This window comes from Manihot esculenta, chromosome 6 (assembly GCF_001659605.2).
Source record: "Manihot esculenta cultivar AM560-2 chromosome 6, M.esculenta_v8, whole genome shotgun sequence".
NCBI lineage: Eukaryota > Viridiplantae > Streptophyta > Magnoliopsida > Malpighiales > Euphorbiaceae > Manihot > Manihot esculenta.
In genome coordinates this window covers 20,506,546-20,567,493 of record NC_035166.2, presented here as the reverse complement: position 1 = coordinate 20,567,493, position 60,948 = coordinate 20,506,546, and the positions used below count along the sequence as shown (strand labels likewise).

At 29.5% G+C, this 60,948-nt stretch overlaps 4 protein-coding genes across 5 annotated transcripts; 3 read left to right on the top strand and 1 right to left on the bottom strand.

Moving 5' to 3' along the window:
* Positions 1-527: 527 nt before the first annotated feature.
* LOC110616630 lies at positions 528-1,323 on the bottom strand. The gene has a single exon (XM_021759060.2). The coding sequence runs from the start codon at positions 1,217-1,219 to the stop codon at positions 686-688; it is 534 nt and encodes a 177-aa protein (XP_021614752.1). The 5' UTR covers positions 1,220-1,323; the 3' UTR covers positions 528-685.
* Positions 1,324-24,465: 23,142 nt separating this feature from the next.
* On the top strand, positions 24,466-29,595 carry LOC110617225 (alpha-xylosidase 1). The gene is made up of 3 exons (XM_021759882.2): positions 24,466-24,744; positions 24,837-25,519; positions 27,469-29,595. The coding sequence occupies exons 1-3, from the start codon at positions 24,530-24,532 to the stop codon at positions 29,343-29,345; spliced, it is 2,775 nt and encodes a 924-aa protein (XP_021615574.1). The 5' UTR covers positions 24,466-24,529; the 3' UTR covers positions 29,346-29,595.
* Positions 29,596-29,780: 185 nt separating this feature from the next.
* On the top strand, positions 29,781-34,484 carry LOC110617224 (alpha-xylosidase 1). Its single transcript, XM_021759881.2, has 3 exons — positions 29,781-30,440; positions 30,528-31,213; positions 32,370-34,484. Exons 1-3 carry the CDS (start codon positions 30,226-30,228, stop codon positions 34,259-34,261), a joined length of 2,793 nt encoding a protein of 930 aa, XP_021615573.1. The 5' UTR covers positions 29,781-30,225; the 3' UTR covers positions 34,262-34,484.
* A 15,913-nt stretch (positions 34,485-50,397) lies between these two features.
* On the top strand, positions 50,398-52,850 carry LOC110617668 (ethylene-responsive transcription factor ERF119). 2 transcript variants are annotated; one of them, XM_021760619.2, is made up of 3 exons: positions 50,398-50,547; positions 50,943-51,168; positions 51,260-52,850. In XM_021760619.2, exon 3 carries the CDS (start codon positions 51,460-51,462, stop codon positions 52,510-52,512), a length of 1,053 nt encoding a protein of 350 aa, XP_021616311.1. In that variant the 5' UTR covers positions 50,398-50,547; positions 50,943-51,168; positions 51,260-51,459; the 3' UTR covers positions 52,513-52,850. The 2 variants fall into 2 exon arrangements, with proteins under 2 accessions (XP_021616311.1, XP_021616310.1); XM_021760618.2 differs by lacking the exon at positions 50,398-50,547 and having other exon boundaries at positions 50,652-51,168.
* The last annotated feature ends 8,098 nt before the right edge of the window (positions 52,851-60,948 follow it).

Genomic DNA, 60,948 nt, shown 5'->3' with positions numbered 1-60,948 from the left:
TTTAAATTTAAATATAATTATAAAAAAATTATAATTTTAAATAATTTTGCTAATTTTTCAAAATTTTACATTAAATTAAAATTTTAAATTAAATTACCGCAGAGCGAATATATAAATAGCCCCTTTAGGAATAGTAAGAAATGAGCCTAACTTTAGGCTTAGTATTGTTTTATTGTTTACAACTAAGTTTAAATGTTCTAAGAGTTGTCGTCCTTCATTTTTGTTTCTGGATTTCTCACGGACCCTTAATCCCTTATATTACATTAGACCCAACCCCTTTCCTTACAAATCTCACATTACCTTTAACCCAAAAAAAAAAAAAAAATAAAACAACTAGAAATATATTCATTAAGTAATTTTAAACTGAAATAATTAAAAAAAATGAATTAAATTTAACAAATTACATTCACCAGTACTTCACTCTTCTACCTTTATACATGTCAATAAAAATTAAGTATATAATTCGGATTTATCCTTTTGACACGGTGCAAGAACATATTCGTAAAAAAAATGCAAGCATCAAAAAATGAATGAATTGACGGCATCTTTCATTTCAATCCTACCCTACATATACATCTTTTTAGCTCCCATTTTCAAAAAATAAAATAAAAAAAATTTACAATAAGCGGGATGGACGGTAACTGTATCGTCTCATATTGTTGTGAACAGAAATCCTTTTCTTCCTTTACTCGGCCGGCATGGTTCCTAGCCGCCAAGAATAATCGGACGAATCGAAACACACGTTGGAATGGTCAAACAACCCGTCATCAAACGCCGCGTATTCGGTGTTATATTCAACGATTCCCAACTCGAACGAGTCATAACTCGGGATCTGATCCTCAAATCCCCAGAATCCATCATTTCCAGCTGAGTCAACTCGCGCCAACTCCGTTACTCCATTTCTATCCTCCTCCAAAGAAGAAGTTACAGAAGGAGGTAATCCAAGCTCATCATCAGAAGCTTCTAAAAGGTATCCAAGATCCGGCTGGGACGACTCGCAGGAATCCGACGTGAGATCGACAACGACTGGCGAAGAAGAGGAGGAGGCAGATAACTCCTCTTCAAAACTCTTCATAACAGAGTCTAGATCTTGAGCCGTCGCCTCAGGATCCGACTCATCAAGAATATCCAACAAATCGTCTCTTATTTTCTTCACTTCAGGCAAATCAAACTCGGCCTCGTCCTCCCTGACACGCTTCTTGTTGCTGTGCTCTTCCATAGCAATATAACAGAGAAAGCAGAGTAGGGTTAGGGTTTTGCTTATCTTGCAGCAGTTGGAGAATAATATGTTATGCGGTTGTGGTGTGGGGTGGCAGGATATGAGAAGCTTATATACAAGAAACACTAGAGAGAGAAAATATAGAGCGAGAAAGAAAGAAGAAGAGAGAGTAATGATGGGACGTGCAGGCGCGTGAATCGAAGAAATACGTGGGCCATCAAGGGACGTCTCGCCTTTATTGATTTGTTTTCATTCTTTTTTAGCTACGGGATGTTTCTATTTCCTTTACTACTATTTTATTAATCGGTTTGAAATATGTTTTGAAGTCCGCTCTGTACGGGACCCACAACTAGCCTAGTCAATCACGGCCTTCGGCTTTTGTGTCTCCTCAAGTATATTTGGGCAATCCCCCTTTTTTGGCTCGGCTCGGCTCGGCTCCGTGAGAACTCCTAGGGATGGTTGATTGATTGGCAAATGGTGTTGGGATGTTGTATCCTTGTTTGGTAGCATCGATGCCTGGTTTGGAACCTTTTGGATTTCGATTCCAAATCTATTTAATAATTTTCAAATTAATCTCGATTTTTTATAAAAAAAATGTTATTCAGTAATATTTAATTATAAATGTTTCTATTTAGTTTGTAATGTAATTAAAATTATATTAACAATAATTTAAAATTATCAGAAAATTAATTGTTTGAAATTCTTGATTGTTCCTTTCTTGAAAGATAAATTCTCCTATTAAAAATGCAATGGATTTTACTACTATACCAGATAATTATTCATATCCCTGTCTGGTAAGATAATAAATTAGGGAAAGTATGAAGGGTACAATGGTAAAATAAAAAATGTGAATATTAAATTTGGATTATGTTCTGGATTTGACTAGATGGTGATATGGACATTTTTTTTTAAAAAAAAGGCTAGGGGTATAGAGGAAAGTAGCGTGCAAAGGCTAGGATGCAATGCACACTTGTTTGTTTGGAAACTTTATATTTATTTTCACACTAAAATGGCATTGGTGATTCCTACCAAAGAAAAAAAAGAAAGAAAAGAAAGAAATGGTATTAATGATGAAGATGGTGATAGGCAATATAATCACATTTGTCCAAAGCACACAACATATTTAAAAACTGTCTAATAAACCTTGTCATATATAAGTGGATGTGATCTTTACGCATTATTCTTCTTTAACATACCTTCTTTTTTCATCTAGGGTATCTATCTTCCTTTGGACTTTTGATTATTTCATTTTGCATATTATTTTCTTCATTATTATTATTTATTGAATAGTTATCCATAAAAAATATTACGATAGGCGATTATTTATTAATTTTAAAAAAATAATTCAAATGATTTATTATAAAATAATGTATAATTTTATTTTATTTAAAAATAAAAATTTAATTCTCAACAAGAGGCGGTGAATTTTTATAAGAGAGAAAATTGAATTGAAAATTTTCTTTTAATGATTTAGAGGAGAAAAAGGGATTTGAACCCGATAATAGGAGAGTCCCTTTTATATTTTTGCCATCTTCTAGAGAGGTAGATTGGTCAAAATTGAAATTATATTCATATAAATTAGATAATTTTAGATTAACTGAAAAAACGATGAGTTATTTAAAAAGACGTAACTATATATATGTTGGGCCCAGACCTAGCAATTAGGTCAATTTTAATTTAAAATCGTTGGTTATAATTCATTAGATAATTGAACCGACACATACGTTTAATATAAATCTGACCATTGGATCAATCTGTTTGAAATTGTTGGTTCCGGCATATTGAATGGCTGAAGTGGCCCATTTGTTTGATTTCAGTTACATTTCAAATTGTCAAATTTAATTGGCTATTTTTTAAAATTTTGTCATTAGTGTGAAGCTTTAAGCTTAACCAGGAAGATAGCATATAGGTATTCAAAAAATCACCCACTCAAATAGGTAACTACTCCAATATGAACTCATTTAATACATTTAATATTCAAATACGTTTTAAATCTGTTCAAACGTTACCTTAGATTAGATAATAAACCCCCTCCCCCATAAACCCATATTGTTGTTATTTAAAAAAAAAATCCAATTTATTTGACTTTATAAATTTTAATTTAATAGTTTACATAAAATATTAATGTATATTTTAAATTTTTTATAATTATAAATATTATTAAAAATATATAAAACATATTTGATTAATTATTTATATAAATGAATCCAAATAATGAAATTCAATCTTAATCTAAATACTATTTTTAAAATTAAATCTGTCTAAATTCTAATTAAATAATTTTAAAAATTTATTATATTAACAAGATTTGAAGGCGGTGAATATATGAATGAAACAAACCATTCTTTCAAATTGATTCAACGCCAAATCGATCAAATTATAATTCATTTGTTACAGTTTGTGTACAATATAATGGTTACAGTTTTATGTATAATAAAAATAGTCTTCAATAAAATAATATAACTTAGAAATGGTTCCAGTTTCTAAGTCGGACCAAAATCACCAATCAAATCTCTTTTTTGAATTAAAACCAATTGGTTTAAATCAATAATTCCATTTGATTTTAAATTTTATAAAATAAATCATGTTATAAAATTGTACTGTTTAAAATTATAATTTGATAAGTTAGTTATTAAATAATTAAATTGAAATTTTTTATTTGATAAAATATTATTTTATTTAAATATAATATTATTTTTTTTATAATATATACTTTATATAATTCAATTAATTTATTATTTGTTCAACAATTATATTTAATATTTATGTATATATTTTTTAATCTGATTTAAATTGCTTTACTTCTAAATTTTTTAATTAAAATCGAATTAATAATTTAGAATTTGGACTTATTAAAACTAAAACCGTAAAAATCGTTAAGTGTAACCACTTCAAAATGAAAAACTGAATTTTAAAAAATTCAAAACCATTTTTGAACCATCAAAATCAAACCATTTTTTATTTGATCCGCAAATCAAAGTGAACCACCGGACCGGCCGTTGTCCAGGCATTTGGATACAAATTGGCGGAAGCAGGAACAGGCGAGCAGCCATGGACCATGGCATACACAGCACGTGAATAAAACGTGACAGTGTAAAAGCTATAGAAATAGGACAGGAGCCCACTTGCCCTTCTCAACCACCATGATTGCGTTGTGCGATTGGATCATAAAATATCTGCCCCGTTGTGGTGGTCGACAGCCGGATCTTCTCTCCCATCCGCCGTACCTTACCACATTGTCGGAAACCCTATCCCCTTTTCACCACTCATCTTCAATCATCACGACCCCACCACCATTGCCTGCTCATCATCATCAGCATCATCCATCACTGTCCTCGCCTCTCCCCCGCCCAATAAATTAATATAAATTGTGAAAAATATTTAAATTCCACCATAAATCAGGATAATTTTTAAATATAAATGAGTGATTTTTCTATTAAATATATACTAGATTAGATCTATTGAATAATTATTTTTTAAAATAAATTATATTTTAATTATTAAATATTAATATAATTAATAAATTTATTTTTATATTTTTAAAATAAAATATTTAAATTTTTTATAATTATTTATTTGAATTAAAAGTTTATCATTAAAAATATAAAAATATTTTTATTATTTTTTAAATAAATAAATTATATTTAATTTTTTATTTTAATATAATTAATAAATTAATTTTTTATATATTTAAAATTTAATTTTTTATATAAATAACCGATTTCAGAAGCAAACGACTAAACCGCTTATTAAATAAGAATAAAATTTGCAAATTTCAATTCAAAGGATAAGTCCAAGTCTAACGTTGGCGTGGCACCGGTGTGAGGCTGAGGGTGTCATATATGGCAGCTGCCGTGTCAGCTGGTTTTGGCACCTCGAAAATCAACTCTGTCAAGTTGCCGTTGCTTGCACGTTTCCAAGTACCACTGCCATTTTTTAAATTGTCTTTTTCTAAATATTATTAATAGATTCAGTCCATTCACATATATGGAGAGCATATCTAGAAAATGGAACATTAATAGGCTTCTTTTTTAAACAGTGGGGCCGCCTGCAGTTGTGGTGGATGATAAAAGGAATCACGTGATACAGGGGGCAGGTGGTTAATTAGTTCTCGACGTGGTTTTCGACAATTCTAGTGATGTGCGTAGAGTCGTAGATCGTACGATTTTAATTGGGAACTTTCAACTCTTCACGTATGGACGCACACACACCAGAAAATTCTGAATTTTGTCAGGATTTTTGTACATCCAAATTTTGAAAAAATAAACCATAAATTTTTACGGAAATTTAATATTTAATTTTAAATATTACTTTTAATTTTATTTTATTCTTCATTAATAAAATAATTATTTTATTTAATTTCGTCTATTTTTATACTTAAAATATAATATATATTAAATTATTTATTTATTTATTCTTTTTCGTTTATTTTTCTTTATTTTTTCCAGTTTTTTATTATTTTTTTAAAAAATATTTCATTAATAAAATGAAAATATACAAATATTTTAATAAATTTTTAAAAATATAAAAATTAATTTATTAATAACCATAATACTATAAACTAAATAATTTTAAAAAATAAAATAAAATAAATTTTATCTTATATTTTTTATTTATTTTTAACACAAAAAAGAGTAGAAAATTATTTAATTAATAAAAAAATATTTTAATAAATTTTTAAAAATATAAAAATTAATTAATAAATTTCTCATACTTTGATGTAGGAAATCAACTGTCTGCTTGTGAACTTTGGGAAGTAAAATAAAGTAAAATAAAATTATAAAAAAATATTTTTCTCCCTCTATTTGATATTAAAAAAACACAATAAAAGGAAATTAATTTTTTAATACTTATGAATATCTATCTTGTCATTTATTTATAATTAAAATAAGTAATTAAATAATTATAATTTTATTTATTTTTTATTTACTTTTGATTTAAATTCGAGAAAAAATAAATAATAATTTTAAAATGATTTTCAGATTATTTCAAATAAATAATTTTCATTTATTATTTCCTTTCTCTATTTTAGCTTTCTTCAGTATAAACATAGAAAAAAAAAATATTTTTATTTCTTTCTCAATGTTTCTTCACCTCTTATTTTTTTCATCTAAATCAAGTCTAAAAAAATTAGATTCAATAAATCTCTAAAAGTGATATATTTTTAATAATTAAATTAAATAAAATTGCAGTAAAAAGTAGGGATCAACAGTATCCAGTTCAAATCAAAAAAATTGATCGAATCGAATTGATTTAAAATTTTAGTTCGATTTTTTTATATATTTCAGTTCGGTTCGGTTTTTAATTTTAGAAATTTTAATTATTTTGGTTCGGTTTAGTTTTGATTAGAAAAAATTAAAAAAATCGAACCGAACTGATTAGTGACAATAATATATTTTTTCAATAATATAGAGAAATTAAATCATATTAAAATTAAAATATTTTAATTAAATTTTAAAATATTAAAAATAAAATGTAAAAAATAAAAAAATTATTAAAAATTGAAATCGATTAAACTAAACCGAATCAAATTGAATCAGACCGATTCGATTCGATTTGATTTTTGACCATAATTGATTCGGTTTGATTTTTATAAATACTAAAATTTCGATTTTTAATTTATTTAATTCAATTTGATTTTAAACCGAACCGATCGAATGCTCATCTGAGTAGAAAGTAGAATTTTATATATTTTTAAAATAAGAAAAAATATATTTTAATTCTTATAATTTTATATATTTTAATCAATATATCTATATTAAATGTTTAATTGTATTTCCATGATAAAAATAATTTATTGGCTCTTTAAAATACTAAATAGCCAGCTGTCAAACATACGCATCAATTTATAAACGTAATTTCTTACATATTTTTATATTCATAAAAGTCAATTTAGATGTACTCTTAAGTATAAAAATTAATTTTAAATTTTAATTAAGACTAAAAAATAATTTTAAATTTTTAAAAATGTAATTTTTATATTTTCAAAATATATAAATTAGTCTTTAGAAAAAATTAAATTTTTAACTTTTAATTTTTTTACTTAGAGAATATTAATTTTTATATTTTAAAAACTAATTGATAAAACCTAAGTTCACTAATATTTAAAAATTAAAATAATAAATTTTCAATTTTTTATTAAAATAATTTTTTATAAAAAAATTATTTACCACTCAAAAAAATATTTTGACCATTAAAAATCACATATTTAATTTAAGAAAAATAGTGTAAAGAGAGAATATATTTTAAAAATAAATAAAGTCAATTACTTTAATTATATTGTCCTTTTTGAATAATTATTCATCCATTCAATTAATTAAAAAATTTTAAAAAATTAGGAATATATATAATTTGAAGACTAATTTAAAATAATTCTCAAAGGTTTTATACTCAATGCCGACTTCATTGAAATATATATGCAAGTTGTTTGGCAATAAACTTTCTAAATTATTGCGGTTCAAATAGATATTTAATTATCTTTTATATAGAAATAAACTGCCAGGAAAACCTTGCTGGAAGTTATTGAATGGCTACAGAAAAAGGTCGAGGGAAGTAAATTAAAATTTAATTAAAAAATATAATGTAAAGTTGGAAAACAACTTTTTTTCCATTAACTATTTTAAAAATTCATAAAAAAGAACTAATTATAAAATTTAAATGTATAATGATTATAATAATATATTATTCTATATTTTTTTATTAAAATGAATAGTTTTTTTTAAATAAAAAATATTATTAATTTAAAACAATGAATGAGACTGTACAAGGAGGATGGATATGAATTTAAATTTTTTGACCTAACTCAGAATAAATCGATACTGTTAGAACACAAACGACATCATTCACAGATCTGAGAATAAAAACACATCTTGTTCTCTTATAATTGGATAGAAGCAATGTAATACCCGACGAGACCTCGGTATCGGAATTCCTACTTTCCGACGGATTTTGGGATTCAGGGACGTCGGAGCCTTCCTAAGGGGTAAATCAGAGGCTTGTCAAAATGGTTTTTACATGATTTAATGGTTTTGATTAAGAAAATTGAGTTTTGAAAAGGAAAAGACCAAGGAGGCAATTGCCAGGTTCGGCAGCCGAAGCCGCCGAAAGTGAAGTTCGGCTGCCGAACGTTGCATGGTTTTGCTTCCCCCAAATCCCCACTTTAGCCGCCGAAGGAGAGTCGATTGGCCACCTATAAAAGCCCCGTTGACCGGAAATGGAGTGTGTTTTCACTCTCTTTTCGTGCAAGGGTAGGTTTTTGTCCTCCTTTGGTTGTTTTCCTCTTGTTCTTCCAAATCATGCAAGTATTAATGAGTTTTGAACTTGGTTTTTGAAGTTTTGAGCAAAAGAAGACAAAGTTGAAAGACTTGGAGCTTTTGGATCGTTATCCTCTCCATCTCTAAGTTAGGATCGTCAATCCTCTCGATCTTCAAGAGGTAAGCATGGATCCTCACTTTCCCTTATGTTTTGAGCATGTTTTAAAGGGTGTAAGAGAGTTTTATGGCATGTTTTGAGTGGATCTAGAAGTTAGAGTATATGTTGGTCATATGCTATATGTGATGCTATGATGTTGTTTGAGGAGTTTGAACTAGTTGTTAAGCTCCTATATGCATGGTTAAGGGTTTATGCAGGATTATGAGAGGTTGGTTGCATGTTGAGAGTGTTTGGTATGGTTTTGGAGGTTGATTATGCATGTGTGATCTGAGTTCTGCCTTCTTGGAGAACTCAGGTTCGGCCGCCGAACCCCTTATGGATGCTGTTTTGGCCGCCTAAACTCGCCCCTGAAGGTTTCGACTTTCGGCTCTGGAGGGAGTTTCGGCCGCCGAACATGCCGCCGAAGGTGGGTGACTTTCGGCTCTGGAAGGTCTTTCAGCCCCCGAACCTTGCCCCCTAAAGTTTAGACTTTTGAATTTGGAGGGACTTTCGGCCGCCGAAGGTGCCGCCGAAAGACCCCTGTCCAGCTTTTCTTTGCTTGTTTTTCCATGCATGTTTGAGATATTTTAGGGGGTTTGCTGCTCCTATGACCAGATTAACGAAGAAGAATCAGACTTTTGTGTGGTCTGACCAATGTGAAGAAAGTTTTGAAGAGCTCAAGAAGAGGTTGACTTCGGCACCGGTGTTAGCTCTGCCTATCAGCAATGCAGACTTCACAGTGTTTTGTGATGCATCCCGAGTGGAACTGGGTTGTGTGTTGATGCAGAATGAGAGGGTAATTGCTTATGCTTCTAGGCAGTTGAAGAAGCATGAGTTGAATTATCCTACACATGACCTAGAGATGGCAGCTGTGATCTTTACACTTAAGATGTGGAGGCATTACCTTTATGGGGTTAAATGTGAGATTTTCACAGATCATAAAAGCTTGCAGTACATCTTGAGTCAGAGAGAGTTGAATTTGAGGCACAGGAGGTGGGTAGAACTGCTTAGTGACTATGATTGTACTATTCAGTACCATCCAGATAAGGCAAATGTTGTAGCAGATGCCCTAAGCCGGAAATCATTTGGCAGTTTGTCCCACATTGCAGTAGAGAGAAGACCGGTGGTGAGAGAATTCTATAAACTCGTTGATGAGGGGTTGCAGTTAGAATTGTCTGGTACAGGTGCCTTAATCGCTCAGATGAGAGTGACGCATGTGTTTCTTGAGCAGGTGGCTTAGAAACAGCATGAGGACCCAGAGTTGGTAAAGATTGCCAGAGTTGTGCAGTCAGGCAGCAATGAAGAGTTCAGATTTGACAACAAAGGGATCCTCCGCTATGGAACCAGGTTATGTGTACCAGATGATGTGAACCTAAAAGGAGACATTATGAGGAAAGCTCATAGTGCCAGGTACAGTGTTCATCCGGGAGCCACCAAGATGTACCAGGATTTAAAACGAGTTTATTGGTGGCCAGCCATGAAGAGAGAGGTGGCACAGTTCGTGTCAGCTTGTGAAGTTTGTTAAAGGGTGAAGCTGGAACATCAGAAGCCGGCTGGAATGCTTAACCCACTGCCGATTCTAGAGTGGAAATGAGAGAATATAGCTATGGATTTTGTAGTGGGGTTATCGGCAGTGTCTAACAGACTAGACTCCATATGGGTGATTGTGGACAGACTGACCAAATCTACTCATTTCATTCCTGTCAGGAGTGGCTACTCAGTAGACAAGTTGGCCCAGGTATTTGTTGATGAGGTGGTCAGGTTGCATGGGGCTCCTGTTTCAATTGTGTCTGATAGAGGACCCCAGTTCACCTCCAGATTTTGGCAGAGTCTGCAAAATGCGATGGGCACAAGGTTGGACTTTAGCACTGTTTTCCATCCACAGACTGACAGACAGTCAGAAAGGACCATCCAGACTATTGAAGATATGCTCAGAATGTGTGTGTTAGATTTTGGCGGTACTTGGAGGCAACATCTACCTTTGGTGGAGTTTGCCTACAATAATAGCTATCATGCTAGCATAGGGATAGCTCCATATGAAGCTCTGTATGGGAGGAAGTGCAGGTCGCCTGTTTGCTGGGAAGAAGTTGGAGAGAGGTCCTTAGCTGGGCCTGAGTTAATTGAAATCACCAGCAGGGTAGTGCCTATGATCAGAAAAAGAATCAAAACTGTTGTGAGTTGGTAGAAAAGCTATGCAGATGTTCGCAGGAAGCAACTAGAGTTTCAGAAAGGAGAGCTGGTATTGCTTAAAGTGTCTCCAATGAAAAGGGTGGTTCGTTTTGGGAAGAAAGGTAAATTAGCTCTACGGCACATCGGACCCTTTGAGATCTTGTAGAAGATTGGGAATGTATCGTATAAGTTAGATTTACCTGTTTCTATGGAAAGAATTCATCCGGTTTTCCACGTTTCTATGCTAAGAAAGTTCGTCTCAGATCCGGGTAAGGTTCTTAGTGAGCCTGATGTAGAGATCCTTGGTGATCTCACCTATGTTGAGCAGCCAGTGCGGATTCTAGACACGCAGATCCGGAAGCTGAGAAACAAGGAGATCTCGATGGTGAAAGTCCTTTGGAACCACCATAATCTTGAAGAGTGTACCTGGGAGACACGGGAGTCTATGCTCCAGCAATACCCCTACCTCTTTCGAGGTTAGAGTTTATGTTTTCTGTTGTGTTTTTATGCTATGTTCATGTTATGGTTTAGTATGCATGTGTTAGAGAGGAACATTCGGGGACGAATGTTCTTAAGGGTAGGAGAATGTAATACCCGGCGAGACCCCGGCATCGGAATTCCTACTTTCCGGTAGATTTTGGGATTCAGGGATGTCGGATGTAATACCCGGCTAGAATCCGGCACCGGAATTCCTGTTGTCTGATGGAATCCGGAGTGTTGGGTTGTCTTGTGCTTGCCTTTATAGTTGTGTTGTAAATCTTTGTTTTATGTACATGATCTGTATGTGTATATGTTTTACAGAGTGTGTAAAAAATCAGGCTTAACAGGTATGAGATAACCCATCTAGAGCCAGCTCTAGTCAGGGGTACAGACAGAGATAGTGCATGCACAAGTTAAGCCTTGGTTTAGAAAAGAGTTTTATTTTCACAGAAAATGTATGATCATGTAATGAGATTTACAGGTACACAGAGAGTATAGCAGGCTTGCTACGGGTTCTGGCGGCCTTAAGCCGACCTGAATCCTAGCGCCGGTGATGGTCCATTTTGGGGTCGTTACATCGGAGCCTTCCTAAGGGGTAAATCAGAGGCTTGTCAAAATGGTTTTTACATGATTTAATGGTTTTGATTAAGAAAATTGAGTTTTGAAAAGGAAAAGACCAAGGAGGCAATTGCCAGATTCGGCCGCCGAAAGTGAAGTTCGGCCGCCGAACGTTGCATGGTTTTGCTGCCCCCGAATCCCCACTTTGGCTGCCGAAGGTGGTGGAGGTTTGCATGCAGCTTTGGCCGCCGAAGGAGAGTCGGTTGGCCACCTATAAAAGCCTCGTTGACCGAAAATGGAGTGTGTTTTCACTCTCTTTTTGTGCAAGGGTAGGTTTTTGTCCTCCTTTGGTTGTTTTCCTCTTGTTCTTCCAAATCATGCAAGTATTAATGAGTTTTGAACTTGGTTTTTGAAGTTTTGAGCAAAAGAAGGCAAAGTTGAAAGACTTGGAGCTTTTGGATCGTTATCCTCTCCATCTCTAAGTTAGGATCGTCAATCCTCTCGATCTTCAAGAGGTAAGCATGGATCCTCACTTTCCCTTATGTTTTGAGCATGTTTTAAAGGGTGTAAGAGAGTTTTATGGCATGTTTTGAGTGGATCTAGAAGTTAGAGTATATGTTGTTCATATGTTATATGTGATGCTATGATGTTGTTTGAGGAGTTTGAACTAGTTGTTAAGCTCCTATATGCATGGTTAAGGGTTTATGCAAGGTTATGAGAGGTTGGTTGCATGTTGAGAGTGTTTGGTATGGTTTTGGAGGCTGATTATGCATGTGTGATCTGAGTTCTGCCTTCTTGGAGAACTCAGGTTCGGCCGCCGAAGCAAGATTCTGCCGCCGAACCCCTTATGGATGCTGTTTTGGCCGCCTAAACTCGCCCCCGAAGGTTTAGACTTTCGGCTCTGGAGGGAGTTTCGGCCGCCGAACATGCCGCCGAAGGTGGGTGACTTTCGACTCTGGAAGGTCTTTCTGCCCCCGAACCTTGCCCCCTAAAGTTTAGACTTTCAGATCTGGAGGGACTTTCGGCCGCCGAAGGTGCCGCCGAAAGTGCATGAGTTTCGGATTTGGAGAAGGGTTCGGCCGCCGAAGGTGCCGCCGAAACACCCCTGTCCAGCTTTCCTTTGCTTGTTTTTCCATGCATGTTTGAGATGTTTTAGGGGGTTTTTGGGGGAATGTTTATAGTTATGTTAGAGTATGTCGGAACCTCATTTGAGTCCACCTGTGTAGGTTCGGACCCGAGGAACCAAGGAGGCCCTCAGTGTTAGCTGGTTCAGAGGTATTCCAGTGTCTACTAGAAGTGAGTGGAATTAAACTATGTTTTAACTTCAATGCAAAGTGTCAGCATGACTCATACATCATAAATGCCATGTATATATAGGATGTATTGCATTCGAACTCAAGAATATGTTGTATTGCATTATATGTTATGGATGTAGATGAATGTTGGATGATCCTTTAGTCCTTGAGGAAAGTTCAGAGGCCCATGCTACGCCCTGGCATGATCTATGAGAAAGTCCAGGAGCCCATGCTACGCCCTGGCACCATGTAAGAAAAAGACCAGAGGCCCATTCTATGCCACTGGTACGCGTTATGTTATTGTTATGAGAAAGACCAGGAGCCCATGCTACGCCCTGGCATTAGTGCAATGTGTCAGGACTATTGGTGACAAGTTCATCCTTGATATGATTTGTTTGTGATGTGATGCATTTCATGAAGGCATGTTTTAATGATTTTATTAGTGCTCTACTCACTGGGCTCTAGTAGCTCACCCCTCTCCTTAACCCCCAGGTTTGCAGGGCCAGAGTTAGCATGGGATAGCTTCAGGAGAAAAGTTTATGTAATAGTGGTAGTGGACATGTATTGAAAATAATATAAAGTCATGTAATGTATATTGGTGATAGAGGTGTGCTTGGCCTTAAAGCTGGGTATTTTCCTTTGTACATGATATGTATATTATTATATTTTATAATGATATATGTTGAGGACCAAGCTTAATGTATGAAATGATGACCCAACTAGAGCATTTGATGAGGGTTCTAGTATGGGGTTTTATGTTTACAGAGTTTATGTGCATGCACAGGTTAAGCTTGGTAGATGGAAAGTTTCAAATTTTTATGGAAATTGTTGATCATGTATGGGATTTACCAGGTTTACAGAGTTCATAGCAGGCTTGCTATGGGTCCCGGTGGCCTTAAGCCGATCTGGATCCTAGCGCCGGTAGCGGTCCGATCTCCGGGTCGTTACAAGCAATTTACAATTTTGAATTAAAATACTAAAAAATGATAAATTATCTAACAAAGTATTGTTAATGGACACAATAAGAACTTGAGCATCCGATTCGAAAAGAACTCGATCCATCCACTCTCTTTAATTTAGCTCAACGCCTCTCAGAAAGTCACTGTCTCAGCACACTTAACCTCCATCCGGCTGCAAAAATAGACTGTTTTAGCCGCCATAAATCTACTATTAGCATCTCAGACTATACAGCCGAAGCCTAGCAAATTTCGTTGCGAGCTTAAAGAAATGTTAATATTAACCTTAATCCAACCTTGCGGTGGAGGAGACCAAACGGTCAAAGTCGAAACAGTATTTGTGCAATTAGTAGAATCAGAACAGGCCCCCCTTTATTGCTGCAAAAAAATTCAGTGTCAGGAAGAACACACTATTCACAGTCTGACCCTCAACTTTCCAAACAACATTATTTTTATTATGCTACAAGCTCAACATATCATTAGAGAATAAAGGAAGCATCCTCTGCAGAAGCACTAAGGAAGGCTAAAGAGAACCGCTCCCCAAAAAAGGCAGCGGATGATGCAGGCCAATCCAAAGGCGAACTCAACTAGCAACTGCGGGCAAAATGACACTGAACCATAATATGCAAGGCAGTCTCAGGAGCTTCACGACACAACGGACACATCGAATCAACCGGAACTCTCCTGAGCTGAAGCAAAGAGAGGCAGTCAGATGATTGGCCAAATTCACTTCTAACTTCACATAATTAAAATAGTTCCATCTTTCAACAGCTATTTAATAATATTATGTCTCAGACGAATATGTTTATTCTTACGATTGAAAGTTTTATTATTTATAATGGTTATTGCCGCTTGGCAATTACAGCGCATTGATACAAATAGTGTTGATTTTATTCCTAACGGAATATTTGCTAAGAAGTTTATTAGTCACTTAGTTTCAATTTCAGCTAATTCCAGAGCAATAAACTCTAACTCCATAGTGGATTTATTTAATTGATTTGAAATATAATTGTACCACCTCCTATAATGAATATATAATCATTAATAAATTTTATCTTATCTGAAATTAAAATCCAGTTAATATCATTGCATTATTATAATACGGAGGAAAATTCATCATATTTAAATTAAAAGTTATAATAAAATTATTAAAACTGATATCACTAGTAAATGTGGATGATTTATATGATAGTTTAAAATAAATTGAGTTTATATAAATTTAAAATATAAATATATAAAATGTTATATAAATTTCTATTAATATTTTCCACTATAACTATATATAGATTTAATATAAATAAGTTTTGCCGATATTCCAAAATTATGCTATGATTAGGCGGTTTTGCATAATTTCCCTGCAACAAAAGGTAACCGAAAAACCAGGGGCGATGTGAAGATGGAATAGGTATAATTGGAGCACACGTTAAACACACGGAGTATTAGTTTGACAGGTAATAAACAATACAAGTTCATGTCTAATCAAATAAATAAATAAATAAAAGTTTCAATTATTCCCATTCCTTTATTTTTGGAGAATAGACTTTATGGTTTCTTTATTTTAATATAGCTGATTTCGGAGTGTAAGTTTTTTTTTTTTTTTTTAATTATTATTAACCAGGAATCACATCTAACATAAAAAAGTAAAGAAATTGGTTGTTGGAATAGCGGGTCATAGACATGAATATCACCTTATTCTGTTGTCCTTTGAATGCTCGTTATTCAAAGAATTCAATCCTTATTTGTCTTCCTAACTCTTCTCCAATTCTACCATCACTTGACTTTAAGCTTCCCTGCTAGTCTTTTAAGATATCTAATTATGGCTTTTTAATACCATCTTTTCTTTCTTCCAACTTGGAATTGCACCACAACTTGTGTCAAATATTCGATCAACCAGTCCAATAAATTCTTTGGAAAAACAAAAGCAGACCAATTAAATTTACTCAATATTTTAAATCTTAATATTTTTTCAAAAATAAAATAATTAATTATCTAGTGAAGTTGGAGAATTTTGAAAGTGGATCAAATTAACTAGATGAATTAAAATAAAACCTAAAATTAATGAAGAATTTGTTCCAAATTGATTTTATTTTTCTTTTAATTTTTCTATTTAAGGCCTAAATCAAGAGAGATTAAACAAAGGCAAAGAAAGAAAAAGAGGGGCTGGGGGACATGGAGAGAAAAGCAGTGGATGCATCATATCTAATTTCTTTAATTAAAATAGCTGAGATTTTTTTTTTAATGTGAAAAATAAAGTCAAAATTTCTTTAATTAAATATTTTATTTTTAAAAATAGGGGATATAAAGGTTAGTTTTAATACAATTTAAAAATAAAAATAATTTATCCATAAAAATAAAATTAGGATACTCTAATATATATAAAATCACCACATAAATACGTAATATAGCATTCAATTCAAAAATATGAAGGAAAGTCATTTGAAAAAATAAAGTCAAAATTTCTTTAATTAAAAATATGAGAATTTTGATTGTGAGGACCACGAAACAAAAAAAAAAAAAAATCAATTATTTCCACTTCTAGATTGTTTTACTTCAAAATGAATGAATTTAGTTTGTTTTTCAACTTTGAAGGTTGCAACCATTCAAAAACAATCCATTATTACCCAGAAAAAAAATTGTCAAATTTCTGAGGGTTGCCATTAATAATAAATGAGGATAATAATAAAATTTTTAATAAATTTTTTGGACAATTCATTAACGGTGGATAATTGATTTATTACTATTTGACTAGTTAAAAATTATATCATATTTGATTTATACGTCGTATTAAATCAAATATTACCCGTACATTTAAGATATCATACGAACTCTAGAAATTAAGATTTTGAATTAAAATGACGAGAGTTTTATGGATCCAAAATTATGAATTCTTTATAGGTCATGTTTCATACCGGTCCGATCAAAATTAATAATTCTAATCCATAATTAAGAAATAAATACGTATTTTAATCTTTAAAAAACTCATATAAAATATGTTATCATTAATGAAAAGAATTTATCCGATAATTATTTTGCAGCATTTAAATCTCTAAAGGGACACTCTATGAAAAGAAAATGAGACTTAATCTGATTAATCAACATCAAGCTGTGATGTCGAGAGTCAACTCAATTGACATCTGATGATTTTTAAAGTTAAGTCTGCTAGTTTTACAGAAAAAGTTTAAAACGTTAGTAGTCGAGTCGGATCATGTATGGGATGTTTGAAGTTCAGTTTCGGCTTGCTACGGATCCCGGCGGCCTTAAGCCGATCTGGATCCTAACGCCGAGCAGTTTGGGCCGTTACAGAGAGGTATCGGTTTCCGGACTATTACAACAGCCGTGGCAAGCAATGATTATATTTTTTATGAGTTTTATATTTTTATAGTGAATTTGCTTCAACGTTTCCATCCACTCCTTCCAACTCTCTCCCTTTCTTTAGACGTATGAGGAGCCAAAGGGTGAGGACAAGACCTCTCTAATCACACTGCTTCCATCCTTTTCTTCCACCTAATATGATTGAAAACTTCTATTCCCACTGCTTTAAATATTAATTAATCACCTCTCAACAATAGACACTATTAAGTTTTCTATGGACATTTCTAGAAATAAATTATAAAAAGTTTTTGCAAATCTTTTCAATATTCTTAAATGTGAATTATATTACATGGGTATGAGAGTTTAAACGAGGATGAGAGCTATCCTCATCGTGCAACACGGCCATGAAATTACAGTAATGGGTAAAATTGAGGAAAAAACAAACTCATACAATAGAATATGAATTATTATATTGATAATATTTATTTTCTAATTTCACATAGACGTGTAAAAATGAATTGAGAATTGCGAGTCAACATCAAAGGAGCTAAGGCAAATAAATGTAGAACCTAAAAGAAGGCATACGGCGGCCTAACCCGATGAATTGAGTGACATGTGATTGTACAAATAATGAAGGGATAGACCAAAGGCGATGAAAAAGATAAACACGGCATTAACATCAAAACATCTACGTCCCCACTGCACCCAACTATCACATGCACAGGCAATTTCACACAGCTTACACTTTGTCTGGTTAGCTATGGCCAATGGATCCATCTGCTACTACTATTTTCATTATTGTTAGTGGAAGTTTCATAAATCTTCTGGCTTTCTTTCTTTCTTTTTTTTTTTTTTTTTGTCGGTGGGATTTTAGCCTGGCCTTTTAATTTATCCAGTATCTCTCGGTATTTTGTCAAAATTTATTGGCTCTTTTATTTATTTATTTATTTTGTTGAATTTAGTGCTCAGAAACATCCATGTAATCTTTGTTTGGTTGCTAGGAAAGATACTAGGAAATTTTGGTAACATTTAACCATGGATGCTCTCTCTCTCTCTCACTGTATATATGTTTACTATTTAAATCTAGGATATGCTTATTAGAAAGTTTAATAACTCAACCCACAAATTTATTTGAAAAGCATGTCCTATCAATATTTCCTCTACAAAATTTTATTGGAAGGAGTCATAAACTTTTCTAAAATCTATTTTTATGGCACAACATGAAATTCCAAAACCACGACGATAATTTTTCATTAGCTCATAGGCTAAGAGAACATTATTAATTAGTTTTCTTTATGATATAAAGATAGACTAAGCTAAATTATTGGGTTAAGAGGACATTATTAACTATTTTTCTTTATGATATAAAAATAGACTAAGCTAAATTGATAATTCTACCAAGAATTATCTTCAACCTGTTTACAATAATTTTTGTAATTAGCTTGTAAATAACAGTACAGTATGCAATAAGTCTGAAATTTATCAAGTCAGCAGAATTATATATCTTGTAAATAACAGTTAAAGTAAAAATATTGAATTGCTTTAGAAATTTATCGATCTCTAAAATTTTTTCCGTTTCTATAATTTATTATTTGTTTAGTAAAAAAAAAAAAAAATATATATATATATATATATATATATATATATATATAAAGAATGAACTCATTTTCATATCAAACTCGTAATTCCCATGTTGCCTATAATGTTTATAGGCATTAGTTGGTGCCTTGGTGGGGTCATGAACAGTTGCAGATTCATGATTGTGATTGATATCTTTGGTTTTCTTTTCTTTTGTATGAACGCTGGAACAGCTGCCAGTGGACCAAATTGGCATCTATTTTCCCACTACGGCCCAGGAAAACCTTTCCTTTTGAAATTCCACAAAATATTTTATTATTATTATTATTTGTTGATTTTATTAAGTTTTATAATCAGGATTCCCTGCCCACCACACTTAGGGGAAAAAACAACAACAAATTACTAACCTTCCCATTCTACTTTTCTTTTTCTTTATGTTGCTAAGAAAAAAAAATTCGAATCTATGAATTTAAGATGTCTATAATTTAATTAAATTTAAAATAATTTAGCATCATTAGCAGCCGATAATTTAAAAAACACAATTTAGATTTAGTTTGAATTGATCAAATTTGTTTTTATAATTATTATTAAATTATATTTATACAAATATGAAAATTAAATCATTAAATAAATATTTTATTGTCTTAATTTATAATCCAAAAATTAATTTAAAATTTTCTACATGTTAATATGATAAATAATATAAATTAATTTTAGTGACGCGTTATGAAAATGTTTTATTTTAGAAGAGTTATAATTCTAATTTTATGTCAGGATTTACAGGTCAAGAAATAGTTTAAAGTAGAAAATTTTTATCTTTAAAGTAAAGGAAATGTGCAAAAAATTTCTCAAATTGGATAGAGATTGGCCATCAAGTACAAAGAAATTGACTGCAAAATCTATCCGCAGAAGGAAAATAGCATTAGTGAATGTAAAATTCTCCAATATTTTAAAATATGAACAAACCCAAACTCAAATATTTTAAAATTAAAAAAAACATAATATAAAAAGTAAGAAAACACCACATCCAAATCAATATCTAGTTAAAAAAAAATTTATAATTTAGTCTTTCGATATTACTATTATTAACAAATCAGTCCCTATATTTTTAAAAAATCTATTAAAACATTCTTATATTTTATCTCTATTAACAAAATAGTCATTCCGTCTATTTCTGCCATAAAAAATATAGTAAAAGACTAAATTACCCATTCTTTTTCTCCTCATTCTTCTTCTTAATCGGTTATTTCTCTTCTTCTTTTTCTTATTCTTCTTCTTTGATTATGTTTCGATTTTTCTTTTAAAGAGAAAGAGAGGGGTCAATTTTTCTTCTTTTTCATCATCATCATCTTCTTCTCCTTCTTATTCTTTTTCTTCTTCTTCTTTTTTCTTCTGTTTCTTCTTCTTTTTCTCCTTCATCATCATCATCTTCTTCTTCCTTTTTTTTCTTCTTTTTTGAGAAGGAGGAGAAGAGATTATTTCGTTGACGGAAAGAAATCATAAAAATATTTTAATAGATATGAGAAAAGATAGGAATTATTTTATTGACGGAAATAAACGATAATGACGTTTTAATAGATATGAGAAAAGATAAGAACGTTTTAATAGATTTCTAAAAATATAGGGACTAACTTGTTAATAGTAGCAATATCTAAAAACTAAATAAGAGATTTTATTCGAGAGTAAAATTGAATTTTAAAAATTTTTTCTTTCATCATTTATCTATTTTTAACGGAAAATATGACGAAATGATTATTTTGTTGACAGATAGAAAAAATAAAGACATTTTAATAAATTTCTGAAAATATAAGGACTGACTTGTTAATAATTACAATATCTAGAGACTCGATTGTAAATCTCTGAAAAAAAATTAAAAATTTAAAACAATTAAAAAAGAGAAATTATATTTTAATCACTAACGAGATCTGATATTGGAGTTAAAAAAAAATCACCCCAAATCAAATGATAGTAGTAAAAGTCATTGGAGTTACACTCTTCAGCGGCTTCTATGCACCGTTTGAGACTTAACTCCATAAATTTCTTGTCTATTTCCATTAATCTGAATTCAATGGCCTTCCACCTTTACAAATAAAGTAACCAAAATACAACAATCAAAGGTAATAGCCTACAAATAGATATCCTGGTTTGAATCATTCACTTGCTAAAAAAATTAATAAAACTATTTACAACTCACGACTGAATTAGAAAAGGAAGTAAAAAAGGGATAAAATTACAATAGGCAATAGACTTTGAGAGGAAAAATATTCTCTAACTTGTAAAAGAGAGAGTCAGAAGTTGAATATTTAAAGGCATTGGCTAATTGGGATATGCATGTTTTTATTAATTTTACCGCTGCTAATATAGTTCGTAATTCCCTTACCGTAACAGATAAACACTAAATTTTCATGTAATTTCATGTATAATTACAACAATAGCGGCAGTTGGAACTGATCATTCAATGCATTTCTATTTCTGTTTAATTTTCATCTCAATTTTAATTTTTTTTTATATAAAAAACTGATTCTCGCCGAGCACACTGCTAAGTTCCAATTAATGCAGAGATAAGGAGGATCATTTCAGGGATTGGCACTTAGAGTGCGGTGCGTGAAGGGAACACCTTTGCTTATTATTCTGCTTCATAATTGGACTAACTGGGGGTTTGGGATCTCAAGATTTGATCATTATTATTATAATTGTAGCCTCTTTATATTATTATTTAAAAAATAACACCATTAATTGCTTCCAGTAAACGTATTTTGGATAGTTAAATTAATAATAATATCTAAATTTATTTTATTAAAAAACTTGCATTTAAAAATATTTTTTCATAAAAATATCTTATTAGAAAATAACTTATCTTGTATTATTTGATTGTAATTTAAAATAAAACTTTAATAAATTTAAATATGTTAGTGTTAAACTTTAATAAATTTAAATATATTAGTGCTAATAAACTTTAATAACTTTAGCTAGTGGCTATTGGTGAAAGGTTGAGAGAAGCCGGGTCTCTTAAGTCTTGGGTCAAGAACCTGCCTAACTCAATTTGGGCTCTGGATCTAAGTTTTGAGTTGGGTTTCTTATGTCTCGTAAATTTGCTCTTAGACTTTGGGCAAAAAGAAAGGGTGTTGGCTTCGCATAGAGAACTTGCAGAGACATTCACTTCCTCTTAAGAATAAAATTAAATCTCTATATATTCGAATTATCAAAATATATCATCATTCCAAAGGTTCCGAAACCGTCCTCCAAACTGTCCCATGATGGTTTGATTCAGGTGGCCACACCTATGAATCCGTTGCGCATTTGTGAAATGGTGATGACTGGAACTGAGCCCTTGGCTAGATCGTTCAGCTGCAAACTTTGGCTTTTTCAGCTCTATACACAAGCAGAATTGCTGGTCGTCTAGACTTGGTACGGCAGAAAGGGCATCTTATTTTAGAAGAGTTATAATTCTAATTTTATGTCAGGATTTACAGGTCAAGAAATAGTTTAAAGTAGAAAATTTTTATCTTTAAAGTAAAGGAAATGTGCAAAAAATTTCTCAAATTGGATAGAGATTGGCCATCAAGTACAATTTTATTTTTATTTAATCATGATAAAGCACACTGGTTTGCTGGATGTCAAAGACCGGAAGCAACGGATCCAAAAGCAAGTATTCAAATATATCCTCTGTTAGATAAGTTCTCAAAATATATTTAAAAATTTTCTAATGATTCGATTTGATTCAATTTAATTTATTTCCGTATATCCACGAAATCAATGATACTCTCTTATTTTAGAAGTGTGGACTAAGGAGGAGAGACAATATTTTAAAGAAAGGGGTCACGAAGGCATATCATAAGAAGACACAATCAAGCTTTGGACATTGACCTTTGCCTCCTACTTCTTCTTAAACCTACATTTTCTTTATTATTCACCAGTAATACCACATGAGTTTCATTTGGGACCACCCACTTGTTTTTTCTCCTTAGATTACGTATAAACAAACTTTTGAATCTTTATATTTTTTTAATAAATAAATAAATAAATTTGTTATATTTTAATTATGCTGTACGTTCATCTATTTTTTTATAAAAAATTTGACATTAATAAATACTCCAAAACTTAGTTATAAAATCCTTCAAAGCAATATAAGTACATTAACTTAATTTATTATTAGTGTAAATATAAGCTAAGTCTTTTTTTTTTTTACTACTGTTTTGGTTTTTTTCTACCCAAACTAGCAGTGAAAGTTGTTGTTAATAAATATATACTTTGTAAATATAAAATTTATATTTAAAAGTAAATATATTTTATAATTATTGTATATAATAATAAATATTTTATATATAAATATTTTTTTACAAATAAACTCTTATCATAATAAAATAACGCATATAAATATTATATAAAAAGTATTTTATTAAATATTTATATTCAATATTATTATAAAGTATTTGTATATTATTCTTATTTAGAAAATCTTATTTAATATAATAATATTAAATAAAATAAAAATTGAATAGATATTATTGAAATAACAATTTCCATTTGAAGAACCATTTTAATAATCAAACAAAACATTAATGATTAAATTATATTATAATTTAATATTAATTTTTAAAATTTCATTTAATCATTTCAATATAATAATGAGAAATTAAAAATATTTAATTTCTATAATTTAATGTTAATTTTAATTTTAACTTAATTATTTTAATTGTAATAAATTAAAAATATTAAATTTAAATATTTAATATTTAAATATTTAATAATAAATATAAATTAACCTAAATATCTGGATCTAGAGGACATATCCACGTAGTTAATAATTTTTTTTTAAAGAAAAATTTATTAAGACTTTTTTATACGGGATGAGATATTCTTGCGTGCTTCCTTTTTAGAGATAAATCATATCAAACGCGATAGACACTGCTGGGACCGGAAAGAAAATCGTGACCTTTCTGGATCCCAGTAGCCCAAGGGACATCAATCTTACACATGGCATGCCAGAGATAGCCCTATTCCAGTGCCACCTCATGCTTCTCACATGCATCTTCCCCTTCGCTATCCTTTTGTTTCTGTTTTTTTTTTAAGAAATTCAGTATTCAACCCACGTATTACAAAGGAATTCATTATTTTTTTCCAATTATATTAAAATATTTTAAAAACTCTAGTAAAAATTTATCTATAATTCTGATAAAAATTTATCTGTAATTTTATTATTTAATTTTTATATTTTAAAATTTTATTAATTAATTTTTTATTAATTAAAATTTTAGTATGAAAAATATTTTATTTTATTTTATAATATTTAATTTTTCCAATTATCATATTAGTTATATTTAAAGTCTAAATAAATAATTGATTACGAAATTAAACTGGTCCAATAACAAAATAAATAATTTTAAAATCTTGAAATAAATTAATAATAAGCTTCATTGTAATAAATAATAAATTTCCATTTTTTTAATATCGCTTTTCAACACCGGTCTATAAAACGAAGCCTCTTGGCCTCTTCTATTCTATGTATGCTCACAGCTCACTAGTTACTATTTACTAGTAGTAGTAAGCAAATGTTGCCTTCTACTACTTTTGCTTCCTTTTTTCTTGTTCTGATCCTGTGTTTTAATGGAGTAAGCTCATCCTCCACGCCTACTAAGATTGGACATGGCTATCGTCTCATCTCTATTGAAGAGACTCCTGATGGAGGCATTTTGGGCCACCTCCAAGTCAAGCAGAAGAACAACATCTATGGTCCCGATATCCCACTCTTGCAGCTCTTTGTCAAGTATGCAACTACGTTTTTTTTTAATCAGTTTGCAAGTTTTGCATGTTCATGATTCTCAACGTAGCTTTCTTTGAAATCTTTTTTTTTTGCAGGCATGAAACGCAGGATCGTTTAAGGATTCACATCACTGATGCAGAGAAGAAAAGATGGGAAGTTCCATACGATCTATTGCCCAGAGAGCAACCGCCGGCACTGAAGCAAACAATTGGGAGATCGAGAAAGAATTTTATAACAGTTCAGGAATTCTCAGGCTCTGAGCTTATCTTTAGCTACAAAGCGGACCCATTTGGTTTTGCAGTGAAGAGAAAATCAAATGGGCAGACTCTTTTCAATACGAGCTCCGATGAATCGGACCCATTTGGAGAAATGGTCTTCAAAGACCAATATTTGGAGATATCCACAAAATTGCCTAAAGATGCTTCACTCTACGGTCTCGGAGAGAACACGCAGCCTCATGGAATCAAATTGTACCCTGGAGATCCATATACTCTGTATACTACTGATATCTCAGCCATTAATCTTAATGCTGATTTGTATGGGTCTCATCCAGTGTACATGGATCTTAGAAATGTGAACGGGCAGCCCTCTGCTCACTCGGTTCTTCTTCTGAACAGTAATGGCATGGATGTGTTCTACAGAGGGACTTCGCTCACGTACAAGATTATTGGGGGTGTTCTCGACTTATACTTCTTCGCTGGACCCTCTCCATTAGCTGTCGTCGACCAATACACAGCTTTAATAGGTCGACCTGCTCCTATGCCTTACTGGGCTCTTGGTATGATTCAATCTCAACTCCCTTTCCTTGATTCAATTTAGTGTATGCTTGCTAGTAATGGTCTTTATTGACTAGAGAAATGCTTCCTTGGCTTGTGTTTTACTAGAGCAGTGGTGCCTTTCTGTTTTAAGCTGTTTCATTTTACTGGTTTCGTGTCTTGCTTTGCGTTTATTTTCTTAATGATTACGGTGTTTATTATCAGATATGGAATATACACCACTATATTAGATTAGACACCCATTATTTTTTGTCAATACATATGATTCTCAATCTTTATCATTAAAATTGACCTTAGGAATTATGTAGAAGAATGAGTTTGGTGTTAAGCGTAATTAGGACTCGCAAATGTTGATTGACGGTGTGATTTGGTGATGTGCTGCCTGCTCATATGCCATACGCGTGTTGTTGTAGGTTGTCTTTTTTTTTAATTTGGGTTGGTGGGGTTGGTCCGGGATTTGTTTTACTTTATTGTAATGCTTAAAAGCTCCCACCTAACAGATTTTGTTGCGTTTCTCCAGAAACTTTTTAGTTCTGAAAAGTTCTCCTTTTGAATGGATTGTTAGTTTTCTATTACTGGTAACGACATCTTTCTCGGACCATCTCAATGTTGAAAGTTTTCTGCTTTGTTGATAGATTTTGTAAATGTTTTTGTGCAAAGCAAGTAGGGGACCCGGAGAACTGTTACTCCACTGTTGCATATCATTCTATCCTCCAAGACTTTTCCAAAATTTTCATCTTCTATGTATGAGGTGGAAATTAATCAATCCAATACTTATAGCTATCTCTCTGTATTGACAATTACTAACTCGGACCCATGAACATTGACACATTGTCATGGTCATTGCTCACATAGGCCCCACATGATGTTAGTGTGTTGACATTTTCTTAGGCCTCTGTATTATGATCCTGTTCTTTGCATCTATGGCTGCCGTGTACCATAAGATTGAGACTAACCTTAGTGGTGGTGGGGAATGTATTTCTATTGTGTTTCCTCGCTTATGGACATTTTTCATGTCAGAGGATGAATGAGAAACGTATGTATAAATCCAAGTCCGCCACAGCCTTGTCGTCTTTTATGTGATTCTCTGGTTTATTAGTCACTCCAACCTTTGGCCCTTTTTTCAGCTGAAATTAGTGACGGTGCAGAGTGGACATTGCTTGAAATAATTAATAAATGTTAGTGGGTAGGCTGGCATGGGCACATGTGAAGCCTGAGGTTTGTCACACGTAACTCCAGGAATATGGGTTGCATTTCTTTTAAAATGTTGATGTTAAAATTTGGTTTATTAGTTCTTGCATTTTGTTAAAGTTGCTAGATTTATTTCCACAATTTAGCCATCTTATCTCAAGTATATTTTCCTAGTATAAAAGATCTTTCATTCACCCACCTCAGGAAAAAGCTGTTTGAATTGCTTTCTTCATCATGGAAAATACACAGAATATGCAAATTATATGATTGAACTAAGAAGTTGAGTTGTTGAAATTTTCTTATTGCTTGAATAAATAAAAATGTTTAGGATCTATTGATGTCGTCTCCAGGGTTGTGATATCTCAAGTTCCAGTTCTTTTGGAGCCAATCATATGAAAAGAAAATGTTTAAGAGCAGTATCTCTGTGTCAAAATGCCCAATCCATTTTTCTATTTTTCTTATTATGAGATTGCCTACAGTTCTTTTATTTTTTTTGTCTGGGGAAAGTATTTATGATCATATCACACTTGTTTGTCCCTCCTTTTCTACTTGTGGGGTCAAATGTAACTTTGTGCAAGTTACAAGTTAACTATAGACTAAAAATAGCGCCAGCAGTGTTTGCAATCAGCAAAACAAGAGTGTTGTGGAATATTATACTTATTTAAAAGCTTTTGTCCATCTAAATCGTCAAATGTTTAAAATTGCTTATTGTATAAATTGAGAAAAACCATTTGGATGCTCTTTTCATTTGGTTTTACAGGATTCCACCAGTGCAGATGGGGCTACCATAACCTGTCTGTGGTTGAAGATGTGGTCGAGAATTACAAAAAGGCTCAGATCCCTTTGGATGTGATCTGGAATGATGATGATCACATGGATGTCCATAAGGATTTTACCCTCAACCCCACCAACTACCCTCGTCCAAAGCTCCTAGCATTCCTAGAGAAAATACACAACATTGGAATGAAGTACATTGTAATTATTGATCCCGGAATTGGTGTTAATTCTACTTACGGTGTATATCAAAGAGGCGTTGCCAATGATGTATTTATCAAGTATCATGGTAAGCCCTTCTTAGCTCAAGTTTGGCCTGGAGCTGTCAATTTTCCTGACTTCCTCAATCCAAAAACCGTTGAATGGTGGGGTGATGAAATCCGTCGCTTCCATGAACTTGTTCCTGTTGATGGCCTATGGATTGACATGAATGAAGCCTCAAACTTTTGTTATGGACTTTGTACAATACCAGAAGGCAAGCAATGTCCTAGCGGCACTGGACCTGGTTGGATTTGTTGCCTGGACTGCAAGAACATAACAGCTACTAAGTGGGATGATCCACCTTACAAGATAAACGCTTCAGGGATACAAGCGCCAATAGGGTACAAAACCATAGCCACTAGTGCAGTCCACTATAATGGCGTTTTGGAGTATGATGCTCACAGTCTATATGGATTCTCTCAATCTATTGCCACTCACAAGGCCCTTCAAGGGCTTGAGGGCAAGCGACCATTTATTTTATCACGCTCTACATTTGTTGGATCAGGCAAATATGTTGCTTATTGGACTGGAGATAATAAGGGAACTTGGGAGGATCTGAGGTACTCAATATCTACTATGTTAAATTTTGGCATATTTGGTGTGCCAATGGTTGGTTCAGATATATGCGGATTCTATCCTGCACCAACAGAAGAGCTTTGCAATCGCTGGATTGAAGTAGGTGCTTTCTACCCCTTCTCAAGGGATCATGCCAACTACTACTCTCCAAGGCAGGAGCTTTATCAGTGGGAGTCCGTAGCTGAATCAGCTAGAAACGCTCTGGGCATGAGGTATAAGCTTCTTCCATATCTGTACACATTGAACTACGAGGCTCATATGAGTGGGGCACCAATTGCCAGGCCGCTTTTCTTCTCATTCCCAAATTACACAGTGTGTTATGGGTTGAGCACTCAGTTCTTGTTAGGAAGCAGTCTCATGGTGTCTCCGGTGCTTGAGCAAGGGAAATCACAGGTTAAAGCACTCTTTCCTCCAGGTAGTTGGTACAGTGTATTTGATACGACTCAAACCATTACATCAAAAGGGGGACAATATGTCACCCTCGATGCCCCTTTACATGTGGTTAACGTGCATTTGTATCAGAACAGCATCCTACCCATGCAGCAAGGTGGTCTGATTTCTAAACAAGCTAGAACGACCCCGTTTAGCCTAATAGTGACCTTCCCTGCAGGGGCTAGTAATGGAGAAGCCAAAGGGAACCTTTACCTTGATAATGATGAGCTTCCAGAAATGAAACTTGGAAGTGGGTATTCAACATATATTGATTTCTATGCAAGTGTAAGTCAGGGAACTGTAAAGGTTTGGTCAAAAGTTCAGGAGGGTAAATTTGCTTTAGATAATGGTTGGATTATTGAGGAGATAACTGTATTGGGATTAGAAGGAAGTGGGCAGCCATCTGCACTTGAAGTTAATGGAAATTCCATAGATGGGGCTTCAAATATAGGGTTGAATTCATTGGAACAGAAATATCACGAGGATATTGAAGTTGGAGATACTAAGAAGAGTGTGATGGTAGAGGTGAATGGTTTGGATATTCCCATAGGCAAAGATTTCTCCATGTCATGGAAAATGGAAATCAGTCGTTGAGGTCGCTAGGTTTCTGTTTCGGATTTTTACTTATTTAGATATTGTTATCCAGTTTGGATGGTTGATTCTTTTCATGTTTCTTACCAAGGTTGTTGATGGTAACGAGATGAGCTGAGGATTTGCACATCCTTTTCCATGCAAACAAGTTCATGAGTTAGCTTAGATTCAATTGCTTGCTTAGGACATTTGTCACTGTTGTAGAGCTTAAAATGCAGTAATGCATATTTGAGATCTGTTAAATTTGGCGTTAGATTTCTTGGACCTTTAGATTATTTTCCTCATTGATATTTTTGCTTACTGTGCGTGGATCCCCCACGATCTTCTATCTCTGTTCTTCTTTGTGGAGTTCACTTTTAGTTAGAACAGGTCCATCGGCAAAAACGATGGGCCTTGATCTTAGGGACAAGAATTGTTCGCTCATGGTAACTAATTTAAACCAAAGTCCTCATAATAACAGTTAACTCAAATATTTTATTATTTTTTTAAAATAAATATTTATAATACCTTTATCTAAATTCCATCAAATCAAATATCTTATCTAAATGGATAAGATCAAACTTAAAAAGAAAAAGAAATTATAGTTTTTAAGTTCTTGCGTTTAGATCATTTCATTCCCAATTAAGAAAATGTAGAAAAAAAAAAGAAATTATAGTTTGTTATATTAAAATATTTAAATATCATTATCCTGTAAGGTCCCTATTTCTTAATTTATAAGGCATACTAATTTAATCAAGAGAAATTTTGATTTTATAGTATTACAAAATAAAATAAATCAAGTTTATTTTATCCTCTTTTGTTTCCCTTCTTACAAGCATCCAAACAAAGGGGAAAGCCTCTAGGCATCTTCTGACAGCTCATAGTTACTAGTAGTATTAAGTAAATGTTGCCTTCTACTACTTTTGCTTCATGTTTTCTAGTTTTGATCCTGTGTTTTAATGGAGTAAGACCATCCTCCACGCCTACTAGGATTGGAAATGGCTATCGTCTCATCTCTATTGAAGAGACTCATGATGGAGGCATTTTGGGCTACCTCCAAGTCAAGCAGAAGAACGACATCTATGGACCCGATATCCCCCTCTTGCAGCTCTTTGTCAAGTATGCAACTGCGTTTTTTTAATCAATTTGCAATTTTTGTATGTTCATGATTCTCAACGTACCTTTCCCGGAAATTTGTTTTTGCAGGCATGAAACAGAAGATCGTTTAAGGATTCACATCACTGATGCAGAGAAGAAAAGATGGGAAGTTCCATATGATCTGTTGCCCAGAGAGCAACCGCCGGCACTGAATCGAACAATTTTTTTGAGATCGAGTAAGAATTCAATAACAGTTCAGGAATTCTCTGGCTCTGAGCTTATCTTCAGCTACGAAGAGGACCCATTTAGTTTTGCAGTGAAGAGAAAGTCAAACGGGCAGACCCTTTTCAATACGAGCTCCGATGAATCCGACCCATTTGGAGAAATGGTCTTCAAAGACCAATATTTGGAGATATCCACAAAATTGCCTAAAGATGCTTCACTCTACGGTCTGGGAGAGAACACGCAGCCTCATGGAATCAAATTGTACCCTGGAGATCCATATACTCTGTATACTACTGATATCTCAGCCATTAATCTTAATGCTGATTTGTATGGGTCTCATCCGGTGTACATGGATCTTAGAAATGTGAACGGGCAGCCCTCTGCTCACTCGGTCCTTCTTCTTAACAGTAATGGCATGGATGTGTTCTACAGAGGGACTTCGCTCACATACAAGATTATTGGGGGTGTTCTCGACTTTTACTTTTTTGCTGGACCCTCTCCATTGGCTGTCGTCGACCAATACACAACGTTAGTAGGTCGACCAGCTCCAATGCCTTACTGGGCTCTTGGTATGATTCATTCTAAACTCCCTTTCCTTGATTCAATTTAGTATCTGCTCACCAGTAATGATCTTTATTGATTAGAGTAACTATATTTTACACAAACGGGCAAAAAAGCTTCGTTCAGTGGTGTTGCCTCGCTTTATAGCAATTGTCATGTCGGCGGATGAATGAAACATAAGTCAAATACCTATGTTGGATCACAGGACGTATGTATAAATCCAAGTTCGCCACAGCCTTGTCGTCTTTTATGTGATTCTCTGGTTTATTAGTCACTCCAACCTTTGGCCCTCTTTTCAGCTGAAATTAGTGACGGTGCAGAGTGGACATTGCTTGAAATAATTAATAAATGTTAGTGGGTAGGCTGGCATGGGCACATGTGAAGCCTGAGGTTTGTCACACGTAACTATGGGTTGTATTTCTTTTAAAATGGTGATGTTACAATTTGGTTCATTAGTTCTTGCATTTTGTTAAAGTTGCTAGATTTATTTCCACAATTTAGACATCTTCTAAAGTATATGCTCCTAGTATAAAAGATCTTTGATTCACCTACCTCAGAAGAGCTGTTTGAATTGCTTTTTTCATCATGGAGAATACACAGAAGATACAAATTATATGACTGAACTGAGATGTTGAGTTGTCAAAATTTTCTTATTGCTTGAATAATTGAAAATGTTTATGATCAACCAATGGACTTTAGCTTATTGGTACTGAACTCGTTTCCAGGATTGTGATGCCTCGAGTTTGAGGAGTCCAATCGGAGCTCACTATACAAAAAAAGTGTAGGATCAGTGAGTAACTTTGTAAAATACCGAATCCATCCCAGAACAGATATAATGTGTGTGTTTGCCAGGCCTGATAGATCTATTTTTCTTTTATGAGATTGCCTACAATTCTTCTATTTTTCAGTGTGGAGAAAGTATATATGACCATATCATACTTGGTTGTCCCTCTTTTAATACTTTTGGAGTCAATCGTCTTTGTGGAAGTAACAAGTTAACTATAGACTAATAATAGTGCCAGCAACGTTTGCAATCAGAAAACAAGTGTTGTGGGATGTTATGTTTAACATCCTTTATGCATCTAACTTGTGACATGTTTAAAACTGCATATTGTACTAAATTGAGAAAAACCATTCTAATGGTCTTTTCATTTGGTTTTACAGGATTCCACCAGTGCAGATGGGGCTACCATAACCTGTCTGTAGTTGAAGACGTGGTCGAGAATTACAAAAAGGCTCAGATCCCTTTGGATGTGATCTGGAATGATGATGATCATATGGATGGCCATAAGGATTTTACTCTCAACCCCACCAACTACCCTCGTCCAAAGCTCCTGGCATTCCTAGAGAAAATACACAGCATTGGAATGAAGTACGTTGTAATTATTGATCCTGGAATTGGTGTTAATTCTACTTATGGTGTATATCAAAGAGGCATTGCCAATGATGTATTTATCAAGCATCATGGTAAGCCATTCTTAGCCCAAGTTTGGCCTGGAGCTGTCAATTTTCCGGACTTCCTCAATCCAAAAACTGTTGAATGGTGGGGTGATGAAATCCGTCGCTTCCATGAACTTGTTCCTGTTGACGGCCTATGGATTGACATGAATGAAGTTTCAAACTTCTGTTCTGGACTTTGCACAATGCCAGAGGGCAGGCAGTGTCCAAGTGGCCCTGGACCTGGACCTGGTTCGGTCTGTTGCCTAGACTGCAAGAACATAACAACTACAAGGTGGGATGATCCACCTTACAAGATAAATGCTTCAGGGATACAGGCGCCGATAGGGTACAAAACAATCGCCACTAGTGCGGTCCACTATAATGGTGTTTTGGAGTATGATGCGCATAGTCTGTATGGATTCTCTCAATCTATTGCCACTCACAAAGCCCTTCAAGGGCTTGAGGGCAAGCGACCGTTTATTTTATCACGCTCTACATTTGTTGGATCAGGCAAGTATGTTGCTCATTGGACTGGAGATAATAAAGGAACTTGGGAGGATCTGAGGTACTCAATATCTACTATGTTAAATTTTGGCATATTTGGTGTGCCAATGGTTGGTTCAGATATATGCGGATTCTATCCTGCACCTACAGAAGAGCTTTGCAATCGCTGGATTGAAGTAGGTGCTTTCTACCCCTTCTCAAGGGATCATGCCAACTACTACTCTCCGAGGCAGGAGCTTTATCAGTGGGAGTCCGTAGCTGAATCAGCTAGAAACGCTCTGGGAATGAGATATAAGCTTCTTCCATACCTTTACACATTGAACTATGAGGCGCATACCAGTGGGGCACCAATTGCCAGGCCGCTCTTCTTCTCATTCTCAAATTACACAGAGTGTTATGGGTTAAGCACTCAGTTCTTGTTAGGAAGCAGTCTCATGGTGTCTCCAGTGCTTGAGCAAGGGAAATCACAGGTTAAAGCACTCTTTCCTCCAGGTAGTTGGTACAGTGTATTTGATATGACTCAAACCATTACATCAAAAGGGGGACAATATGTCACCCTTGATGCCCCTTTACATGCGGTTAACGTGCATTTGTATCAGAACAGCATCCTACCCATGCAGCAGGGTGGACTGATTTCTAAACAAGCTAGAATGACACCTTTTAGCCTCATAGTGACCTTCCCTGCTGGGGCTAGTTATGGAGAAGCCAAAGGGAACCTTTACCTCGACAATGATGAGCTTCCAGAAATGAAACTTGGAGGTGGGTATTCAACATATATTGATTTTTATGCAAGTGTAAGTCAGGGAACTGTAAAGGTTTGGTCAAAAGTTCAGGAGGGTAAATTTGCTTTAGATAATGATTGGATTATTGAGAAGATAACTGTATTGGGATTAGAAGGAAGTGGGCAGCCATCTGCACTTGAAATTAATGCAAACTCCATTGATGGGGCTTCAAAGATAGGTCTGAACTCATTAGAACAGAAATATCCCGATGATATTGAAGTTGGAGATATTAAGAAGAGTGTAATTGTAGAGGTGAATGGTTTGGATATTCCCATAGGCAAAGACTTCTCTATATCATGGAAAATGGAAATCAGTCGCAGTGGGTACTAAGTTTCCTACTCTTGATTTGTACTTGTGTAGATATTGGTATCCAGTTTGTGTGGTTGATGCTTTTCATGTTTGTCATCAAGTTTGTTGATGGAAAGGAGATGAGCCGAGGATTTGCACATCCTTTTCCTTGCAAACAAGTTCAGGAGTGAGCTTAGATTCAATAGCAATTGTAATTGTTGTAAAGCTTAAAGTGCAATAATGCAAATTTGAGATCTTTTGAATATGGCGTTAGATTTTTTGGATCTTTAGTTTATTTTCTTCACTGAGATGTTTGATTACTGTACGTGGATCCCCACAGTCCGTTCTTCTTTGTGGTGTCATCTCGAAGGACTTGGGAGTGTTAACCATCTTGATCCAAGGACAAGGTCTTCTCATTCATAAATAAGAGCGAAGAATGTTTTAAAATTTATATATACCTAATCGTTTGTTTGGATATTAAAGTTTTTTATATTTGTATGATATTATTTTATAAAATAATATTTTATTTCGTATAAATTCACTCTAGCTATTAAAATAAATAAAATATTTTTTTAAAATTTTTAAATTTAAAATAATAATTTAAATATAAATATATATACCATTAAACTCAATTATAATAATAAAAAATTAAAATTTTAATATTTATTATTATATATTATTAATATACAATAATAAATTATATTCAATAAATTCTATTTTTAAAAAAATAAAATTTATTTTTAAAAAAATATAAAATTTATATTCAATAATTATATTTATTAATTTTTTTATAATTATTTAAATTAATAAAATTTTAATTCAATAATATTATACCATTAATTCTATTAATTTTTTAATTTTTTATATTTTTATTATAATTAATTTCTTTATAATAATTTTAATTGATTATATATATTTATTCTATGCAATTAAATTATATTAATTATAATTTTATAAATTTATCAAATAAATAAATAATAATACTGAGATAATAAAAACCTTTTATATGGTATTTTATTATAAAATTATTGCTATATAGTAAAATTATTTTTTTAATTGTCCAAACATCCTTTTATATGTTTATTTAATTTTTATAAATGAATTTTTAACATTTTATTTATTATAAAAATAAAAAAATATAATAATTTTTTAATAATAAAAATATAATAAAATTTTTATTAAAATATTAATAGTATAATATATTAAAAATAGTAAGATATTAAAAAGACATATAATAATGATAAGAAATATAATAAATATTATATTTATTATATTAGAAAGTAGTAAAATTAAAATGTCATATATTAATAGTGATTAAAAAATAATAAATTATATTTATTTCAATAAATATAATAAAAATTATATTTATTATATTAGAAAGTTGTCGAAAATTAAAAGGTTAAATATTAATAGTTATTAAAAAATAATAAATTATATTTAATATATATTAATTATTATTTTATATAAAAATAAAATTATAAATATATTTGCATTACATATCATAAATATTTAATAATTAATATATAATAAATTTAAACTTTAACATAAATTAAACTAAGACATCTAAGATTTAACACGCAAGAAAATATATCAAAATACTGAGTTCTAGAAGCTAAAAAAACACTCCAATTCAAAAAGAAATCCGATGGTGCATAGAGAAAACTGCTATTAGTGGAATCAAGTTAAGTCCACAAATAGTTTCATTGATTTGTATCTCTTATATATATATATATATATATAATATATCTATATTAAAAATGTCGTTATTAAATTAAAAGATATATTTTTTTGTCAGAAACAAATTTCGATGATTCGTATTTAGAATAAAGAAATCTATTATTTGAAATTCTTGATAAAAAATATTAAATACTAATAATAATAATAATAATAATGGAGAAGAAGCCACTGCAATGCTGGCGCCACGGAAAGAGCCACGCACGGAATAGATGCAGCACGATCCCGCCCTTTCTTGACTTATCATCACATCGTCGGTAAACTAACGACCAGTTAACACTTGTACACGTGTTCGACTCTCTTTCGTTTCAAAGCGGGAAAATGGGGGTTTTGGCGGGAAAACGAGGTCAGTTGGGTCCACCTCGGCGCTTTTGGCGGGAAACTGAAGCGACAGCCTCGGTCCACTAATCTTCTCCTGCGTGTTCTCCTTTGACTTCTTACCACACGGGTCGATTCAGAAGTGAAATCAGAATTGAATTCGGTTCAGAATTACATTAAAGCTAATTAAAATTAAATAAATCAACATTAATATTTTACCGATTTAAAATTATATTGTTCTTTTTCAGATTAAATTGGCCGATTGATTTAAACATTTTAACGTTTGTTTGTATTTATATTTTAATTTATTTGATTTAATTTTTATATTTTAATATAATTTTAATAATTTTTAAATTTTTAAATTTTTAAATTTAATGATTTAATTAACATGGCATTTATATTATTATTTTTTTTTAATTGATCGATTAATTGAAAAATATTTGATATATATTATTTTATATTTTAATTTAAAATTTAAATTTTTAATAAATTAATTTAACGTGTATATTTAAATGTAATTTTAGTTAATTTTTAAATTTTAAAATAATTTAATATATAATTCACATTTTCAACAGTAATAAATTTTATTTTAAAATAATATTTATAAATATTTTATGATAAATATTTTATTTAATTTAAAATAATAGTATATATAAAATAATTAAAAATAATATATTTATTATAAAATTTTTATAATTATTAATATAAAATAAAAATTATCAGTTATTAAAGCAGTGAACTGTCAGCTTTATATTCCTATTGTCATTAAAGTTAAATATATTAATAATTAAATATAAATTAATATTATTTTTAATTATAAAATTAGTTTAAATTTAAAAAAATAAAATATTATATTTGATATTTATTTAAACTTTTACATTTTAATTTTTAAAAATTGACTAGAATTATATTAAAATTTAAATATTTAATATAATATAAAATAATATAAATTTTGAGTCTTTTTCAGTTATTTAATAATTAATTTATAATTAAAAATAATAATAATAATAATACATATAATATACCAATTAGATTGTTCAATTTATAAATTTAACTAAAATTATATTAAAATATAAGCTAATTAAATTAAAATTAAAATAGTTGGACTAAAATATAAATAGACATAAAAGTGAGGCTTTTTAGATCAATAGTCGGATCAAATTGAAAATTGTTTCTTTCTCAATAGTTAAATTCAAACAAAACTAAATTTTTTATAAAAAAAAATCCTTTTTGAAATAACACAAAAGAGTAATTGAAATTCTAAATTTTTTTTATTTTTAATATTTAATACTTATTTTTATAATCATGAAATATTTTAATTTCTATTAGTAAATGCAAACTTTCACTGCTTAAATAAATAAGCCTTATAAGATCACCGTCTATTAATCTAAATAATTTTAATGTTTTAATCAACTCACATTTATATTTTAAATTTTTAATTTTTAAATAATTAAATAAAATTTTGAAAATTTATCACAATTTTATTTATAAGTTAAATTAATTTTGATTAAAATTTAAAAATGTCATATGTATGTGGTTTTTTTATTATTTTTAATTAACTATATTTTTAAGTTTTTGAACGAAATAATTCAAAATTTTTTTGTAACTTCACGTCTTTTTATTTATTAAACAAAATAAAATAAATATTTTCACAAATTTACATTTCAAAACTTAAAGAGTTAGAATACAATTACCATAACATACAAAATATCGATCACCATAATTTTTTACCAAAATATTGATATAAACAAAAAAAAAAGTTTAATTTGCCGGTCTAGTTGCAATGGAAATATAAAATCTAAATAAATAGGGTGGTAATAAAAAAAAATAATAGGTGAATGATATTAGTTTGGAAAAGAAAATAATTATTTATTTATTCTTAATTTTTTTTTTCTAAACTAACATCCCTTACTCATTATTTTGAATATTTGAATTATTTTAATTAATAAAAAAATATAAATAATAAAATTACCAAATATGATAATGGAATGACTATATTATATTTTGATTAAAATTAATTTGAATTTATTAATTTTTTTAAATGAAATTTAAATTTATGGATAAAATCGTTTTTTTTAAAGTAAAACTATTTATTATATTAGTAAAATTCCATTAAATAAAATAGGGATATCATCCCAAACAGAGAGACTCTTATACTTAATAAATTTTTTAGTCAAAATATGAGCAGTTAGAGTAGTATTACGACAAATCTATCTAAAGAAATATCAGTTTTAGAATTAACAAAGATTTATAATCATTCAAAATCAAACTCCTGCATAAGATAATTTGGCAAAAATGTTCCTCAAGTACCTGTCTAAATCCCTGCATAAGATAATTTGAGAAATATACTCATCAAGTGCCTGTCTAAATATAATTTGACAAATATGATCCTCCTTTTTCTCATCTCTCGAGCATAAATTATTAAAGTATCCCGAATAAAGTCACGAAAGAGGATTTCTACGAGATAAATATCGAATAAGATTTCAAGTCTAATGTCGTCGTTGCGATTCTGGAAATTCATAATAACTAGTAAACCTCAATTGAACATTACCTTTCGAAACAACTGAATTAATAAAATTTGAAAAAAATTAACTACAGAAACAGATACATAACTCTTTCACATCAACAAAATGTCTCATCTCAATCATTGTCTATTTGACTGTGAAATAACCATCAAAATGTAAAAAACTACAAAAAAATTCTATACGAAAACTAAGAATTTTTGTTTTTATAAAAAATAAAATGTATTAAATTGTATGTAAAAAACCTCTATACCATACAGAAATCATAAGTGACAATCGGAATATCTTTGAAATTCATAATAGGGACAACAATATCTTTTTATTTATCGATAATCAATTGACGCAAATTGTCTTTTATGGAAAGGAGAAAAAAGATATTAGAGTTAAGAAAGAAAAAAATGCGAGAATATCGAGTCACAAATAGACCATAGAGAGAAATTCGTATTGAAAGTGAGCTTATTTTTTAACTATTTTTTTTAGATAAAATCGTTATAATTAATAATTTAAATATTAAATCATAGCAAATTAATAATTTGTTATATAAGGGTTGTGTTTAGAACAATTTTAGAAATTGTATTTAATGTTTTGATTGAATAAAAAAGCTAAATTTAAAAATTGAGAACGTAAATTATAAAAAGATAAATATTCCTTATACGATTTAATTAATAATAACTAAATAATTAATTATTATTAAAATAATTAGTATTACTGCCATAGTAATCGGAAATTAATTCATCTATTAGGTCTACTTCAAATCAAGATTGAGTTAGACGACGACCGCAAAAGCTTACAAGGGCCACGAGTGTTTCCATCCACTTGACATCATTGTCCCGCATGCATGTCATAACTGATCACTACTTCTCTCTGTATATAACATTTAACACATCGTTTTATCAAGAATTTTACCCCAAAAATCAATTATTATTTTAATTTTTAATTGTTAGTATTTAATGTAAATTTCATAAAAAATTAATAATTATTCAATATACACTTTTGAGTTTCCAGAAATTTATATAATTGAGTTTTATTAAAATTTAAGAGTTCAATAATTTAAGAATTAAATAATTAAATTTCGTAATAATTATATTTATATAATTGAGTTTTCTGCTGACTTGAATTTTACGGCTTTTCTATTGAGGCTATCATTCTTGGAAGAAAAAAAAAAAAACTGATTGAAAAATGAATTTGACCATTTAAATAAGGTGGGCTTCATGCGCTAGCATGTTTTAAGAATTTTTTACAAGTGAAATGACTTTTTAAAGGTAGTTTATTATTTGCTTTTGAGATATGAGAAAATAATATCTTAGTCTTTTTCTTTCTTTTTTGAAACATGTTTTTTTCTAAATAAAAATGATTTTTTAATTAAATTTTTTGTTAACGTTTAATTTGTTATATTTCATTTTTCCTACAGTTTAATTAATATACTTTAATATTTTAATAATTTAAATTGATTAATTAAATGAAAAAAAAAAACTCTCCAATAATTGTAAAAACAAAAAAAATTAATTATATATATTTTTTTGAGTATAAATGAATTAAATTATTCACAAAACTGCTTTAGATTTGGTTCGATAAATATTTAATTAAATGCGATTCTATTTCTAAATGTAACGAATCAAGTTTGAACTTAATTTTAAATTTATTTAGTAAACAAGATAAACATAAAATAAGACAAACATAAACTTTATAATATTTGGTTTGTTAAAATTTATAAGTTTAATTCGTTTTTGAGTTCATAAAAAAATTCATTATTAGATTTGTGAACAACCTCATTAAATAGGTTGAGATTAATATCCTAATAGAATTTAAATTAATTCCTGAATATACGTTGATGAGTTAAATTTAAATTTTTTAAAATTTAAATTTTATATAATTTAATAATAACTTTAAAACTTAAAAATATTTGAATCGTCAAGATTTAAAATTTTTTTTTATAAGTTTGGGGACTAATTTATATATATATTTATTTAATTAAAATATTTTATTTTAAATTTATTAACTTTAAATTAAACTTTATTATATGTTTTAATAAATTGAATTATTAGTAAATTGATCGAAAATAAAATCATAAAAAATTGACTTTTTTAAATTCAATAAAGATTTAATTCATCTAAATTTAATAAAAATTTAACTCGTTTAAACTTGATTCATTTAAATTTATTTATTAAGCACATTAATTTTAAGCGTATTAATACTCTATTTAAATTTAAAATGAATAAAGTTGAAATTTAGTTTGAATTTAAAAAATTTTTAATAAATTAAATTTAATGTTTTAAAATTCAAATAATTCAATTCGTTTACATGCTGTCTCCTTCCTCTCACACACATTCATACACCATACATTGTGTCTCTCCTCTCTCAAACTCATTCCGTTTCAGCCATCCCCCTGAAAAATAAAGCTCAACCATCATTAAAAAAAAAAAAATCCAATCAGATTCGAAGCATAAAAATTCAATATAATATTCAAAGCAACATTTAACAAATTTCATCACCACTGTCACACTACAAACAGTCAACACCGGACACAAGCTATATTGCTATTACTAGGCCCGATTGATTTTCGATTTAACTAAAATCAAATATTTGATTTTAAAAATCAGATTTACAATCAAATTTTAATACCTTCCAAATAGATGTAAACAATATTGATACGATTCCGGTTGAATACTGGTTATTATTTTGATTCTGTTTTAATTTTAATTTTAGGTTTATTTTTAATTATTGCACATAATAAATTATAATAAAAATAATGATATTAACCTTTAAATAATAATAATAATAATAATATGTAATTCTTACTGAGAATGTTGTATTATTTTATATATTGTTATTAATCATATAATTTTAATTAAAAGATAGATAGATAATTAGGTAGAATAAACTATAACTAAATAGGTAGATTCAATTAATAAGGAGATTATATACATAATAAGCTATAATTAACAAATTAAATTATTTCAGTTAAAAATTTTAAATAATTAATTATTTTATAATATTATTAATATCTATTATATAATCAATATAGTGAATATTCATATTTAAATTATATAAATAATTTAATTTATAAAAATATATAGATAATATTAAATATAAAAATAATTAAAGAGAATACTATATACATACACGCACAATCGCGTTCCCCTCCTTCAATCATGAAATTGTCGATGACCTGATGAAATGCAGAACCTTTGTAGTCAAAGCCCTTTTCACCTTATCAAGATGCCAAATGAAAAATAATTATAACAGATATAAAGAAGCAAAATAAAAAGAGGAAAATGCAATAAAGTATGGAAATTATCTGCTGTTTGGGGTACATCATCACCATATAATCCAATTACAATCCTTCCAGCAGGCTTCCCTTAAGGAATCCTAATGCTTATATCAAAATAAACTTTGTTAATCCTTTTCAATTGTAAATCTGCTGCCTGCAACTAAACAAGAAACTCAATAGTTATGGCTTCTTTAATGGTCTTGCGAGCACCCAAAATATTCATAACCCATCCAAATCACAAGAATTGGAAGCTTCCTCTCCCAACTTTACGCAGATCGAAGGAGCTAGTACATCGAGTTTTAAAGATTATAGTGAGATGGACTGGAGATGGATGAAGCTGCCTGCAACTAAACAAGAAACTCAATAGTTATGGCTTCTTTAATGGTCTTGCGAGCACCCAAAATATTCATAACCCATCCAAATCACAAGAATTGGAAGCTTCCTCTCCCAACTTTACGCAGATCGAAGGAGCTAGTACATCGAGTTTTAAAGATTATAGTGAGATGGACTGGAGATGGATGAAGGACTGCGTTAATGGCATTAAGAGCAGATGGTTTTGGGCGCACATAGGAAAAGGGAATATGAGTTTGAAAACAGTGGAGTTGAAATGGCGAGAAAGAACAGGGGATAGAGAGAATACAGAGAAGAAATTAGTTAAAAAATATTTTGTTGAATTAGTTTTTGGAAAAAGTTTATTATTTAATTTATATATTATAAAAAAAAGTTATTATACGGATGAATGGATTTTAAAAAATATATTAAAATATTTTTGATATTTTAAATAAAATTATTAGTTAAATTTTTAATTTTATAAAAATATTTATTAATAAATTTTCATTTAGAATATTTTAAATTTTTTTTTAATATTCAACCGCTAAAATTAATTAAAAAATTTTTTAAAAAAAATTTAAAATTTAATAATTAATTAATATATTTTTTATAATATAAAAATTAAATAATAAATTTTTTAAAATAAAAAATATATTTTTTAAAATAAAAAAATATTTTTTTAAAAAATGTGACAAGTGACTTGTTTGGCATATTTTACTCATGGTTTTTAGATTCGAATCGATCTAAAAACCAGTAAAGACAGATGATCAACAGTGTAAAATTTGATCGGAGGTGAACTAACTGCGGTAATGAATAATAGAAAATTAATAATAATATTTTTATTATAATTAATTTATATATATATATATATTTCTATAAATAATGAACAAAAACTATACTTAGAATTTTAAGATTTAAATGTTTTAAAAAATAATTTAAAACTTTAAATATAATTTTTACTTTAAATTAAAATTTTATAATAACATATGAAAATAAATATTCATATGAAAAAATAAAAATTTATGTACTTTTTTATTTAAAAAAATAAAAGTTAAAGTGATAATTTAACTTAACTAATAAACTAAATTATTAATCATAGTAATTATTTAAATTATAATTTTTTATTTTTCATGTATTAGTTAATTATAATTATTTTATAGTACTGTAATCTAATAAAACACACTGTCATATATATTTTAAGTGAAAATAAGTCATAATGAAATGAATTAATTTAATTCGTTAAGGAAGTTTGTCTAGTATGTAATCGCTGGGATTAATTCTTAGTAAGAGCAAATATAATTTTTATTAAATAAGAACAGTTTAATTTAAACAAGGTTAATTACCAGCATGTTTTAAGAATGTTTTACAAGTGGAATGATTTTTTAAAAGGTAGTTTATTGTTTACTTTTGAAATATGAGGAAAATGGTAGTTTTTTTTTTTAAATAAGTTTTGAATCATTTTTGCTTTTAATGAGAATGATTTTTTAATTTTAATTTATTATATTTCACTTTCCCTTTAGTTTAATCCATATGCCTCAATATTCTAAAAATTTAAATCAATTATTTTACTCATAGTTCGCCAATTGTAGATTTGGATAAAGCAAATTACTTTTATTCCATAATTTTTATTCGTTTTATTCTTGTACACATATTAAAAATATAATTTTTTATTAATTTTATAATTATATTCTTCTTAAATATATTAAATTTTATTAAAAATTAAAATATATTTTAAAAATAAAATAAAATAAAATAAAATTATAATAATCAATTTATATATTGATATAGTTTAAAAAAATAAATAATAATTTTAAAACAACTAATAAAAAAAAGATAAAAATTATAAGACCGAGAAAATATTATATTTTAATATAAGTTAATGATAAAAAATTGTAATTATTTTATATTTTTTATGTCAATCAAAACATAATTTTTTAAAATTATTTTAATTATATTTTATCGTTATTTATACCGTTAAAAAATTATTGAAATTATCGTATCACTTGATATATTCACGTAATGTTACCACACCATATCAACAAAATTTAGAATTAACCATAAAAAATTTTATATTTTACTTTTTTTATACTTTTATCTTATATTTTTATTTTTACTAATTAAACTTTATTTTTTAATACATGACTGAATGCACCTTACGTTCTTTATTTAGTTGAAAATTTAAAAATTATTAAATTACTTTTTTTACTATTAAATATATTTAAAATTATTATTATTATTAATTTTTATCAATAATTTTATAACCATAATAATTTATTTTAATTTTATTTTAATTAAAATCATTATCAACCTATTTTTCTTGAATTTGTTTAATATACTTATTATTTAATATTACTTCTAAAACTATGGTTAAAAAATAAATTTATTAAATATATTAATTATAAAATATTAAAAAATAATTTAAAATAATATTTAATATAATTTAATTTGAAAATATTAAAAATAATAAAATAATTTTTAAGGTATTTTTTAATTATTCTTTTAATTCACTAGTAAAATATTAATCTGCTATTTTTTAATTATACTAATATTTAGAGAATTTAAAAGAAATTAATAAATAAATAATTATCAAAAAGCTCTATATTTTTAGTTTTATTATAATTCTACTCTAAATTTTTAAAATTATAATAAATTTTTCTCTGAAATAGCATACGATCGTGATATTGATGTGATGAATGTGGCAATTTTATTAAATTTTAATTATACAAATAACTATATATTATATTGGAGTAATTTTAAAAAATTTTATTTTAATTGACAACAGAAAATTATAAAGTGTAATTATAACAAAATTAAAAGTATAAATTTTTTTTTATTAATTTTTTCAGATAACAGTATTTTAATTTAAAGCAATTAAAATAATGATTTAACTGTAATTTAAAATTATTTAAAAAATTTATTATTTATTATATAATAATATATTTTATTAAAATATTTATTTTATATTAATAAAATTATAATTTTACATGTGATTTTTATCCATTGAAAATATAATTAAATTTTTTATTTATATTATAACAACAGAAATAAATGTAATGTTTTTTAAGCCATTGTTAATGTAAATATAATTATCAACTTATTTCATAATTAAATTTTAATTTTGTAATTATTACTGTCACTGCACTTTGGGGAAAAACGTAACAAGTCAGCAACTTCAATTGAATTGTTTTTTAATTGGATTTTTAGCGTTAAGATAAATGAAGTGAAAATATTGTCCACCAACTTATGCTACCAAAAACTCGACAATGGTTTTATTTCATCACTTCAAATATCTTTCTCATAAATAGCATGAATAGCCGCACATGCAGCGTTGTGAAGTAGACCGCAATAAATTGACACCAAACACTGGACTTTCTATTAATTTAAAAATTAATAAAAAATAATTTAAAATTATAAAAAAAATATTTATGAATTTAGATTTTAATTACGGGTTAAAATTTATGTTTAAAGCGCATAAAATAGAGAAATTTATAATTTAATCTCTAAATATTATTATTATTAATAAGTCAGTTTTTATTTTATATTTTTAAAAATCTATTAAAACGTTTTTATATTTTCTTTCCGTCAATAAAATAGTTATTTCGTCATATTTTTTTATTAAAATTAGATAAAGGTGGAAAAGAAAAATTTTAAAATCTAATTTTACCCTTAAATAAATTCATTTATTTAATTATTAAATATTATTATTATTAACAAGTCAGTCCCTATATTTTCAAAAATTTATTAAAACGTTTTTATCTTTTTTCATATTTATTAAAACGTTCTTATCATTTATTTCCACGATAAAGAAGTCCCTATTCTTTTCTCATATCTATTAAAACGTCTTTATCGTTTCTTTTCGTCAACGAAATAGTCAATTCTAATCATTTCTTTCCGTCAATGAAATCATCCCTCCCTGTATTTTTTCTATTAAAATATCCTTATCTTTTCTCATATATATTAAAACATTCTTATCGTTTTTTTTTAATCAACGAAATAGTTTCTATCTTTTCTCACGTCTATTAAAACGTTCTTATCGTTTCTTTCCGTCAACGAGATAGCCTCTATATTTTCTCACATATATTAAAACGTTCTTTATCTTTTTTTTTTCTGTCAACGAAATAGTCTCTCCTCTTTCTCCTTCTCTTCTTCAAAAAAAAAGAAAAAGATGATGATGAGAAGAAAAAGAAAAAAAAGAAGAAGAAGAAGCGGAAGCAGAAGAAGCGGAAGCAGAAGAAGCAAAAGTAGAAGCAGAAGAAAAAGCAGAAGAAGGAGAAAGAATTGATGAAGAAAAAAAAGGAGGAGGAAAAGAAGGAGGTAATTTAGTATTTTACTATATTTTTAACGGTAAAAATAGACGGAATATCTATTTCGTTTATATAGAAAAAATATAAGGACGTTTTAATAAATTTTTAAAAATACAGAGATTGATTTGTTAATAATGGCAATATTTAAAGATTAAATTGTAAATTTTTTTAAAAATATTATTTTTTCTTTTAAATATGTGAATTGGAGTATGAATCGATATTATAATTTTAGCCTTAGTGGTGATGGTATATAATTTTATCATTATAAAATTAATATTATATGTTAATTAGACATATAAAAACAAATCAATATTATCGTGCACATTTATTCAATAATAAAAGTTTTTAATTATTTTTATAATATATTTTATTATTGTTAATATATTAATATAATAATATTATAATTAAAAAATATCATATAAGTGATCTGTACAAATTTTATCACAGGATAATGTTATTTTATAACTCTATTTTTTTTATAAACTTTTATAATATATGTATATATTAAGATTAATAAATTATATTAAAAATAATAATTATGTATCAATAATATTATTTTTAGTTATGGAGTTACTATAATAATTTATTAAAAATAATATAATATAAATATATTATTATTATAAAAAATTATATTATAAATAATATTAAAATATTTCAAGTTTAATTTTATAAATTTAAATATCTTTTATGCTATTAAACATGTATAAAATCAATGTGTTCATCTAGAAAAAATAAATAAATAAATTTTTATTTATTTTTTCTACTCTATGAATTATAAACGATCCAATGATCATATATAATATTTAAAAGTATAATATTATTCTACTATTAGATATTGTACTATATTATTGGATTATTTATAATTTATAAATAAATTAATTAATTTAATTTCTAAAATAAATTAATTACTTAATTTACTTATTTTTTCTCTTTAATAAATTATAACAACTATGTGATCTCATATAACATCTAATTACAATATAATTTTATATCATAATTATAAATATATTAATATTTAAATATATTTATCTAACAACATAAAATATTAATATATTTAAAATGTAAATTTAAACAGCCAATAAAGTGTAAATTTAATTTTTATAATTTTAAATATTCATATTAATTAATTAATTTATTTATATATTTCACTTTAATTAATTATTTAATTCAGTAATTTTATACACATTTAATAAGGACAACATCATACTTCTAAATATTTTTTTGCAGTTTTTTTTTATTAATTTGTATAGTATTTTTATATATTAAAAATAATAAAATATAATAATTATGGATAAATAAATTTGTAATTAGTATTATTTAATTATAATTGTATTAAAAATTAATAAAATATATTATACAAAATTTATTATCATAAAAAATATAATATAAATAAAATTATTAAATTAATATAATATAAATATATTATTATAATATATTAATAATTTAAATAATTAAAAAATTAAATAATGCCCTGATGCCACTTACCATTGCTTTAGGTCAATGTTTAAAAATAAATAAATAAAATATGATATGGTCTCATTTATAGTAATATTTTTTTTTAAATGTGGCTTTACAAATATAGCTGAAACGAATTTTCACCATTAAGGGTGGTTAAATTTTAAATTTACAAATATTTTTTTTGTCTATTTCCAAATTGATTTTTTTTTTCTCTAACTCCACATTAATAAAAAGCCCCAAACACACAACATTCTAAGTTTCTTATGATCGCTAAAGAGCTCAGCATTTGGCATTCATGTTCAGGATGGCTTTGGATTCGTGATGGTTTGAAATTAATATGATTTATTTTAAAATAGGCATACTCTTAAATCTAAAAAGATTTTAAAAATATTTTATTATATACCTGAATTATTGAAAAGATCTCGGAATATTAATTAATAGATAATATAAATTTTTTAATAATAAAAATTTTTTTTTAATAAAATTTAAAAATGTAAATACATATTTGACATTTTAAAATATATTAGTGGTAATAATTTAATCATGTAGTTTAAATTTTTTGCTGATGGCATAATTTACAGAAAAATCATTTTGCTTTTTAATTTCATTTTTATATTATTCATTCAATTTTTAAAGTGTGAAATAATTTAATCAGAAAGTATAAAATTAATATTTTTTAATTATAAAAATATTAAAATAATAAAACAATTATTTGAAAATATATTTTTCTTGATAGCATCTAAAATAACATGCCGTTAATATATGAGTCTAAGATTGAGAATAAAGAATGGGAGATTGAGATTTGGGAGGGGATCCATGATTAGAATCCAACTCATTTATTATTTTAATTTTATTAGTTTTTTAATTTATAATAAATTTTTATTATTAATTTAATTTTTTTTAATTTAAAGTAATTCAGTTTAAAATCAAATCGGTTAACTTGTTACTCCACATAGGAAACGAGTCAATTATGAGTTGTAAGTAATGAATGATTCGCCGCTCCTAGCCACGATTATTGAATTGGCTCTTTCGGTTTCTAGGTCAGGAAAAAGTAGGCAGCAAAATCAATTGAAATTGATGGTTTGGTCCAGTTTTAATATATTATATTTAATATAAAGATTAATTTCTTAAATAATTTATAAGATTTTTTAAAATTAGTTACTTTTTTTTTACCAATAAAAAAATTACATTTTAAACATTTAGTTGCCGTTATAATTAAATTTTTTCCTTATACATTACTTCTTATTTTAGATTTTTACTAATTATTGTATTTTTTTTTAAAAATTGGGAGTGGTGAATTGAACTCGAGATCTCTCAGATTTATTCGGATACACTTACTATCAGACTAAATCTATTAGTGCTAATTAACACATTTAATTTTAAACGGTCTCTTTAATTTTATATAATTTTTCAACCATTAATTACGTATGATAAGAAAAGAATTTCAATTTAAACGGAAAGACGGATAAAGAAATCAAATGGATAATTCCAATCATATTGCATTTCGAATTCAAAGGATGGAAGGAATAAGGAATAAATCAGTTATATTTGGAAACAATCTCAACTAATTGAAAACCGTAAATCTCTGATTTTAATAATAATTTTGACAGATTTGATTTGATTCCATTCCCATGACCACTAATCCAAATCATCCTAAACTTTATCCTAACAAAGGATGTTAATCCTAGTTTAAATAATAATTTTAGAATAAAAAAGAAAAGATGAATCAAAATTATAAAAAGAATAAAGTATATAATAATGATAAATAATAAAATAAATCTCTAAAAAATTATAATTATTAAATATTTTTAATTTAATAATTACAATTGTTATTATTTTTAACTTTTTGAGGCCCAAAGATCCTTTCTTATTGGCAATAACTATAATTACGGCCATAATTTCGATTAAAATTAGTAGCGCAGGTCAAGAGGAACTGCCATCTAATACGTAGCCGACTCGCAGCGTTACGTTTTTAACCCAAATAAAGCTGCTATATGTATGACCAATTACGACAACCAGCGCGTGAAACCAAAAATCGATTTAAACCATTGGATGAGCTTACCTACTCCACCACTAGCCAATCATCATCATCGTGTGAAGGACGCTCAAAGAGGTTAAATTTTGAAAGGGGGGGTACGAATAACAACTGCAGGGTGGAAGGCAGTGGCTTGATATGCATGAGATGGAGGATGGATGGCCATGAAGCATGGATATGCATAACCCCCAGGCCATAGCCAGCTCATCGACAACTTTCTATTTATTTATTTATTAATTTTTATTTATATTGTCCGCCTTTTCACGCTCAGTTTGACCGCTTAGAAAAGGTGAATTGGGGAGTGTGTGAAGGCTCAAACTCAAACCAGTAGTGAGAGAAAGACACAAAAGCTGCAGGTAATAAAAGATTCCCGATAGTATTTCACTATTATTTATTTATTTATTAGATATTTTCTTTTTTTTTTTGGGTGGATTTAATGGTTTATTTTTCATTGAGATTTGCGTCTTGGTTTGTTGTCTGTGTCAAATTGTGTGTTGTTTTTTTTTTTTTTTTTTTTTAACCATGGCTGTGGTAGAATTGTTGGTCTCGGTGAGGGCGATAATAACTATTAACTGATTTTTGTCATGTTGTAGAGAGAGAAATCGCGGCCATAGATTCCTAATCCCCTTTAAAACCCTAATTTTCCTTTTGCTCTTTTATTTTGCATCACCGCCTCAGAGGGGCTATAGCTGCTTCACTATATCTATCACTTCCTCATCCGTTACCTTGCCTTTTTGTTCTCTGCTTGAAGGAAATCTTGAACTCGGGAGGTTCTTCTGTGTTATGTCGGCTGAGTTTGATTTGGCTTTGATTCGGGCTTCGTCGCAACTCTGGCTTTTTACCTTTGCTTCATCAAAAGGCTCTGTTTGCTTTGGTTCTCTCTGTTGTGCTTTTTTCTGCTATATGCTTCTCTGCTATTTACAGCATAGGTTAAATTTGTGGGTTGCAGCTGCTTCGATGCGTTTGAGACCAAAACGGTATGAGGTTAATTTATGTGTTAAATCCTTTTTTTCAATTTTTTGTTCGGAATCTGAAAGGGTTTTGGGGATTTTGATGTCGGTTTTGCAGGACTTACTCTGGTGTCGAGTGTTTTGGGGGTTTTCACATAAAGCGATTCTTCTACCTTTTCTTGTTCTTCAGAGGGGATCTCACCTGATACCACCGTGATAATCCGTCTCCATTCCTTAAAAATATTTTTTGTTTTACTTGTTTTAAAAATTTTCCGGGAATATATTGAGGGGCTTTGTTGAGTTTTAACCCATTTCCTGATGCCGGGGTTTAGACCAGAACCTTTGAACCATAGTAAACCCTGGAAAAAAGTCTCGTCTGGAGAATCGAGAATGGAGTCCAAAATGAGAAAGATTCGTGTCATTTATAATGATCCTTATGCGACTGATTCTGATTCAAGTGATGATGAATCAGAGAGAACTGTAAGAAGATCGTTTAAATCAAAACGATTTGTGCGCGAGATCAATCTTCCTTCCATTGTTTTTCCTCAGTCAAAAGCCCTTGAACCTGAGAGTTCCTGTCAAGATAGTAACAACAGTGGCAAAACCCCCAACAAGAAGAGAAGGATTTTGGGTAAATCTCTTACTCCTACAACTGCAGCAACAGCAACTACTGAAACAAAAGCCTCATTGAAGAAACCTGTAGGTGTTAGGCAAAGGAAGTGGGGGAAGTGGGCAGCAGAAATTAGAAATCCAGTGACCAAAGCCAGGACTTGGTTGGGTACTTACAATACTCTTGAAGAGGCTGCCCAGGCCTATGAGGCTAAGAAGCGAGAATATGAGGCTATGACTATTGCAGCCTCTGAGAAGAGCCAAAATATATCTTCATCTGCAACAGCTTCTCAAACGCAAAATATCAACACCAGCAACAAAAACGATCCTGCTTCTGTTACCTCAGATGACACTGAAAGTGGTCTATCGCATACTTCTCCGTCTTCAGTTCTAGACTTGGACACTTCTGTTGTATCAAAACTTAATGGTGATTCTAGTGATTTGATCAAAGAAGAAGGTTTTGATACAGATTTTGTTGATCTTGAGATACCCGATTTGGGTTTTATTGACGAGCCGCTGGGTTCTTGCCAAGTTGATGGAGATCTTAACTTGGGATTGGATTTTGGTGACCTCATTGATGATTTTGTGCAACTTAATGATGATTATTGTGGCATTCAAAATCTTGAAATTTGCGGGTTAGACAGTGATGGACCAAGCGAGCTCCCGGATTATGATTTTGAGTTTGGCAATGAGGAATTTGCATATTTGGATGATCATCATCATCAACAGCACCAACTACCTATCAATATTGCATGCCTATAAGTTTTGCAGCTAGGATTTTTTTCCTGTGTTAAGTAGTTTACATTTAAATTATATTGCAGCAAGGACTAATCTCGGGAGTAAAAGATGTTTCTTGAGATTGTTCTTGTGAGAGTTATAATTTATTTGTTTGTTAAAGAAGAGGGACAGAGGGATGAGCCCTTTTTGTAGGGGAAAGAATCCTTTGGGTTTTCCTGTGCTATCAGAGCCTTCCGAGGGATTCTTAAGTCTTGAGGATGGATGTTCCGTGATTCTGAATTTTGAGGAACTTTGCTCATTCCTGCTTTATTTTGTTCTGCATTGAGATATGAAATGAGATGGGACTTGTGTTTTTTTCACTATACCATTGAAGCCTGATTCAGTGTGTTTTCTTTATGTGTAGCAGTTTTCATGCTCTTCACGTTGTGTGGTTAGTTTTATTCATTGTAGTCATTTTTTGTTGTTTAATTTGTTCATGCTGTCGAATGGGGCACCTTGAAAGCCATGTGCCCACATTTATCAGGTCTTTTCATGTGGGGATTTTCTAGTTTTGGTTTGGAAAATTGTGGTTAACTAATCTTTTGATCTTGGCGTAGGGCAGTACCCTTTAGGTAGTATTTTTTGTTTTGTAGCTGCAGATTTTCTGTTGTGTGTAACAGAAAACAGTATAATTGGAATGGGGAGTAACAAGTTTTATGACTTGTAAAACCAGCGATATCAAATTAAATTAAAGTTAAAAAAGAATTAACCCAAATACCTTCATTGTCGATTCCCCTCTCTCAACCGTCGATATTTGTTTCTGATTGCTAAAATTTTATTTAACTTTTCTCTGAATATGCAAAAATAATATTCAATGTAATATTACAAAAAAAATTGATAAACCCTATTAAGGAAAAAATAGCCATTTTCAGCAGAATCGTAAAAGCAAAAGAAAAGTGGAAAAATAATGGAATTATAACTGAAAGTTGTATTAATTATCGTAATTAAAAATACAAGTTGAATCTATAATTTTAATGTTTAGAAGAGAAGAGGAAAGAAGAAGAGATATTGCGTTGCAATGGGTGGGAAGAATAATACAATGAAGAAATGCTGAGAACTTAGAAGAAAGAGTTGATTTAAGTTTGGAATAGATTATTAGAATAATTTATTTGATATATATTTTTTATTTTATAAGTTTATATTTGAAGAGATATAATATGAATAATATTAATAATATTTAAAAAAAAGAAATATATAGATTAATTATAAAGATTTTAATGTCATTTAAATTAAAATTATAAAAATTTATTTTATAAATTAAAGATTTAACTATATTGCTGTATTAAATTTCAAGAAAATTAGATGTGAACTTAAAAAAAATAAAGCTCGAATCATCTTTTAACCTTCCGCTTTGTTCTATAATTTTTTTTATTATTTTAATTTTGATGTTATTTGACTTATGTTTTTCTAATCTGACAAAGTGACCTTTAGCCAATAAAGGTTAGCGCATGCTTGTTAGATTATGAACCCCAGTCTGATCAATTACTCTTTTTGTACATCTTGAAAAAAAAAAAAAAAAAAACTTTTTTCATTTAAAAGTAAAATTTATGGAAAAAAAGTAATTGAAAATTAAAATAATTTAATCTTGCGAATCAACCACAAGAAATAGGAGGAAGATGGTTGGCATGTGTGATTGTGCATGGTTGAAAATGGAGGGTTCACATAGGGACCTCCTAATGCCATTTCAGTGATTCCCATTGGCTACAACTCACCACCCCCAACTACATAACATCCACATGTGCTGCTCATTAGTCCATTATTACAGCCTCAACCCTTTCATTCCATTTTTTTTTCAATTGAATTAATTGGAATAGAAATCCTCATTGGAAATTTAGATCTCCGCACAACCTCACTTCTAAGAGTTGAAAAAACTATGATTTACATTAAAAATAATTCTCAATAGATTAAAGTCGATTGATATACGCTTTTTCTATAATGTAGTCTTCTCTTCTCGTTTATACTTTCAACAAAAAAAAATATTTAATATTAAATTAAATTATAATAGTCAACATTCTTAAATAAAATACAATTATATAACATGTCATATATTTATACATAACCGATATTTGATTTAATAATTTATAAAATAAAAATATAATTTATTTTATATCAAATTTCATTGTTATTTTTTTTAATATAATTAATCCCAATTAAAAATTTCGAAATACATTACCATCTTAGAAATACTTTTGCATTAATGAGTTAAAAACTTAAAATCGACTTTGGATCTAGCAACTTCAAGTAAATAGTTTAAATTAGTGGGGTAGTAAAAGAGAGAAAAAAATATCGAAATAAATTTTTTTATATTATAAATTGTGAGATAAATACTAATAATTTAATAACAAAAATAAAATTTATGAAAAAAATAAATTGAAAAATTAAATAATATGATCTTGCGAATCACCCAAAAAGTGAGACATGTAATAAGGGAAGGTGATTGGCATGTGGGTGGAGTTGATTGTGTATGGTTGAAATGGAGGGTGCACTTGTGGAATGGCAATGGGCGCACCATCTGCACCGCCAACTTCAATGGGTTTGGGGACCTCCTAATGTCATTTCAGTGATTGCCATTGGCTGCACCTCACCACCCCCAACTACATAGTATCCACATATGCTGCTCGTTGGTCGTTAGTCCACCATCACAGTTTTTATTTTTATTTTTTATTTTTTTTTAAAAACGTAATTCATTCAATTAAAGAGTCAAAATGGGCAAGGCTACAAGGGAAGGTCAAAGGCTTATAATTAAAAACAGAAAATTCAGCTCTCTAGGACTCAAAAGATATAATCCATCCAATATTCAAACTTTAGGATAGCTCGTAACAAATTCAATTGTCAAATCCAAAAGTTTTTGTTTAGAAGAGAGAACAAATAGCCCAAAAGTTTTTGTTTAGAACAGAGAACAAATAGCAAATAATCTTGCTAATTACACTGATAAGAGGAAACAATGAGGGACGGATTCACTTTAGTGACTAAGAGATTATGGATTCCTGAAAAAATTTAAATTATATAGAAGTATTTAAGTAGTTTTATGTAAAATTACTATTAGATTTTTATATATTTAAAAAATTTATTAATTAGTCCTTATTAATTTAATTTTTTATCAAATAAATTCTTATCCGCTTTTAATACTATTTAACTCATTTAATTTTAATTGTTTATTTTATTTTAATCCTTTCATTCTCCATTTTTTTCAAAAAATTTATTTTTCATCTTTAAAATTTTAACTCTAATATATATTTTTGAAAAATTATTCATTTATTGTGTAATTTAATTTTACACGCTATTTTTATTATTAAGAAATAATTATTTAACTTAATTAGTTTCTAATCTATTTATATAATTGAAATTATTTATTAAATTATTTAAATTTAGAGAAATAAATTTTAAATTTTTATGAATAAAGTATTTTAGGAGTAATGGTTTATTAATTAACGGGTTTTGTGGGCCGTTATATTTAAAAAATAACTTAATTAAAAAAATATAAAATTAATGGATAATAGATTAGATAATTTAAATTTAAAAATTAAATATAAATTAAATATTATTTTTATAGATAATATATTATGTTATTTAAATTTAGGAAAAATGAAATGAAAATATTGTTTATATAGCTAATAGTTAGATAATTTAATTTGAAAAAATAAATTTTATAATAAAATTTATATTAAATTATTATGTTATAGTATTATTTTTTTTATGAATTTATATATGATAATTATAGTATAAATAGTTTTTTTATAATAAATATTATTAAAAATCGATTTAATAAAATATTGATAAACTATTGATTGGTTGATAGTTGAGAAGTTATATTTGTAAATATTAGAATTGAAGTGGTTATTAATATATTTTAATTAATAAAAAATAGATAAATTGTAATTTAATTATAATATTTTATTATTTTTTATAAAATTTTTAAATATATATTTATTTCATATATTTTATTTTACATATTTTATTTTCAATGACCATTTATTAAAATCAAACTCTCTTAAATAAAATTTATGAATCTCTAACAAGAGAAGATGGTACACTAACTAATGTCTTTGAAACAAGGAAAAGCAAATAGCTTTTCCTTTTAATAAATAATTTTCCTTTTAATAAATAAAGAAGCTAATTACTATGACTGCCTCTACTCTTTCATTTAAAGTTTCTCTACTCAACATCCCACATCTTTTCTAATAGTTTTCTTTAAAAGATAAATTTTTCTATTTTCTGAACCTCATATATAATTAATTAAAATAAAAATTAATGGTAATAGAAGAGAGATTATTTAATATATTTTTAAAAATGAAATAATTAAATAACTGTTTAATAAATTACATGATTAAATAATTAATTTTTAAAAATCAATCATAACGTCATCCTGTGGTGAGAATAGAAGAATACAAACAAGGTCTAGGAAGGGTGCAACAAAATAAAAAAGAGAGAGAGAGAGAGAGAGTATGATGGGAGATATGAATAGATTCGGGCTTAATCAGACACCTAAACAAAGTCAAGAAAGCTTCATTAATAGTATAATAATGGGTTGACTTTGAGTTTACTGGTTGAATTTCATTCTCAATTAGGTTCGAAGTGTAAATTTATAAAGATTAGCATCACACCACATTGTCATGTTTGTTCTTTTGTAACTGAATTTTCTTTTTGTCCATACAATTTGGAGCTTCTCTAAGATTCCCCCCCCCCCCCCCCCACAATCTCCAGCTATCAATAGAGAAAAGTTTCTTTTTAAATTCAACCCAGTAAACTCAAAGTCAACCCATTATTTTTTTAAATAGTATAATAATGGGTTGACTTTGAGAAAGTGGTGCGACTCTATTTTAAATCCGGATAAAGTCTTTTTAAATTTTTTATAATAATTTAAATATTTAGTTAAATTTCTAATAAATTTTTTTAACTCATTCAAATGTCTGAATAAATAATAAAAATTATTTAACTCTTAATTATAATTAAATGGATCAAATTAAACAAGTTATAAGCATGTGATTAACAGACTTCTCATCGATATTAATTCTTTCTCTACTTAAAATATTTACAAACATCATTTTTTACTTCTTTCACCTTCTTTCCAAGCAATTTTCTTTGCAATATCTTTCTTACCCACAGGCCTATTTTCATGCCCATTTTCATTCTTTCTCTCTCTCTCGTACTACTTTGTAACGATCCGAAAACTGGATCGCTGCCAACGTTAAGGTTCAGATCGACTTAAGGTCGTCAAAACCCGTAACAAGCCTACTATACATCATGTTACTCCTAATAAAATCCCATATATGATAACAAGATATAACAAAAATATAAACATCACATAAACTAAGACTCGACTTATGCATGCATCAAAACTGAAAACATAAACCCATATTAGAGCTCTCATCAAATGTTCCAGTATGTTAAACATCACATGCCTGAAACTTAATTCAAACATAACTTATAATTAAAACTTTTACATAAAAATCATGTGAACTGGGATTACAAGGACAAAACTAAGGCAAAGCACACTTCTAAAACCATAAAATAATACATGTCCACATCTATATTATTAAAGAAAGCTATACCAGCAATTCAGCCGACTCTCCTGAGCTAACTATGAGATTAAAAATATTTACAGCAATATTTTAAAGTTGTTTTGTCCTCTTTTCAAGCAATTTTCTGTGAAGAGAGGTAAGAAAAATACATCTCGAGTTTATTGAATCTTATAAGTAAAAAGTTATCTATACAACAGTCAGGAGGACATATATATATTCCTCTAATATATGTGGAGAAAATCCACGTGGTGATAATACAATTATCAAAATAGACAGACCCTATACTTAAAAAAGTAAAGAAGCTAATCAGCACAAAATATGTAACAAATATGGTTGTCTTAAAATAACAAATTATACAACATTGATCTCTACACGCCTCCTGCAAGTTGGAACTAGGAGGGAGATCAGTGGCAACTTGGAACATAAGTATTGATGTTGATATGAAGACAATGGCTTTGTGAGCAGATAAGCAAGCTGTATGGTGGTGGAGATACAAGAGGAGCTAATGAAGCCTCTCTAAAGTTTTTCACGAACTATGTGACAATCAATTGCAATATATTTTTTATACTCCTGAAAAACTGGGTTAGCAGCAATGTGCAATGCAACCTTGTTGTCACAGTAAAGAGTGACTGGTAATTGAATAAGTACTTGCAAGTCTCGAAAAATATAAGAAATCCAGAGTAATTCACAGACAATACTAGCCATTGCCCGATATTCTGCCTCAACGGAAGATTTGGACATGGTGGGCTGTTTCTTGGTCTTTCAGGAAATCAACAAAGTACCACAGAACATCAGAATTCAGTAAGGGATTTTCTGAAAAAAGTGCAAGAAGCCCAATCTGAGTCACAATATGTTGTGAGAGGCATTATAGCAGTGGTAGGAAAACGTAAGTCTTGGTTTATAGGGCCTCTCAGATACCGAAGGACATGCATAGCAACCTCCCAATGAGGTTTTCTGGGTTGATGCATGAATTAACTTAGATGCTTAATAGCATAACTAAGGCCATGTCTAGTTAAATTAATGTAGAGTAATCTTCCAATCAATCGTGTATAAGCATGGGGTCAGGGAGGATATCCCCAACATCCAGAGAAAGATGCAAGCCTTTGGGTATAGGGAAGGGGGCTGGTGACTGTACGGTTGTCGAAATTGGTAAAAAATAACCTTTTTGATTATCCACAATTTTACAATTGTAGATAGTGGTAAAAGGATCGAATCCACAAAGAATTGATACTTACCTATTTTTCTTATCAAGACCAAGTAAATAAATAGACAATAAAAGTAAAATGGGGGGTTTTGAAGTTTGATGATTTAAACTAGAATTAAAAGCAACAAACTAAAGTAAATAATTAAAGTAAAGAAATTCAATAATGAGAAAAGCTCTAGTTGAAGAATTAGATCCACTTTAGTTGTTGGAATTGATCATTGACACATAGATTCTTTTATTTGATTCAATAAATTAGTTATGGAGGTAGAAGACGCTTCTCACCTCCATATCCCTCCTTAAGTATAGATTAACTAGGAAACGTTCTCTAACTAATCACTAATTAACAAGTTGCCAAGGAACATTCTTGGAGCTTTTAGCATCTAACAACTGTTAATTGCATTAAGAGATAGAGAGACCTAATTCTAGCTACCAAAACGTATGGTGATCTTGCTAGATTATGTAATTTTCTTGGTTTTTACACCAAGAGTTACTTGTGTTTGAATAATTCAAGCAATTACGGACTTCAAACTATCCAAACTAACAAATTATTACTTTGCAATCAAGAATCAATGGGACCTATTGATCTAAATAATAAAGCAACAATAGAATTAACTATGAAATTGCATAAATATTGGTAAATAAAATATTAACATAATATATTCAGATCTCCCAATCCATAAACAACTAAAGTTTCACCTAATCTTCAACTAGAAAAAAGGGGTTTTAGCCACTCATGGCTAAAACTAACACAAAAGAAAAGAAAGTAAACAAGAAAAGATGAAGGAAGGGCCGGCGGCTGGTGCGCGCGGCTGCTGGAGAAGTTTCTGCCGAAGATGATTGATGATCTGAAGATGATTCTTTGCTGGTTTGCTTGTCCTTTTATAGCTGAAGGGGTTGCCCTAAGTTTCCTTGTTGAGATGGAACTCCTTTTCCTATTTGGACTTGAATTCTTGGAAGACAAGTGTATCTTCTTGAGATTTGACTTCTTAAATATGTAGGACAGAGTGCTGAGGTGTATCATTGACTTGCTGAGTTGTCCTCATGTGTTTGGTGTGGAGAAGACTTCTTGAAGATTCAAAATTCAAATTTCCCACAACTGCAGTCTTGCTGTCGTAAGTGCCTGTTTGCCCGGATTGTGTGGGCAAACAGCTCGGACAAACAGTCTGTCTTGCCTGCTGTCTGTGCGCTGCTTCTGTCTTGCGGGTCTGTTTGCCCAGTTTACTTGGGCAAACAACCTGGTCTAATAGCAAGTCTGTATTTTCCTCATTCCTTTCCATTTCGGCTGCAACTTGGCTTGGGTAAACAACTTGGACAAACCAGGCTTGTTCTCTTTTGCTATCTTTTGGGCAGATTTAAGGCCATTTTTACCAAATTGTCCTTTTACTCTATTTTCTGCAAAATAAGATCAAAACAACAAAATTAGATAGAAAATGTGTAAATTAACATAAATAACAACATGGAAAATGGGTCTAAATTTGGCTCTATCAGCTGGTTTGCATGATTGCATACCAATGTCCTTCAGAATATTAGAGATGAATTTAGTTTGTCTTAATATGGTGGCAATGGAGGACCTAGCCACTTTAAGGCTAAGGAAATACTTGAGAAATCCCAAGTCCTTAATAGTGAACTTTGAATGCAAACATGTTTAATTTCAGTCATAGCAGGAATAGATGTATAAGTGAGAATAATATCGTC

Excerpts from the sequence above, each read along its gene's own strand:
- LOC110617224 (XM_021759881.2), top strand. The coding sequence starts at position 30,226 with ATGTTGCCTTCTACTACTTTTGCTTCATGTTTTCTAGTTTTGATCCTG. Across the intron at positions 30,441-30,527 it reads CTCTTGCAGCTCTTTGTCAA|GCATGAAACAGAAGATCGTT; the intron begins GTATGCAACTGC and ends TTGTTTTTGCAG. Across the intron at positions 31,214-32,369 it reads AATGCCTTACTGGGCTCTTG|GATTCCACCAGTGCAGATGG; the intron begins GTATGATTCATT and ends TTGGTTTTACAG.
- LOC110617225 (XM_021759882.2), top strand. The coding sequence starts at position 24,530 with ATGTTGCCTTCTACTACTTTTGCTTCCTTTTTTCTTGTTCTGATCCTG. Across the intron at positions 24,745-24,836 it reads CTCTTGCAGCTCTTTGTCAA|GCATGAAACGCAGGATCGTT; the intron begins GTATGCAACTAC and ends TTTTTTTTGCAG. Across the intron at positions 25,520-27,468 it reads TATGCCTTACTGGGCTCTTG|GATTCCACCAGTGCAGATGG; the intron begins GTATGATTCAAT and ends TTGGTTTTACAG.
- LOC110616630 (XM_021759060.2), bottom strand. The coding sequence starts at position 1,219 with ATGGAAGAGCACAGCAACAAGAAGCGTGTCAGGGAGGACGAGGCCGAG.
- LOC110617668 (XM_021760619.2), top strand. The coding sequence starts at position 51,460 with ATGCCGGGGTTTAGACCAGAACCTTTGAACCATAGTAAACCCTGGAAA.